Source organism: Colias croceus, chromosome 18, assembly GCF_905220415.1.
Source record: "Colias croceus chromosome 18, ilColCroc2.1".
NCBI classification, from domain to species: domain Eukaryota; kingdom Metazoa; phylum Arthropoda; class Insecta; order Lepidoptera; family Pieridae; genus Colias; species Colias croceus.
In genome coordinates, this window is record NC_059554.1 from 863,047 (window position 1) to 925,743 (window position 62,697).

Sequence of the window (62,697 nt, forward strand, 5' to 3'; positions counted from 1 at the left end):
TTTGACGACATGTTTTTATTAACAAATTAACTACCTAGTTTACTTATACAAAAATGGTGATAAAATACAAGCTAAAATAGTCACCATTTGGCATTTTATGTTTATTAATTCACTGAATAATCTTAGAGAGAGAAGTGTGGCAACGCCGCGGCCGCTCTGTTTATTTTGTAGAGCGCAGAGTCGTATGAGTTAGAGTACCTATTAGGTAGTATAATCTAATATTATTATGTACAGTGTACTAGAGTAGAGTAGAGAGAACTTATAATATCTACTGGTTGTTTTGTATAGAATCATGAAAATTTTAAATTACTTACTTAATAATTCTTCTTTTCTTAAAATACTTAACATTTTTTTTTCGACATGACGTTTTTATTAACAAATTAACTACCTAGTTTACTGATACATTAACTACATAGTCATTTCGATGATATTATCAATAGAAGCTCTCGTCTCCTTGGGTTTATCTCAAGGATCACGAAGGGTTTTAAAACACCATCTAGTCTTTTACATTTATTTGAAACCCTGATTCGTTCAATCCTAGAATTTAACTGTGTCATATGGTCACCGCACTATACAATTCACATCAAACGCATTGAACGACTTCAGAAGCGTTGCTTAAGGCTGGTTTCTCTTCGTTACCACATCGGTCGAAGTGGATCTAGCTACGAAAGTCTTCTTGAGAAATTTAATATTGTCTCGTTGGAAAAGCGTCGACAGAGGCTAGAACTCATAACACTCCATAAAATCGTTCACTCATCTATCCACTCTCCGTCACTGTTAATTTTAATGCTTCATTTCGCTTCCGGACTAACAAAACTTTTTCTTTACCTTTAACCAGGAATAATACCTCTTTTTATAACCCTATATCTCGTTTCTGCCGTTTGTACAATGATTTATCCACAAGATTCCCCGATTTTGATATATTTGATCATCGAATAAACATATTCAAAGAACATGTCTGTCGAATCTTGAAATGATGTCCTAGTTTTGTTGTTAATGTATTGTGTACTGTAAACATTATTTTTATTGTCTTTCTTTTATATGTAATATTGAATTATTGGATTTTTAAATATGAAATTATTGTAATACGCTTTAGATAACTTTAAGCTGTATCCCATTGTAGTATTGTAAATGTACACATTTTGTTGGGTTGCGATCTGCTCGTAAAATTGATGTGGCGCCTATGGACCCGGCAAGATCGTGGCCTGTTGTGTGTATTTAATTTGAATAAATAATTTGAATAAATAAATACAAAAGTGGTGATAAAATACAAGCTAAAATAGTCACCATTTGTCATTTTATGTTTATTAATTCACTGAATAATCTTAAAGAGAGAAGTGTGGCAACGCCGCGGCCGCTCTGTTAATTTTGTAGAGCGCAGAGTCGTATGAGTTAGAGTACCTATTAGGTAGTATAATCTAATATGTATTATTATGTACAGTGTACTAGAGTAGAGTAGAGAGAACTTATAATATCTACTGGTTGTTTTGTATAGAATCATGAAAATTTTAAATTACTTACTTAATAATTCTTCTTTTCTTAAAATACTTAACATTTTTTTTCGACATGTCGTTTTTATTAACAAATTAACTACCTAGTTTACTGATACAAAAATGGTGATAAAATACAAGCTAAAATAGTCACCATTTGGCATTTTATGTTTATTAATTCACTGAATAATCTTAGAGAGAGAAGTGTGGCAACGCCGCGGCCGCTCTGTTAATTTTGTAGAGTGCAGAGTCGTATGAGTTAGAGTACCTAGTAGTATAATCTAATATTATTATGTACAGTGTATTAGAGAAGAGTGGAGAGAACTTATATGTACTGGTTGTTTTGTATAGAATCATGAAAATTTTAAATTAATGTTTTCTGACTATGCTAGATATCTACTAATGGGATATTTTTAATTATTTTTTTGTCATATAGTTAGTCTTTTTTATATAAGAGCAGGTAACTGAGCAGGTAGATCACCTAATGAAGTGACACCACCACCACCGCCCAAGAGCACTCACAAAATTACCTTTGTGAGGCTGTTACTGGCTAAAGTCTACACTAGGAAGTAGGAACGTCATTAATCATTATGTAAATAATTATTTATTATTGTCATTATTTATTATTATTAAGTAGTTTAATTTATTGTTAATTGTCGTTTCCACCCAGTTTAAATTTGTAGATATCAATAAAAGAAAGTTACTTACATTTTAGAATTTAAAGACTTTTTCAAGCTACACTACCTACCTACAAAGTAGTACTTATTAAAAAATAATAAATTAACGCCATAAAAAAATATTAAAATAACAGCCTCTGCAAAAAGTCTTTAATTTCTTCTGATGACTGATACCTAGCTTAAAATTTTGAACATGTTATAGATACCTACCTACCTAAAATTAAAACAATTTCTCTATCAGTTTGTTTCATTTCCCTCTCCTATCTCCTAAATGACTTTCCTCTCAAGTTTCAACATCCTACTTCCTTCCTAATAATATTATAAATGCGAAAGTTTGTGAGGATGTGTGTGTGTGTTTGTTACTCTTTCACGCAAGTACTACTCAACCGATTACAATGAAATTTAGCACACATATAGATAAGAGTAACTTGGATTCACACATAGGCTAGGTTTAATCCCGGAAATCCCACGGGAACGGGAACTAAGTATATATGCGGGCTTTTCTTTGAAAACGCGGCCGAAGCCATAGACATAGACAGACACAGACATACCTAGAGGAAAGTAACCAAATATGGAATACCATTTTGTTTTTGGGATATAAAAATAAAACTTCACATAAATTAAATCAGTTTATTGTTTTTACTGATCAGTCATACATCTATAAGTAGTAATTAATAGCCTTTAACAAAATATATCAGTAATCAAATTAAAATCTTACACAAAAAACAAAATCACAAAAGAGTAACCAAATATGGAATAGGTACCCATATATGGAATATAAGCAAAAATCAACATAACAATGACAAAAATATAATGAATATCTTTGAGATCAATTAAATGAATATAACATATTGTGATAAATGAAAGGAGTTACGTAATTACTTGCAAAAGTCACAAATCCAGATCCATCTGGAACAGCACATCATAATGTGTTCAGAGCCCATACAACAAGCATTTAATTCAACTTTCTCCACTTTCATCCATGGAAAGAAGTCTTGAACAGAACCTCCTGACTCTGCTGATGCATGTATGTTACTAAAAACAAACATTACATACAGTTTTTAAAGAAATAATAGCAAGTTTATAATATTCCATAATTAGACACCGACGACTGTCCATATTTGGATTTTTATACTAGTTCAAACTCTTCTAAATATTTTTCATTTCACAATATTTTAAAGACAAAAGGTAACAAAATGGTGAAATAAACATAATACCGATATATACTAAATAGTATAACACTTATCGAAACAAACATAATAGCCGATAATACTCATTTATTACTTACCTTAAAATTTTCTGCACGGCAACAAAACAAAACACGCCTGCTACATGTAAACCGTTCGCGCAACTAACTCGATGGTGTTAGTGCGATAATTAGTACACCAAATGAAACAGAAGATGGTCGAATGTTGCGATTCATACTTATAGTCTTAGAGAAATGAAGGAATTCCATATTAGGATACTATTCCATATTTGGTGACTTTCCTCGGAAAGTAACCAAATATGGAATACCATTTTGTTTTTGGGATATAAAAATAAAACTTCACATAAATTAAATCAGTTTATTGTTTTTACTGATCAGTCATACATCTATAAGTAGTAATTAATAGCCTTTAACAAAATATATCAGTAATCAAATTAAAATCTTACACAAAAAACAAAATCACAAAAGAGTAACCAAATATGGAATAGGTACCCATATATGGAATATAAGCAAAAATCAACATAACAATGACAAAAATATAATGAATATCTTTGAGATCAATTAAATGAATATAACATATTGTGATAAATGAAAGGAGTTACGTAATTACTTGCAAAAGTCACAAATCCAGATCCATCTGGAACAGCACATCATAATGTGTTCAGAGCCCATACAACAAGCATTTAATTCAACTTTCTCCACTTTCATCCATGGAAAGAAGTCTTGAACAGAACCTCCTGACTCTGCTGATGCATGTATGTTACTAAAAACAAACATTACATACAGTTTTTAAAGAAATAATAGCAAGTTTATAATATTCCATAATTAGACACCGACGACTGTCCATATTTGGATTTTTATACTAGTTCAAACTCTTCTAAATATTTTTCATTTCACAATATTTTAAAGACAAAAGGTAACAAAATGGTGAAATAAACATAATACCGATATATACTAAATAGTATAACACTTATCGAAACAAACATAATAGCCGATAATACTCATTTATTACTTACCTTAAAATTTTCTGCACGGCAACAAAACAAAACACGCCTGCTACATGTAAACCGTTCGCGCAACTAACTCGATGGTGTTAGTGCGATAATTAGTACACCAAATGAAACAGAAGATGGTCGAATGTTGCGATTCATACTTATAGTCTTAGAGAAATGAAGGAATTCCATATTAGGATACTATTCCATATTTGGTGACTTTCCTCGGAAAGTAACCAAATATGGAATACCATTTTGTTTTTGGGATATAAAAATAAAACTTCACATAAATTAAATCAGTTTATTGTTTTTACTGATCAGTCATACATCTATAAGTAGTAATTAATAGCCTTTAACAAAATATATCAGTAATCAAATTAAAATCTTACACAAAAAACAAAATCACAAAAGAGTAACCAAATATGGAATAGGTACCCATATATGGAATATAAGCAAAAATCAACATAACAATGACAAAAATATAATGAATATCTTTGAGATCAATTAAATGAATATAACATATTGTGATAAATGAAAGGAGTTACGTAATTACTTGCAAAAGTCACAAATCCAGATCCATCTGGAACAGCACATCATAATGTGTTCAGAGCCCATACAACAAGCATTTAATTCAACTTTCTCCACTTTCATCCATGGAAAGAAGTCTTGAACAGAACCTCCTGACTCTGCTGATGCATGTATGTTACTAAAAACAAACATTACATACAGTTTTTAAAGAAATAATAGCAAGTTTATAATATTCCATAATTAGACACCGACGACTGTCCATATTTGGATTTTTATACTAGTTCAAACTCTTCTAAATATTTTTCATTTCACAATATTTTAAAGACAAAAGGTAACAAAATGGTGAAATAAACATAATACCGATATATACTAAATAGTATAACACTTATCGAAACAAACATAATAGCCGATAATACTCATTTATTACTTACCTTAAAATTTTCTGCACGGCAACAAAACAAAACACGCCTGCTACATGTAAACCGTTCGCGCAACTAACTCGATGGTGTTAGTGCGATAATTAGTACACCAAATGAAACAGAAGATGGTCGAATGTTGCGATTCATACTTATAGTCTTAGAGAAATGAAGGAATTCCATATTAGGATACTATTCCATATTTGGTGACTTTCCTCTACTTAATACTTATCATTGTACCTACGTAGGTATATATTTTGACATCGGAATAAAAATAATGAAGAAAATTAATTAAACAATTATTCTATTACTTTTTAGGTAGGTAGTTATGTTGTGAAGATTGATTTCTTCCTCTGAGGTAACTAGGTACCTGGTAAATTATTATTAAAGATCAATGATCATAGATAATATTAAAAAAAAAATCAGTTTGCATTTAAACCTAAAAATTCAAATCGCATCGCATCATTGTAGGATGCGCCCTACTATATTTTATCCTACTATTATATTATATTACCTACCTATATGCGAAGGTTTATGAGGACTAAGGATGGATGGATGTTTGTTACTCTTTCACGCAAATACTACTGAACCAATTACAATGAAATTTGGTTGAAGGTAGCTGATGAGTTGATGACCCAGAATAAGACGTAGGCTAATTTTTTTCCCGGAATTTGCCGGAAATCCCACAGGAAGGGGAACTATACGGGTTTTTTTTTCAAAAGGCGGGCGAGGCCGCCGCGGCGCGGGTGGACGGAAATCGAGTAAAAAAAAATACTAGGTATCTATTTGTGGTCGCTCTCGTCCATTTTACCTATCCAACCGATTTGGCTTATTTTGATATTTAAATATATTTGGAAGAGAAAGTAAAATGTTTAATTAAACTTTATACGGTGTGAAACGTAGGTAATTAATAAAATAAGGTACCTACTAATTATTATATACTACTAGTGGTCCGCCCCGGCTTCGCCCGTGGTACATATTTCGCAATAAAAGGTAGCCTATGTCCTTTCTCGGGTATAAAAATATCTCCATACCAAATTTCATGCAAATTGGTTCAGTAGTTTAGGCGTGATTGAGTAACAGACAGACAGACAGACAGAGTTACTTTCGCATATTTATAATATTAGTATGGATGTAAATACTTCCACAACAAAAAGCCGTGATCGTAAAAAACATTTTCAGTGTCCCCATCTATGATTTATTATACGTAATTTACAGAGACATCTATGGAAAAAGATACAGTAACATGGTGAACAAAATATTTAACACATGATTGAATAAAGCGACATCTATTATGTTATATTTACACTAACATGGTTTATTACTGTGGTTTATTATTTATCTGTTTAAAATATCTCTATAGTCTATGGTTCTATTTTCGCGGTATGCTTTTAAATTTTGAATTTTCTAATACATAAAGATCAAATGACTATATTATTGTATATAATTTCGGTTGAAATTTAATGAGGAAAAATAAATCATCAAGCCTTCTTAGAAACGTGATGAAATACAATAATATTTTTTGAAGATCTTGCCATTTAAAAATTACTTTAGAGTTTAGTCTGTTCATCTGCTGGGAGCTGGCCACATTCTCGCTGTCTCCGATTCAGCAAGTATGTTAATGTCATTTTTTTATTTATTGTATTAATAAATCGGCAGTTATCTAGCGCGCGTTAACGTATTTTATAATAATTTGAATATTAAATATCAGTTATATACGTCTAACAATAACGATGAGGGTGACGCACAGTTATAACCTAATCGTTTGCATAACGTAACATCGAAAGGTTCCCGATGGTCAAGAAGACGATGGTTCTGAGTACGGAGTGGGCGCAGGTTGAAGTGGTTGAGTTAACGAATGACGGCAACGGTCTCGGCTTCAACTTGGTGGGCGGTCGGAGCACCGGCGTCGTGATAAAGTACGTGCTACCCGGTGGGATCGCTGATAAGGATGGTCGGCTTCAGAGCGGCGATCATGTATTACAAGTTGGTTCAGTGAACTTACGAGGCTTCACATCTGAGCAAGTGGCTGCTGTACTTCGTCAAGCTGGACCCACAGTACGGTTATTAGTCGCGCGACCTGCCGACCCTGCCACCGCTTTACGAGCTCCGATTCCTGGAACTGCGCTCGTCCCAACGAAACTTCTTGCTGATCCAGAGCTCTTGGATCGTCATTTAATTGAAACGGGTTATAGTGCAGTGTATGATTTGTCTCAGTGCTATAGTGAATACATAAATGGACAAAATGGTGAGGTAGAGAATGTTATAGCCGCAGTCAGTATTATCGGAGAGAATCCACAGCAACTAGCTAACCATCCAATCATAATTGATGCAGTGTCACCAGCTATCACTATCACAGAGCCAGTGGAGCTTCCAGTGTCACCTGAAGTGGAAACTGTTCATGTAGATTTAAATAAAAATGTGTATGGTCTGGGTATCACTGTAGCGGGCTATGTTTGTGAAAAGGAAGAATTATCAGGTATTTTTGTTAAAAGTATTATAGAAGGTAGCAGTGCGGAGCAAAGTGGAAAAATAAAAATTAACGATAGGATAATTGAAGTTGATGGTATATCATTAACTGAAAAGAGCAATCCTCAGGCTGTGGAGATATTAAGGAATACAGGGATATCTGTACATCTTGTTTTAGAAAGGTACTTAAGAGGTCCAAAGTTTGAGCATCTCCAACTGGCAATATTTAATGAGGATCGTCCTGCGTCACCTACACCCTCAACTACAACCCTCACATGGTTCCCAGTGCCTTCCCAAGCTGAAAACAGTGTAACAGAAATAGAACCAGAACCTGAATCAAATACAACAATAGATTCTAGTGTATTAGAAGTTGGTGAAGATAAAGAGCCCACACAGGAAGAGTTAGACAAGCGCCTTGATGAAATACTCAGTGTAGACACTGAAGAGATAAAGAAACGGTGGGAGACGGAAATCGGCCCAGAAAAGGAGATTTTAATAGCTGATGTTAATAAGCTATCAGGTTTGGGTATCAGTCTAGAAGGAACAGTAGATGTGGAAGGTGGTTTAGAAGTTCGTCCTCATCACTACATCCGTTCTGTACTTCCAGAGGGTCCAGTGGGACAACAAGGCACTTTTCTTGCCGGTGATGAGTTATTAGAAGTTAATGAATACAGGTTGCATGGTCTCACTCACACTGAAGTAGTCAATATATTGAAACAATTACCAAATCGCGTGCGTTTAGTTTGCGCACGTAGCAACGTGGACAGTGGCCCGAGACCAGTAATCAACTTGGCACAAGATAGAGAGGGCTTTGAAGCAAGAAAGATCATTTCTGGAAGCTTAAATAACTTAACAACACTTGTGAAAGCACAATCCGATACCTCCATAAACACATCTAGTACTGCAACATTAACAAACCAATCAGGCTTATCCAAGAAGTCGAAATCTCTTGAGTGTGTATCTGGACTGGCCATGTGGCAGAGTAGAGAAGATATAATAGAACTTTTTAAAGGCGATCAGGGCCTGGGTTTCTCCATCCTGGATTACCAAGACCCGACTGATCCAAATGGAACTGTGATAGTCGTTAGAAGCCTTGTTCCTGGTGGAGTGGCCGAGAAAAACGGTGAAATATCACCAGGAGACAGAGTGATGTCTGTTAACGGTGTGACTATTAAGAATGCAACGTTGGACCAAGCCGTGCAAGCTTTAAAAGGAGCACCAAGAGGGATGGTTCGTGTGGGCATAGCGAGGCCACTGCCTTCCCAAGAGCCGACTAAGTCAAAAAGTACAACAAACCTAATAGAAAAACCTAGTTAATCTCTGTAAAGAAATCCACTGTGGTAGAACTAGTCAAATAACCATATCTATTTTACGCTTAGCTAAGCATTTACCTTGCGTTTAGAACGCGTTAAGATCTGCTAGATTGTCATTATATATCACAAAACTCTGGAAGTACCAATATATTATAACTCAAAATCACTTTAAAGTTTATGAAAAATATTTATTTTCTAACTCATAATATTATTTTTTTTTCAATCTTATTTATTGTACTTTAAGGTCACAAGTTTAAGTGCTGAATTGATATATCAAAACAGAGCTAGATATCTATAATACAATAATAACCTACGCTTTATTAGGTATTTAATAATAATTCTAGGTCAAATTTAGGTCACTCATCCTTTTATAATGCACAATTTTAACGCATAATGTATAAAAGATTTACCTCTAGATATGTTTATGTAGATTTTAATACAATCTCTTACTTATAAAGAGTAATTAATTCATAGACATGGTAACAATAAATTTACTCTAGCATACATTTTGAATATCAGTTAAATTTCATTAAGAAGTGTCTTGACTCAAACTAAAATATATCTAGACGTAATAAATATTAAGTTGTACCAAACTACACTGAGAACACCACTTTGCATAAAGATAAAATCTAAAATGTTAAAAAATAGATTTTAAATGCTATTTTTTAATGAGTATAGGTATAGGCATTAGAAACTATGAGCTGAGTATTAAATATGCAATTATTGTTCTTTTATATCTCTGTTAGAAATTCAATTATTTTAGTTATTTTCTATATTTCTGTTGTATTTTTAAATAAATACATTTTAAGTGAATCATATATAAAATTTTAATAACTTATAAGATTTGGAATCCTATAAGATACTTACAATTTTATAAGGTGAAATCTTATTTGATAATTTCCAATAATAACTAACTATGTATTGTATTTTTATTCTTGTCCATTGTTTATTAATTATTCAAAGGATTTATTTCAACCGATTAGAACGATAATTGCATTTTAATGCTCAGTATTTACTAGAACCAACTACACACGACACTAGAACCAACCTTGTAGACATTAACCTAAGGGAGCAATTATATAACTTCTTTTAAATTTTACTAAGGATAATGTTATCCAACGAAATTTTAACTTTGTAAGTAATTTGGGCCTTATGGTGGTGGGGCCTAATCCCATGTTTGATTGAAATATTTATATATTAATTCATATGTAACAGTATGTTTGGGACCCTTAACTAACTTTCTGAAGAAAGGGTTATGTTCCTAGTGGTATTCTCGACTTGCATAGTTTGTGTGTGAGATTTTAAATGGTTGAAAAGTTTTTGTCAAAATTAAATTTTTAATTAAAGAGTCAGTTATGAGTAAGGGCCCAGATGTGAAAAGCTTTCAAACATACAATTTAAGAAATCTTGTTTGTGATTTTAATAACTCAGCCCCCGGAATCACAGACACAATAGAAAATCTATTGTGTTGTGGCCCGTGGGCACAATGGGTTAAACTCTTGTTCATGTATTGGGATGAGATAACTCAAACAAAGAAAAACTGTCGAATACTGAACAACATACATAAAAAAGAGCGGGTGTGCCGAGCACACGTATCAGAAGTGAAACTCCTTTGGCAAGATTCAAAGATATCAAAATCGGACGGTATTGCCATGACGCGACCTTGAAATTTTACTCCCAACGCGCCTAAAGAAGTTTCACTGCAACAAAACGACAATACATTATTTGGTTCTATTTATAAACACAATGTAAAATGCCTTTATCATCACAATATACAATATAAAACTTCTGAATACTAGATACCATGCAGTCTATTACCAAATAAATATGTATTTTTGAAGTGAAATTTCGTTATCGGAGTTGGAAAAAAATTTAGAGTTACATTTTTTTGTTACCTACGCGTGACATTTTTCCGTTACGCGCCATCATTTTCTTATCCCTACCACGCGTGATTCGACGTATTTCTGTAAAGTTGCATATATAGTAAATTATTTTTTGAAAAATAAGGTCATAAAGAAGTTCCACTTCTTACGTGTGTACACTAGTACACGCACACATATTTGTTTTTAAGTGCTGTTATTTTACATTTCTGTTTAACATATCTGTCAGTTAAAATGAGCTCAATTGGTCGCAGTTCTAACTATCAGTTAAAATGGGGAATAATGTGTGAAAATATAAGTCAAATAGACTTTCAGGGCTATTACAAGCAAGTAATGAAACCGGCCATATGTATTGTACTTTGTAAATAATTTGCCCTCATCCCGATGTACTTTGTCGCCCACTCACACATGTGCATTTAACATGTAAAAAAATTGTGCACAAATCTTAGCGAGGCACATGTGATATTAAACAATTTATTTATAAGTATATATTGTATTATAAATTCCCAACATTGGACCTAAAACCAGATTGCATTTAAAATAAAGATCTGATAAATACTTTTTTATTTCAGACTGACTTCATAAAAGTTATGGTTTTGCACTTAGTTTTGCATTATTTTATTTGTGAGCTTCATGTCTGTAAATCCGCGCCAATAAATATAGAATTGCAACAGCGAATGCATGCCATCTCTTTTGCACCATGAAAATCACTTTAATGCTATCTCACTCCCACACATAAGGCATCGATGAGCGCTGATTTTAATAAAATATTTATTGGCGTTGCGTTTTGAACATGAACTAAAAAAATATCATATTTGAAATATTGAAAACTTAATGGATTATTCTTGCCAGGTTCCACTACATTATAGTGCCTATTGTAAAACTTGTAATTTTTTATCTTATAAAATATTTAAATGAACTGAAAGAAAATAGAGTAAATATGTGACATTTCTTTTTCCATCTGTTCATAAACATTTTTTTATACATAATATAAACTATATAATTGATGAGCTAATGTTTCATTTTTTTTTTTCAACTTTATAAATACAAATTATATTTATTTTACTATTATAACATAAACGATGAATATTCGCTTATTTGTATTTTCACACATTTCTACAGCGGAATTCAAAGGGTCGTCTAAATAATTTAGCGCGCACTGTAAATGTAAGATCACAAACCTTACAATAAAAATGTAAACATAAAACAGAAATATAAATATTTAAAATTACTTTATGACGTTTTTATTCTATTTGTAATATTCCTCGGCGTAATGATGAACATTTTCACCATTGCAAAAATACCTTTGCGGTTTGCCTTTATTTATAATGCTGCCTTCCTTGCTATGTGTGAAAACTAATTTGAAGTATGTAGTTACAAGAGGTACTATGTCTTTTCCGTACCTAAGAATTGGAAAAGGTTGACTGTAAATTCACTTGCAATACCTACTTAAAGTAGGTATTTAATACAGACATATGAATGGATCAAATGACTAATCCCAGGTGCTCTAACTACGAAGGTTGTAAGCCTGGGGTGAGGCAACATGGGTAAGTTGAAACAAAGTAAACTTTGAGCAGTAGGACCCTTCATTTTTATTCACATATCTGTTAAGTGACAAAACATGTTGTTAGTAACTACTTAGTTTCCAATATTTAGTTATATAAATATTACTATTTATGATGGCACATGATAAGAAATGCATTTATTTAAAAAATACTGATGGTAGAGATTTAATCCGAAAAAAAACACTTGCTGAAAGAATTATCAAAATCTGTTGTGTTTATAAATATAAAAGTAGAAAATCGAAACGACGGCTCTATCAATAATTTTTTTACAGGATGTGGATGCCCAACTTGCCCCTGACCATACTAACCGGAGTAGCAGCCGGCGCGGGCCTCCTCAGCTTATTCAAGTAAGTTTTTATTCTATTCTACGCGAACCTTATTTTTTTAAATAAGTATATTTGAACACTGAAGGACCAAAATTAATATGTCATGAACCCAATAATCTCGGTGTTATTTTTTTTCTGCATTTCTTAAATATCATTATTAATTAAAATAAACACCTATGTACTTATCTATTACATTAAAAAATTTTATAATTCAGAGACTTGTATGGGGGAAAAGCGTATACAAAGGAGGCATCTGCGGATGGAAAGACGATCATAGTCACAGGCGCGACGAGTGGAATCGGACAGGAAACCACGTGGGAGTTCGCTAAACGTGGTGCTAAGGTAAGAAATTTTCATAGCTTTTAAATGCAATTTGTTAGTAAACTTTGAAATCTAACGGCTTTAAAGTTTTTATATTGTAGATGTAGAAGAACCAGCAACGCATTCATAGGATTTTATTGTCACTAACAGTTAAAATTACTTCCGAAGTACGAATATTAAACTACCCCACTATTCTCATATTCAATAAATCTTGTAAATCCCCAAAACAAAACAGGTGTTCATGGCATGCCGTGACATGGTCAAGTGCGAGGAAGTAAGAAAGGACATAGTTCTGGAGACTGGCAATAAGTATGTGTACTGCCGGCCGTGTGATCTCGCTGATAATGCGTCAATCAGGAAGTTTGTGGAGAGGTAGGTGCTTTTTGAAATAAAAAGCTAATTTGTTCTGTTATGAAGCTTTTTGTTTTACATGATCGTGTGGAAATAGATAACCAAGTTTATGAAGTTTTTAAAGGTTTATTAACACCATATTTTTGGAAGTACCCTCAAAAATCTGTTCTATTTCTCCTTATGCTTGTACTCTCTCTGTTATTTATAAAACTATTTTAGTTTCCAATGAATTAAAGTTTTGCAGGGAATCTGTATTAGGCAATTGCTTTTCCAAGTTAATAAGTAATTCAATTAAAAGGCGGAAGAAATCGTAACTTATCAACTAACATCACAATAGGTCGCCTATGAAAATTTAGGTCAATATCTTAAATTTGTAGGTTCAAATCAGAAGAACCCCACGTGCACGTGCTAGTGAACAACGCGGCTGTAATGGAGCCCCCACAGCGGGTCACGCGCGACGGCTACGAGACCCAGCTGGGGGTCAATCACATGGGGCACTTCCTGCTCACCCACCTGCTCATGGACACGCTCGAGGTGGGTCAGGTCATGGAGCCTACGTGTTAGTGACTTGGGAGCATCATCATCATCAGCCCATATACGTTCCACTGCTGGGACACGGGCCTCCTATGAGGGTACAGGCCATAATCCACCACGCTGGATAAGTGTGGGTTGGCGGATTTCACATGTCGTCGAACTTTTGATTCTTCGTTTCGAGGTCTCACCCCTGAGCCATCATTGCACCTGACATGGGAGCATATCAAAAAGTATTGTATTGATTTGTCAAAAGACTTTTAGGAGATTCTTATTGCTGTTGAGGACCGCGACAAGACCACATTCTACTTACTTGGTCGTGGTAGTTTTCGTTTTATGAGTATGTAACGCTTTCAGTTTAATGAACGCGCCTGCTACTTAGCAAAGATTAGTAGATATGCTGTTAAGGGAGTTTTACCTTAGAATATTTGCGTATTTAGATGATATTATTGTTTCAAATGAATTTCCACGTATTTATATTGTTACACGTGTAAGACGCTGCCTTTAAGCAATAAAATAGTAATAATTTACCTTTGCTGTTTCCTCTTGTGCTGATTACGATGAGAGAACATATTTCCACATTATGAGGGACTATAAACAGTAGAACATGGCGAAAATAGTATTACAAAAATTTGATTAATAACATAAGATATTAATCTCTGTATAACCGTTTGTCTGGAAGAAATCGCTATTTAGCGATAAGGCCGCCGTTTGTTACAATATATCCTAGATTAAGTCTCAATGTGTAATTTTTTCAGAGCAATAAAGTATAAATAAATAAATATTAACTTTGTATCCAGGCATCAGTCCCCAGCCGAGTTATAGTGCTGACCTGCGTAGCGCACGCTCGCGGTGACATCAATAAGGAAGACCTGAACTTCTCCAAGCAGTATGATGCAGCAGCTGCTTATAATCAGAGCAAGCTGGCGAATGCGCTGTTCGCTAGAGAACTGGGGAGGAGGATGTTGGGTTTGTATTTAAAAAAAATCGGAAATTCCTTATAATATTTAGAGTTCTGACACATTCTTTAACATTGACAATATTATTTACAACTTTTCTTAGCCACATCTATTCCATCCACCCGATTTCCATTAAGCAAAACTTTTTAACTTCTTCTTTTAAAATCTTCCGAATATAAAAATAGCACAAACTAGCAAAAAGTGTCGTGACAACTTTTCGTAAGAATTTTTTCCGTCTAGCCCCCTTTCACAACGCGTGATAAGGAACTTCGTTCCAAAACTGACATAATAGTGGCAGGCATTCTTTTAAAAACTAGCTTTAAAACATTTAAATGAGTATATTTTTCTTATTAAACCCAACAGAAAAAGACATAGCAGTGATAGCAGTAGACCCAGGGTTCGCAGACACGGAACTATCCCGAAACCTGGCCATGCGCAAGAGCCTGACCCGCTTCGTGGTGTACCCGCTGTTCTGGCCCGTGATGAAGAAGCCCAGGGTTGCTGCGCAGACCGTGCTGCATGCTGCACTGGAACCAGCGCTGCAGAGGTGCAAGGGGGACTATTTTGTGTGAGTATTTTTATGTTGTAGTAGCCTAAGTTGTCTAGAGTTGACTTAATAGCCCAGGGTTGCTGCATTTTGCACTGGAAAAGAGGTTGCGAAAATGCTTTGAGTTGATATTGTGTGAGTTGGAGTGTTTTTGCTAGTTTAATTTATAGCTAAAGTACAAAAAATGCACTAAAATACGAATAAAGAACATTTCAACCTTCTTGAATCCGAAAGTCTTTGAAAACAGAAAAGCAAAAATTATCAGACAGTTTTTGGGAAATAGTGTCATTAAAAAATGTTAAAAGATCCTGTCTATACATTTCTAGCTAGAAAAATCTATATGATATAAAAATGTGTGCGCGTACACACGTAAGAGGTGAAACTTCTTTATGACCTTATTTTTCAAAAAATAATTTACTATATGCAACTTTACAGAAATACGTCGAATCACGCGTGGTAGGGATAAGAAAAAGATGGCGCGTAACAGAAAAAATCGTTACAAAAACTAATGAGACACCAAAAATATCCCCTGACTCTTCATCTAATAAAAATAAATTGAACCTATAAGAATCTATTTTTTCTTTACAGTGACATGAAACCAGCGGAACTATCAGAAAAGGCACAAGACTACGAGTTAGCGATGTGGCTGTGGAAGGTCAGCGAGCGTTGGACCAGACTATATGAACATAAGGCTGATTTACAGAAAATTATGGCGGAATAAATATATGAATTATATGAAAATATAGCTTTTAATGTAAAGTGTATGTTAAGTGCTCGCATTTAGTGTTCGTTGTTTAGTGCTTAGTGTATTTATTTAGAATAAATGTTTGATAAGATTTATGTGTCTCATTTTGTACCCTTCCCTTCCTTATTTCTTAATTTTAAATAGTAGAAATAATAAAACAATTCTACATAACATTAAATATACAATACATATTTGCTGACAAAAAACAGTAACAGAAATACTGAGATAACGTACGTAACAGATACGTAGTGTTTCGAGATTTCTTAAGGGCCGTTTAACCACTTAAACATATTTACACAATTACACATACAACTTAACGTACCGTAAATGGTGTTATTTTCAAAAGCATCATCTAACCAATTCAAAGATGGCCATAACTTTCAACACCTAACCATGACGACAAAAATGCATGAAAAGTAAAAACTCTAAACTCAAAGTCTAAACCACAAAACAATGACAATAGTTAAGCCAAAGAAAATTCTGTTAAATTGAGCTAGATCTACTACAAAAAGAGGCTTCAAACAAAAGATGGAACCGACCCCGAAAGTGCGTGTTCAATTTTGAATGATTGTGATGAGTAATTTTGAGCACACCGTGGCTTATAGCCAATAGCCATATAGCATGCAGAGTAGAAATATTTTGTATGTATGATTCCTCGTTCTTCGTGGTTTTTGGAAAAATAGGTATCAAAAGTTAGGGTGAAACTTAACGCGAATTTGCCGGGTATCACCGTATCAGTTGTGAACTTGAAGTCTTACCATTGAATTTCTCTCCGATTCTTAGTGAAGTTGAAAAAAATACATTTCATAAACCTTTCAAAGTGTAGCAACATGAATAATTTTTTTTTTTGTTATATTTGTCGGAATCTTGGGGAATGTTATATGGCGATAGCTCCGAAAAAATATGATGAATAAGAAGAAGAATTTTTTTTTCTCGCAGGAAACTAGTTGAGGTAATCGAGCTCGTTAGTTCTGTGTTAGGTTACTGAGTTTTATGATTAAGTTAGCGGTATTTCCGCTTAAATATTATATTGGATGCCGGTTGGTTGTGATATTATTCCAATGCAATTCTACCTATTTTTAATGTAGAAGAAAAGATTTATTACCGGTCGGCTCATTTAGTTTTTATAACAAACAACATCATTTATCAACGATAATTTCAGACATTATCCCAACATCAAGTTTTACAAGTTTTGTTGAATTTAAGTACCGATTGCCGAATGAAAATATGTACAAGTTTATTAATGATTTTATTTATCCTTAAATTTAAACAAAATCAGCTTATGAGCATCGTGTTCAAACATATATTAGTTAAAAATGGATATTTGAAAACTAGAATTCAGAAAGTCCAATTTGAAGAGTTTCAAGACATTTTATTTCTAATGTACGGGAGAGGACTATTGATATTTCATATCGTAATTTTTATTTTAAAACTATTTTTTAATATTTCCCAATGTCCATGCGCTATTTTTTTTCAAGGTATATGAATGTACATGAATGAATGTACATTGAAGGTATATGAATGTAGAATGGTAGGTAGGTTAGGTAGGTGTAGGCGACACAATAAAAAGACAGATTTAACAAAAAATAATTTATTTCGAAATCATTCCCATATCGAACTATGCAACTCTGGGTCATCGAAGAGCAGTTTATTGTTATTCTGGTGTTTTTGGTGAGGGTGCTGATGGAGTAGCTGCAGCAGACCAGTTCCAATGGCTGCTGGTACTCCGAGGATGATGCACTCGGAGACACCCTCGATGCTGTCCCGTTGTCCGTAGTACGCTGCGTCGAACAAGTGGTCCGCCGTTTTTTCAAACTGCAATAATTTACGAAATTTTTATTTTTGTTTTTTTTTTGTGATGTTTGTTGGGATCTTTAACGGAATTTTAATGGAATTTAGGCAATGCAGAAGATACAGCACATTTTGTGTGTAGATAAAAGGTACTTTTTACAACCTTATGGAGTAATAGTGTGAGTGTATGTTTTGGTGTTGAGCGTGCGTGTCTATGTGTGTTTAGGCGTGCATGTGCGCACGTGTGTGTGCTCGTGCGCAGAGCACGCTCATGTGTGTGTGTGTGCGGGTGTGTGCGGGTGCGCGCTCACGCTGGCCAGGTTGAGCACGGAGTCCTTCATGCGCGCGAGCCCGTAGCGCGTGATGCCGAGCAGCTCGCCGCGCGCGCACATCTGCGCGGCGAGCAGCGCCACGTGGCGCCGGTCCACGCTCATGCCGTGTCCCGCCATCACGCCCTGGATCTCGCTGATGATCGTCGACACGGCCGCCTCGATGCCCAGCGTCTGGTACACCTGCGACCATAACGCGCTTTACATCCGACACCTCGCGTCCTGAACCTAAGCATCCTCGAATGAATTAATAAGTGAGTGAATGATGAATGAATACGTAACTGAATTCTGAAACTGAAAAAAACAAAACTGAAACTGAAAAAAAAAAAAAAACTGAAACTGAATGTGTGCGTGTACTAGAGTAAACACGTATGAAGTGAAACTTCTTTATATCCTTTTTTTTTCAAAAAATTATTTACTATATACAATATTACAGAAATACGTTAGTCACAAACTCGTCGCTTCGCTCCTCGCTACCTATTTAAATATTTACACCGGCCGCTGCTGCAACTCGCTCGCTTCGCTCGCTCGTCTCGTGCGGTAGTTCAAAAGTTAACCTAAGATGTAAAGCATTTGAATGCCATAAAAACCAAAAAAATATAACCTAAGATGCTCGTCGCTTCGCTCCTCGATACCTATTTGAATATTTACGCCGGCCACTGCCACGACTCACTTGCTTCGCTCGCTCCGCTCGTACGTTAGTCCAAAAGTTAACCTAAAACGTTCGTCGCTATAGGGAAGTTTTCAGCTTATAAAGGATTTCGACTTAGGCGGATTTTGATTGGACATAAAGAGTTTGAACCTTGAAGTTTATTCTTATAACTTTTGAATTCACAAAATTATAATTGAACACCTAACAGTTGACACCAATCAAGCAAACACGTGTTTACGTGAGTCATAGATTTATTATCGTATACTCCTAAAATGTTTTCTAAGAAACAATAGTGTACTTACATTGTTGGCACGTTCTTAAAGTCGGTAACTTATTTTTGTTCGAACAATAGAAGTAATAAATTTCTAATGATCAAGTTGTAAAGGTTGTAAAATAAAAAAAAGATGGCGCGTAACGCAAAAACGTTACACTAAATTTTTGTCTAACCCCGATAAAGAAGTTTCACTTCAAAAAACAAATGAGTAAATAGAGGAATCTGTAATGAGCGAAAGATACAACAATGAAAAATGAATGAATAAAGAAAAGTGATTGAAAGAATGAAAATGAACGAATGAAAGCAGACTTTGCTTTAGCACAATCTATTTAAATTCAAAAATAAAGTAATGGTAGCCTACCTCCAATATATTGTTAGAAGTGGTCTTGGTTCCTTCAACACCGTACGTCGCTATCACATCCCTCAGTCCTTCGCCTTCCACGCAGAGCTTGTATCTTAACAGATAATTTTGACCAGTTCAATATACGGAACAGACGACAAAGTATATCTCTAATCAAGGCTTTAGCCATAACTCACCACGCTGATTTGTGTCACATTGTCGAAAGATATCAAGATATAGATTCAATATAATACATGGATTTTAGTCAGGCATTTGATAAGGTTGATCATTTGCTACTACTTAAAATTAATAATTTAATGTTTGAATAATGCTATAAATACCTAGTACAGCATAGCTGTAATCTGCAACTTATCAAGGTTAACATTAAAAACGATAGTTATAAGATTTATGAATCGTATCACTTGGAGTGTTCCGCAAGGTTCACAACTGGGACCTATTTTGCTTCTTATTTTTAATAACGACTGGACACCTGAAATATGATTTTCTTCACTTACCTGGGCTTTCCACCCGTATCATCACACGCTATAACAGCTCTGGACACTTTGGGCAGTCCCTTCACAGCCACAGCAGGTAGCTGTCTGGCCAACTGCTGCAGGGCCACATTCAGCCAGCCGCCATGCTTGCCGCCCTCCGCGTAGATCTTGATAGCCCATTCGGATACCGCTTCTATGTTGCTCGGTTTTATCTTCAATTTGGATGTGCATATCCTGTGTGGAATGTTTATTATACTAAAATTAAAACATTCTCATGTAAATTTTTGACCCACCCATTGAGCCCCATGCGGCCCGATCGGTCCACGACACAATAGATTTTCTATTGTGTCTGTGATTCCGGGGCCTGAGTTATTAATGAATTGTCAATTTCTTAAAGTACCACCAAACTCACCGCAGAACTTATTTTAAAGCCTTTCTACTGTTGTTTCTATCACTTTCTTTTTGTTTTTTACTACTTTCTCATGAGTATATAGAATTGGTTATGCTACTATTTTTTATAATACTATTACTCAATTAAAAAAAAAAACAATAGATAAGGATTAACAACGAAATATTTAAAAAGAGTACTTACGAATATATAATAGAGTGCACGTTAACTTCCAAGCAAAGTAATCTGATTCGTTCTGCATCCAGCCTTACAAGGAGGAAGCAACTTGTAGGCAAGTAGACTTCTTCAATGTATGTAGTAATCTAAACAAATTTTACAAAAATAAATAAATTCTAAAAAATATCCAGAAAAATGATGATGTAACCCTTTCATACAAAAAACTGCTGAACCGATTTTCGTGTTTGGTATTTTATGGGTGCCTTTTTAATTTGGCATTTATTTGGATAGATTTTATCCCGGAAATCTCACAAAAGAGCAAGTATAACCATAAAGATCATTCTCACGCAGTTTAACAGGCTACATAAATAAATAAAACTGAAAACGTGAATCATATCTCGATCTTAAGTACTAATCAAGCTAGAACACCTACCTCTCCCAGTGTCGTCTTCTCAACCCTGCCCTTGACCCGCCTCGCGAACTCCTGATCATGAGGCTGCACCAGCTCCGCGGTGATGATCGGCGTCGAGATGTTCTTGCTCGCGTTTATGATCTCCTTAACCCGGGGCACACCCTGGGTGATGTTCATGGACGCTACGCCAGCAAAGTGGAAGGTTTTTAGGGTCATTTGGGTACCCGGTTCGCCTATGCTCTGTGGAAGATGGTATCACTAAATATAAAAAGTCGCTTTCCAACTCTGTGTGGATGTTTAGATCTTTAAAATTACGAAAAATATTTATTTAAATATCACACGTCATGTTACGTCACGTCACCCACCTCACATTGTTATAGTATAGTCACAGAATACATAATAGTAGCTAAACGCTACAGAACGGACACTCTCCGCCTCCCGCCAAAATTAAACACTTACCTCACCCCGCACGATCAGACATAAAATGGTCCATATTTTTCTACAGGGACGATACGCAACGAAGATTGACAACATTAATCAAATTGACTTAAAGTAATTTTATTATTTTGGATTTGTGATTATCGTTTTTCGTAGAAAATGGTCAGATATTGTGCTGTTTACGGATGTATTTCATCAGAAAAACGCGATTTTTTTTTTACGCTAGTCAAAAATGTGCCAACCATAAAGCGTTAACACACACATTTGCAGTCTCTACAGTGTGACTGTCAAAACGATAATTTTGTATGGAGTGTCCGGGGTGTGGTAAAGTATCCAGTCGCATCGTATCTTGTCAAGTCACGTCACGTCATTTCACGCCCTATCCCATCCCATCCCATCACGTCACGTCTCAACACCACAAGTCACGGTACCCATCTCACATTGCTACATACAATCGTATCGTATCAAGTCACGTCACTTCATGTCATGTCACGTCACGTCACGTCACATCACTAATTTTAAGTGACTATACTCCTGACTCGTATTATTATTGTAACTAATCATTCTCATTCATTTTGTGCATTAAAAATAATTATTGTATGCTATGTAACTATAGTAAAAACATGAATGTTCCTTAATTTTGATCTTAATATCTTTGTATGTCCATGTTTTTATGCAATAAATGATTTATTATTATTATTATTTATTATCATGTCACGTCACAACACGTCACATCACGTCACTCACCTGCGCGGCTAGCGCGCCCACCGCAGTGCCCGGCTCAATGACGCTCCTCTGGTACTTGTCATGACATACGCGCAGGAACAGCACGAGCTGGGGGAGAGTTAGCCGCTCCAGTTGGAGCGCTAGGGCTCCGCAGGACGCGTAGCGCGCACGTAAGTTGCGCACTTTGGCTGATATTGTTTTGAGGAATGTTCTGTGGGAATGATTTTTTTTTAGGTGTAGAAGACAAATCGTTTTGAGAAATAATAGGTGCAAACATAAGTAAATTTATGCTATTTGAGACATGAGAAGTGGTAACAGAAGTCGATGTGGTATTGTAAGAGAAACGATAAGCGGTAACAGGAGTAAATATAGTATTGTTCGAGAAATGAGGTGGTAACACTACATTAAATTCTATAAACTTACAGTAGCTCAGTTTTGAACTCCTGGGTACACGTCTTGAAGTCATCCAAAGCAAGGGTTTCTTCAGCCGCCTCTAGAATCCTGTCTGCATCCAGAGGCTCTTCTTCTCTATAAACAATTATTGCTAATTATCCAAGAAATTTATATTGCTATCTGTGTGTTTGTTTACCGGCAAATAAGGTCTTACAATTTTGAATTGAAAATGAAGTTTAGTTTTTTTTTATAGTTGTTGTGTTCATGTGTAATAATTCTTATCTGTTATAGTTTGTGTGTGTTTGCTATCGTGTTCATGTAAAATCGTTTTAATCTTTTATAGTTCGTGTGTGTGTTTGCTATAGTGTTTATGTGTAATCGTTTTAATCTTTTATAGTTCGTGTGTGTGTTTGCTATAGTGTTTATGTGTAATCATTTTATCTTTTATAGTTCGTGTGTGTGTTTGCTATCGTGTTCATGTGTAACCATTCTTATCTTTTATAGTTCGCGTGTATTTGCTATCGTGTTCATGTGTGTTAGTATCTTGACTAGACTTAATTTTTCTTTATTTGTGTGTGTGTGTGTGTGTTCTGTATAGTGTATATGACCCGTGTTCCCTATGTCACGTGTTACCTGGCAGGACACAACGCGCGCACGTGTGCGAGCACGCGCGGCAGGTCGACGGGCCGGTCGCGGCCCTCCATGCAGCTGGGGTCGAGCCCGTCGCTGCCGTACTGGAACTGCACCACCTCGCCCGTCGCGTTGCGTACTGTCATGTCGTAGTGCAGCACTAGGTCTTCTAGCGACTGACAGGAACATTATAGGCAAGGTCAATTATGTCGTAATAACAGCAAAAGGTTCTCGAGCGACTGCCATGAATGGCAAGATGATAGGCAAGATTATGTTGAAGCAGCTAAGTTTTCAATCAACTGACAATTGAATGTCTTTTCTTTACCCATTTTAAAACCTCCCGAAGAAAAATGCATAGCAGAACTACCCGGATTGGACTGAATTATTTGTCATGAAAGTATAAAGTGAGAAAATCTTAAAAGACTGTTTCAAGCTATAAAAAATGTCTCAACTAAACTAAAACTAAAACATCGTATGAACACGGTAAAAAAATACGAATAGTACAACTCCCTACAAAACGTTCTTAACGTTTGTTGTGTTTATGTGAGTAAATATAGTCACTTTGCATCAAACAATTTACCAGACAGTCTAATTTCACAAAAGGGCGATCGACCACAAATGCTGGTGTTGCGCTTCTAACACATGGAAAATAAAGCATGGAACAACTAAAAAAAAATGCCTAGGAGATATTTTATGACCTCCCCAAAGCATTTGACTGACATTTCCTTTATTACGTCACTAAACCACTATGGAATAAAATTGTCATTTAATTGTCATCTCAGAACCTATAATAGTAATATCTTCATAATATAATACAGACCACGAATACGAGAGAGTTGTTAATAGAGAAAGTTCTAGCGGTGCGTCAATTAGCATTGGTGTACCACAGGGAGCTATTTTAGGGCCCTTCTTGTAGAGTGTGTAGGACTACATTAAAAAAAATTGTTAAAAACAATTAAGTACGGAGAACCTACTAAAATATTAATGAATTTTTGGAAGATGGAATGGAAAGTTTTCGCTTAAGCACCACAGGACAGTTCTCTGACTTACTTATTATTTTAAAATATGTAAAATTTTACTTTGTTTTCATTTTAAAAGACCGAATGCAGACTTTCTTGCCGTTCTTTTCTGTAGAAACTGATTTCCGAACCGATCGTAATATTTTATTAACCGACTTCAAAAAAAACCGGCCAAGTGCGAGTCGGGCTCGCGCACAAAGGGTTCCGTAGCAGCAAATATAATAAACTTATTATGTCAATTTATACACCTGGTGAATGGAGCCTAAACTCTCCCGATATTTTGCCTTGTACTTTTATGTATGAATATTAATATTAATGGCGTATTGCTTGAATAAGCTAATATTTCTCGTAAAAAGTACCTACATTATAAAGATTTTATATCATCGCGGATTTTTAAAGGTGTACAATACTGTAGTATATTTTTTGATCTATCTTATAAGGTTCAGCCATCGTTTTCAGTGTAAGCACAATAACTTAACCAAAATTACAGTTAAATCAACCTATCTCAAAAACTATAAGAGATACTTTGATCAAACCAAAAATCGTTGAAAGAGTTAATTAGCATGCATCACCTCTATTTTTTTTAGAATTTTATACCCCGTAGTTATAAAAATAGAGGGGGGGGGACATACTTTTTACGACTTTGAGAGCTGATATCTCAAAAACCGTTCACTTTAAGAAAAATGTTTTTTAGAAAACTTTATATCATTTTAAAAGACCTTTCCATTGATACCCCACACGGGTATGTACATCGAAAAAAAAAATTTCATCCCTCAGTTACATGTATGGGGGGCCCCACCCCCAATTCTTTTTTTTACTATTTAGTGTCATATTTTTGTAGCGGTTCATACAACACATATTCCCATCAAATTTCATCACTGTAGTACTTATAGTTTCCGAGTAAATCGGCTGTGACAGACGGACAGACGGACAGACGGACAGACGGACATGACGAAACTATAAGGGTTCCGTTTTTGCCATTTTGGCTACGGAACCCTAAAAAGGAGGAGGTTATCAATTCGGCCGGTATGTTTTTGGCCGGTATGTTTTTTTTTTGTTTTTTTTATGTATGTACACCGATTACTCCGAGGTTTCTGAACCGATTTACGTGATTCTTTTTTTGTTCGATGCGGGATGGTGTCGAATTGGTCCCATAAAAATTTTATTGGGATAGGCCCAGTAGTTTTTATTTTATGAGCATTTTTGTCTGTATTTGTAAATGTTGCAAGTGCAAGTTTGAAGTCGGTTGTTTTTAACGCAGTTATCACTTGTTTTATTTTTTTATTTTCCGTATTTTAACGATTCAAAAGCTGATCTTAACGAACTCTACTTTAATAAATGCTTAAGTTTGAGCCCTTCTCGATCGATATGTTCTTTTTACCGTGATACGATTACCCCTTACCTTCACAAGTCTCCTCTGCAAGTACCCAGTTTCGGCAGTCTTAACAGCAGTATCCACGAGCCCTTCCCGACCACCCATTGTGTGGAAGAAAAACTCTGTCGGTGTTAGGCCTGTGTAGAAACTGTTCTCAACGAAACCACGAGCCGCTGGGATCTTTGCTGTGTGGGAAAAATTGGCTAGGTTGGAATAAGGCCGAGTTTCATGTTGATTCTTTTCGATAGGAATGACATTTCGAAAGGTGATAGTTTGAAAAAATCTCTCACACCTACACGCATAAGTTCCGAGTTTGAAGGATGTTGATCAGATTAAATTGAAAAACAACTCTTAAAAGTTTACTTTTCCAAAAATTTTACTCAATAGTTAAAGCCAGGACATCTTTATGAAAATCTTTTAGAATTAATATTTGATTGATTATACATGATGAAAAGGCAGAATAACGAGGAAAATAAGGTTCTAAATGGTAGAAAAAAACTCAAGATGCAATTCTATTTTATATAATTTATGGGATGAAAAGTAAAGTACGATTTTTCATATTTATTACTGCGATTTTAGGTAAAATAATCTGGAGGATATAACAGATTACACTTACAGTGCCTCTCGAAATGGGGTAGAGATCTATCTTCGAAGCCATTCGGCACTCTTTTACCGTTCAAAGCCTGCTGGCCCACGCAAGCGATCATCTGGGAGATATTAATGTTTGAACCTAAGAATAAATAAATAATTGAATAAGTATTTCTCCACATTCTTACTAAGTTACTACTTTAAGAACTGAAGAAGACTGAGATCTATCGAATTCATTTTTAACAAACATAGCTCAGAAATATTTTGAAAAAAGACATTTATGAAAAAATCACAAATAAATCAGATTCCACGGAATAAGAACCTGTGTATAACACCTTTGGTAACTCTACCATTCTTTTCTTACATAAAAACATTTTTTGTTTTATTTTTAGTACCTTTAGATCCACTTTGAGCCATGATAAGAGGTGCATTCGTTGGATGCAATTCTCGGAAACACGCTTTGGCTGCCAACTCTCTGTAAGAAAATAAAACTTTTGGAAACCAGAAACTAGTTCATTACATCCATTTATAAGCATTTTAAATCTATAAAACTTGATACTATCAACTACTAGCTGCACCAGAAGACGTAGTTTTGTTCTATTGTCCCTTTTTCGTGTTTTCTCTCCATAAAAAATCTTACTAGCGCCTTCACAAAGACGTTAAAAGGTAGCCAAATTGGTCGAGTCGTTCTCGAGTTTTACGCTTATCAACCCATTTGGCTATTCATTTTTATTATTTAAGAAGATGAAGTCAATAGCACCAGCTGACTCCACATACCTGATGCTGCTCAGCTCGCTCAGCATGACAGCCTCCAGGGTCTCCTCCATGCTGCATCCGGGCTGGCTCTGGAGCGTACCTTTCTCCATCTCCAGGATGTAACCGTCACATTTGGAGTACCTGGTAAAAAATATTATGGTATATAATATATGGAATATTATGGGTTTTGATATTTTTTTAAGTGAAACTTCTTTATCGGGGTTGGAAAAAAAATTTGGTGTAACATTTTTTCGTTACGCATGACATTTTTCCGCTACGCGCCATCTTTTTCTTATCCCTACCACGCGTGATTCGACGTATTTCTGTAAAGTTGCATATAGTAATTTTTTTTTTTTTCGAAAAATAAGGTCATAAAGAAGTTTCACAGCTTACGTGTGTACACTAGTACACGCACACATTTTTTTTTATTAGGTATGTATGTTGTAATGAATAAGCAACAATTGGAAACAAAGAAAGTTTTAAATATGGAATAACTAATTATTTGCAATAGTTTAAATTAATAATAATTACTACAGCCTTTGTTACTTGCAGAGATATGGGCTGCCTATTTTTATTCTATTATCAAACTCGTTACAGCAAAGTTGATTTTAGTGAAGTCCCATGTCCCCAAGTGGGGTAAGGGGCAGATGCATTATGCATACATCTGTTTCACTGATCGATTTTTCTTTAGGGACAAGTAGCTGATAAGCCTTCTGTGTACTGCCAGACCGAGACATTTTTCTTATTCGTCTCCAGCGGGAATCGAACCCAGGACCCCAACAAAGTTGATAAAAGATACTTATTGACGAAATGTAAGTCTTTAATAACTTGTAGAATACATACCCGGATTCCAGCAGTTTATTTTTCGCCTCAATAAGCTTTTTGCCCGGCGTTACGTCAATAATGCCAAAACTGAATCCGCGGTTCATCATATAGTAGGATGCCATACGAGCCAATCTATGTAACAAATAAATAAGATAAAAATATTAAGTAGTTTTTAAGCGACTTTCAAAGATGAGCACATTTTATTGATTAAAAGATATTTTGCAAGATAGACAAAAAGGATTGGCTATTAAAGTGCTTTTTTTTAACCGACTTCGAAGATCCCTATTCAAACTTATGCAATCGCATTTTTGAAAGTTGTACTATCTAGAAACAGAAAGTAAAACTCAACAATGAAAAAAAACTTAAAGTAATATATTTTAGACCCATATAAATATATCTTATATATTTACCTCCACATTCCTCTAACAGCATATTCCTCCCCCCAATCCCTTAGCAGAATATAAAAGATGCTGGTCTTCGTACCAGAGCCCAGGGTGCTCTTATCCATGGACCCACAGAGCAGTTCAGAATTTCGTATTATTACATCTATAAAAAAAATAACACAATACATATTAAACAACACAAAAATAAATAAATTATAACGTGTAATCTACCTATTTAACTGGTGACCAAAACGTATAAGGAGCTATTTTTTCGCTAAATGAGCGTTTTCTATCTTTGAGAGAGTGAAGTTAAACTATAAACAACAGTTAAGAGTTTTAAGCTATTGCATAGCTTCTATCGCGGGCCTTGAGCGCGGGGACCGAATCGATAAATTCCGTAACGAAAAAACCTCACGCTCCCCCACTCCTTGGGGCGGAGGTGTGGCTTGAAGGCATAGCATGCAATAGCGCAACCGCCCCAGTCCCCGAGTGACACACGTCGTTTTTAATATATGTAATACTTACATGAATCCTGTATGCACATGTCCTTGTTGCTAGTGTAATTTTTGCCTTTTGTCTCTAAATTCGCCTTCACCTTGCACTGTTTATTCGGCTTCATGATGAGACTGCAAACCATAATTTACTTTAAATATTTAGAACAATTGGAGTGTAGGTACTTCAGGATTTATAGCTATCTATGGGTAAAAAGATATTGTTAAAAAACATGCAAAACATTTACATTCTTAAGTTCCGAATGTTTTTTCTTCAAAGAGGGTTGAAAGTAATTTAATCTAACTTTTTAAATATTTCACGCAATTTCTAAACACATAAACCTATCTAAATATCGACTAACTTCCAAAACCCACAGAAAATTATGTACCTAAAAATCTGCTTCCTCCTGCAAAACTTCCCGACCCATCATCCTATCCTACCTACTCCCGGTGTCATACTTACTGACACGTAAATTATACATACCTAAATATCTGCTCCGGAGACCAGATCTACCAAAACCATAAGCCTATATTATGTACCTATAAAATCTATTTTTTCCTGTAAATGTTGGGTTAGGCAACATCCTTTCCTACCTAACAATCGGTTTTTCTACCTCAAAAACATGTTTTTCTATCTTAAAAATCTGTTTATCTACCTAAAAATCTGCTTTTCTACCTAAAAACCTGTTTTCCTACCTAAATATCTGTTTCCCAGTCCACAATTTCCTCGGTTTGAGTATAGCCGGTGGGGGCATATCCACGCGCATGTTGGCATCAGGTCCGGCGAGCAGACAGCTGGCGAGCTGCTGGGCTTCCTCGCGAGTGAAGAACGAGTCCCGCTGGGTGATGAGGTAACCTCCGGTGATGAAATCCTGGGTCGCCGCTATCAGGAGTTCACCGTTCCGAGGAGTGACAAGATTCGATTTGTTCTAGTGAAAGGAGCGTGTAAATTTTTGTGTAATTAAATGGCAGAAACAGAAATATTTAATCCAGCCAGTAATAAAAAAAATATTTCTTCAATCAATTTTTTTTCACTATTGGAAAAATAAATGGTACAACACAATTAGTGACTTTTTCTGTAATAAATCTTCAATTACCATTAAATTTATAAAAAAGCAGATGTAGTATTCATTATAAAATTAAAATTATAAATAGGCAGATTTAGTAATTGTCTTGTATTTTAAGATTTGACATTTTACCGACTTTAAAAAAGGAGCATCTAAATAAACTCACTCCCATAAGTATGAGTGCCTCCGCCCTCGCCTCCTCAGTCTGCGGAAGATGCATGTTCATTTCGTCTCCATCAAAATCTGCATTGTATGGTGTGCACACACATTCGTTGAATCTATTGTATAATGTAGAAAAACTGCCATTTAAAATCAAATAACACAGACCTTATTCTAGCAGAAGACACTGAAAATTTGGCCATTACAGATTTTACCCCCAAGTCATGGTTATACAAAATTTCATCTTAGCAATAATAGATAATGGACCTTTTTTTAAACAGTAAAAAATTCACTAGAAAATTCGACTCTGTTTTAAATTAATACCAAATATAGACTTTATTCAAAACACAATAAGGTACAAATTCGCATTAAAGCTCGCAAATAAACTGTATAATATAATGTCCTATTACCTGAAGGTCCTCTGCGGCTGGACCTTAGCGCGATGACACATGATGGACAGCTTGTGTAGAGATGGCTGCCGGTTGAACAACACCACGTCACCGTCCACCAGGTGGCGCTCTACTATGTCTCCACACTACGAGATTGTGTAAGTTTTAGAAGTCATTGTGAATGACACGAAATAAATGCAAACATTTGCCAATACATGCATTTGAGTATAAAGAAAATAAGCTGAATTTTATCGTAATTAAAATTGAATTACAAATTATCATACAAGTTTTAAATATGAGTTAAAATTTTACATTGATTTCGAATCTGAAATAAAAAGGACGTGTGGCACTCAGGGACTGCCGCGGTAAAGCTATTGCATGCTATGCCTTCAAGCCACACCTCCGTGCCCGTCCCCGTGGGAGGGAGAACGTGAGGTTTTTCGTTACGGAATTTCTGGATTCGGTCCCTGCGCTTAAGGGCCGCGATAGAAGCTATGCAATAGTTCAAAATTTAACTTGCGTTTGAATCTTAATTACATTTCGAATCTGAATTCTATTCAAACTTCAAATTTAAATTTCCACCAAACTCCAAATTGTTATGTACCTATATAGATATCTTACTGAAACGCATGTACAATATTCTTTGTATTTAATAAAATAAATACCCACCTTAAGCTCCTGCGCGATCTTCTCCCTGTTCCCGTACTTCAAGTACTTCTTATGCGCAAGCCCACGCTGTTGCACATAATTGGCCCCCGGGTGTGCGTCCGGGCCCGCGCACACGAGCGCGCGCAGCCAGCGCAAGTTGGCGGGAAACACTCGCTCCGGGTATGTGAGGGTCTTCGCCACGTGGACCGGCACGCCCACCTGAACGAGTCACGTCAAATAAAATAAAATCAAACTCAAACATTCATTTATTATTCTAGGAGGTAGCAACGTTGACAAGTGAGCATTTTAGTATAGTTGGTTCTTTGAATGCTGTTCCTCTTGCTATTTCGGTTACAGTCCGGGCTGTCTGGCTGGCCGCAGTGGTTGCGTTTATTAGTGCGCATCTTATCTGCACAGGAAAATATCCTTAATTTAAAGTCATTTTTTAACGCGTAATTTTTAATCGTTTGCCTTTAGATTTAGTATATCAAAAACCCAACTATACTAAAATGACTTTTTTTTAAACGTTGCTAGCTCCCGTACTATATGCAATTAGACTACTATTTAGTAGCACTTTCGAATCGTCATCACATAAGTATTCTTAACATTTACCACCGATTCGGAAAGCAGTATCTATGGAGAAGAACCGGCAAGAAACTCCATAGTTGCTCTATTAAAATCATGTCAATATTACATAATATGTAACTTATATCTAACTACATAATATATCATAATATGCCAAAGAACTGTCCTGTGGTTTTTATAATCCATATATTCCTAATCAACAACCTTATCGTATCTTCTTATCTAAAACATACTATAATACTACAAGCTGCGCTCCGCGGTTTCACCCGCGTTGCTTCGCTCCTGTTGGTCTTAGCGTGATGATATTATATAGCCTCCCTCGATGAATGGACTACCTAACACAGAAAGAATTTTTCAAATCTGACCAGTAGTTTAATAATATCAGTATAGATTACGATAAAACGATGGAAAAATGACAAGTGATGAGGCTGTTTATTCATACAAGAAAATAACATCCAACTATAGAAAGAAAACACAATACTATCGCTATCTCTATCACATGACGTCATACCTCCTGTATCTGCAAGTTAGGGTCTGGCGATATGACAGTCCTGCTGGAGAAATCCACTCGCTTGCCCGACAGGTTGCCCCGAAATCTTCCCTGTTTGCCCTTGAGGCGTTGGACTAGACCACGCCCGGGTTTTTTCGGCTGTGGGAGAGAGAAATTGAATTAAATTTTAATTTCAAGTACTTTTTTGTTTAATTCAAATGAAAACTCACGATAAGGATAAAAAGACATATTGGCTTAAAATATCCAATGCGGTAAAGATATTATAGCGAAACATTTGGGAAAAGAATTACTATTATTAAAAAATCGTATGGTCAAATATGTCCGGGCGGCCTTGTATAAACCATTCACTCAAATTAGCACCTTACTTCGTTGCAGTAATGTTCAAAGTCTATTGTATCGCTCATTACAAAAATCTGCCTAATACACACGTAGGCAGAATTGTTCATCTGACAATTATTAAACATAATCATGAGTCTATTTGTTTATAGTATGTCAATATGCTAATTATTTAAATTCTATATATCTATCTCTTTCCCACCCTATCTATCCTGGCTATATACAACTACATCCCCATACTTTACCTGCATAGACAGCGGTATCCCCGACATTTCGCTATTGATATACAATGCACAGTGCAACTGTAGATAGTCCCAATCCTCTTGGACGAGCTCCGACTTGCCTCCGCTGGCCACGTGGCGGGCTATGACGTCATTGATTAGCAGGATCTCGGACTGCTTCATTGTTAGGTCATCTTCGTTGCTGGAATTTGAGTTTTTTACTTCATATAGTATGTAATTTTTGTTGGAACGGCACAGGTAAATTATTGGATCTATTTGGATGGATGGATTGATAGTTTACAAGTTTATAAATTTCTGTTTTGGTTCATCTTTCTAAGGTAGTAAAGGCTTCTGGCAGGAGCAAGGTCTTTATGAGCGTCAGTTGAAAAGTTTACGTATTTATGCTGAATACTTAGTTTACTTAGCAAATCCAAAATGGAGATTTGTTTTTGTATAGTAACATGTATGAGTTTAGAGAGTAGAAAACAAAAATATAAAAATTGGAGAAAACATAATTTTTATAAATTTATTATTAACCAGGCAAGATTTTGATTCTGTTATTCGGCAGACATTTCGCTTTTTCGTATCAATCGGTTTAAAAATTAGGTAACTCACGTGCCCGCCTTAATATCGGAAGCCACACTGGGCCTGATGCAGAGCGGCGGCACGGGCAAACGCGTGAGGATCAGATCCTCGGGCCTGGAGCGCTTGACGTTCATTCCGAGGAGTGGAATATCTTGTTCCGGGATGCGACGGAATAGGTTGATTACCTGTAGCAGTCTTTTTTTAGTATGAAATTTTTTTTAATTAATTAATTAATTTTTATTCAAATTAAACAAGAATCACTGTTAAAAAATAGGCTAGTGTATTTCTTCATATTGATACCATGCATATGAGAATAGAAAACTTAAAAGAGAAATATGTTTGACTCTAGATATCTGAAATAGCATTGATTAGGAATTTTAAGACAAGTAAAACAGGCCAAATAAAACAACTTTTTAATTTTTGGCAGTCTCTTTGTCGTCCTGCATCATGCATGCATGCACGTACGAAGACGCGGCACAGATTGTATTATACTACATAAAAATCTTTCGGACTTACCTCCAATGGATTCATTTCAATAACAATATTGCCAGTACCTAGCATTGAAGCCAGTTCCTTATTAGCTTCTTTCGCTTCATTGAACTCGCTCAGCACACTCCTAACTAACGGGTCACTTGGTTTCTTATTCCTATACTTCTCATGAACAATCTTTAAGATTCCCGCTGAACTTTTCTTAACAACACCATTAATGGAGTCACAATGGGGACATTTAGTGCATGTCTTTGCCTTTTTCAAAACCGCAGCTCGTAAGTTTTTTTTGTGCAGATACGAAATTTCGGGATTCATGAATTTGCGGCGATATGACTTCTTAAGTGGTTCAGCAAGCATGACTTTTGCGCAGTTCTGGAAAATAGAATTGTTTTATGTTTCCTATGATACAATATTGATAAATTGTTAGGATTTTTTTGATTTTCAACAAAAATTATCAGAAAATCAATCATAAAACTTTTTCTCTCCCTGAATAACAACCATAAGTTTTTAGAAAAATAATATATTTTTTTTAAGTCTGCAGCAAAGAATGAAACTAGAGCCTTCACTGTTGCAATTTGTATGTGTAAACTCTAAGGTTGTTGAATAAATAATAAGAAAATTACATACACAACTTACCTTACAAATAGTCTGCAGAATGGTGATTATAGATCTAAAGTAGCCCACATGGAATACGGGCAAGGCGAGCTCGATGTAACCGTAGTGGCCCACGCAGTCTGCAAGACCAAGGCCACATGTCTCACAGTTTGCGTCTTTTTGATTTGTCCCCTTGAAAATAAATTTGTATTTTATGTATATTAAATTTGTATATAACATGATGTTTATTTTAGAAGGTACTTAATGAAAAAAATTCAAAAGAAGGTACTTGATTATAACAATGTTTTTTATACTTATAAGCTTAGATTATAGCAAACATATTTATGATTTAAAAGAATAATTGGAACATGGAACTTCCATCTTTTCAGAAAATTATAAGAAAAATTGTTACTTATAAACTTACCATTCGCCTATCAAGGACTCCATAACTAGCTGGTACTCTTTGCCCATCTTGAGCATATAAGTTCTTTGTTATCACTTGTATATTAGCAGCCAGCTGTATGTCCGATGCACTGTCCACATTGAAGGTAACTTGAGATCTGAAAAAATGCATAAAGAGCTTAATGCAGTATAGAAAAAACTTGTAATAAATGCGAAATGTTGTAAAAATGTTATTTCTATCTACACAAATTTTTATTATTACAATATTTTTTCTAATACAGGGTTTCGACTCCAAAACAATAAATTTAATAATGTGAATGCAGGTTATAAAGGTAAGGTACCTGATTCTGCTACACTTTTTGATTGTGTGAATGATACGTTTTTTATTAAATAATACTATTATATTTACTTTATTAATAATAAAAATCAAGTTAAATATTTTGTAAACATAACCTCACTTACATCTTTCTACCCACATATGTTTCACGGTATTGCTCTTTAGGCATATTTCAGGCACTTTAACTTATAGAAAATGTGAAAAATATTTGTAGGTGTAAGATTTTTTATCATTCCAACTTGTATTTATTTTTATTTTTCGTGTTTGGAACTTCAGTTCCTCTTTTGAAAATGTCAACCACAATGTCAACTGTCAAGTTCAGTCAACATATACAACATAGAGTAATATAATATCACAGATTAAGTATTAGTTACTACGTAATAATATATTGGTAAAATATAACGAAAAAAAATATTAATACCATTAGAGCGTTTTCACATTATCCGATCCGAAATCGGTATCGGACGCCGATAGCCGATATCCGATATCGGATACAATTTGCTCTTTCGCATTATCCGATATAAAATCGTTCCGATATCATCATCAGTGTTGCCAGAATCAGCCAATGCAGTATATTTTAATACGTTTAGCTACTATTATGTATTCTGTGACGGTACTAAAATAGCTGCCGTATAAATCGTATTTTTATTGCCTTTAAATACTAAAATGTATGTTTTCTTAATAAAAAGGTGTAAAGTAAAGTTCTTTTTTGCTGTTGGTATAGTGCCCTTTCAACAACACTGAACATTCTCATCCGACAGCTCACGGGCGTCCGATAGTACCGCTGGCATATCGGTGACCGCTCCGATATCTGATATCGGACCGGACAATGTGAAAGACAGGTACAATAATACATTTTACCTTAGATCATTTAATAATGGATGGAGTAGGCTGGCAAATGTTCTAACTAAACTTTCTGCTGATTTTGGTGCGGGGAGGGTATCTCACACAATGAAACACAATCACGCATTCACAAAAATAACTTGTGTCACGAAAGTCGTAAAAATTTACGACTTTTTAAGCGACGAGTTTTCAAATTCAACTCTATCACTAAGTTCATAAAGATTAAATTTGTATTTCATTCCAAGATAGTCTCGTGGAAAGTGCGGTTCAATATCGCGTTCTAAATTCAACTTTATCACTTAGGTCATAAAGATTAAATTTGTATTTCTTTACAAGATAGTCTCGTAAGGGATGCGGTTCATTATCGCGTTTTAAATTCAACTTTATCTCTTAGTTCATAAAGGTTTAATTTGTATATTTCCTTTACATGATAGTCTCGTGGGGCCGCATCAATGATCGAGTAAACATGACTCGATTATTTGTTTTGATCATATCGCTAAACGATACATCGACGATTATTAGAAATTGCATTTAAATAGATATTCACGTAAAAAAATAATAAAAAAATACAAATGAAAGGTTATTCCATCTTTTTTTAAATATTATTTGATGTGTTTGACTTGTTTCTGCAAGACTTGACAGCACAAAACGGCATTTTTAGCGGAGCACTCGCAGACGTTCGATGTTTTACGAATACATTCGCAAAGTGTTTGTAATCGATTACGCAAGTAGTTTTTATGAAAGCATAAGATTTTTCGATTCGAATAATCTTATACCTCGGCAAAAGGGGAAGCGCCTGTGAGTGTTATCCATTACTTAAATGCTCTAAGCATATTACTTACCCCGATATCGGATCAGCGTCCGATACCGATATCGGATCGGATAATGTGAAAACACTCATAGCAGTACACACGCGGTAGGTACCATTCAGAATATTATAAATCAGATATAATATACTATATAGGTATTAAAAAGCAATAAATGGTAAGGTTTTTATAGGAAATTATCGTTTATTGTCATTTTAATCGCAGGAATGCTAAGCAGGAATGCCTAGTTAGAAGTTGTTTAAACCTCCAAATATTCCTCGAAAACCCTTAATTAGTTTTTTTTTAACAACAAAATTAAGTATTTTATACTCTTCAATATTGATTACATAATTAATACAATTAACATTTTGTCTAACATAAATTATACATTAAAACAAATATTATTATTTTTTTGTATACATCGCACAAGGCATGGTAGATTTTTGAAGGAGTGTATCCCAGTTCATATGTTTCTGGCGTAGATAGAAGCGCCTAGCGCGCCGTTTTTTGGCTTGTCAACCGAAACCACGCAACAATTTTCACATTTCTAATCTTGATAAACGCTATTAATTCGCTAATGTTAACCAAGAGAATTGTATTTATCAATGCGGCGTACAAAGTTGTATAGATTAAAAGTGCAGTGCTATTAGAATCTCGTTGAATTTCGTTTTCCCACCGCTGTGACCCGCGAACTCTAAACATGCCTCTCTTGAAAAGAAAAGCCTTTGAGAAATCGACGGCGTCAGGGTTCTTGCGGGACGACGATGAGGTATTCCACTGCGAGATCACCGACGAGATTTTCAAGGATTATGAGTGAGTAGTTTACTGCAAACAATTTTCGCGCAATTTGTTACATTTTTTTAGACCCTTTCGTGGATATCAGTTTAACACGCCGTTGACATTGTTTCCGTGCGGCCTCTCATATAGTTACGCGAGCGTGACTCCATGTTTCACAATTTTATCACTCTTTATCCGAATTTTGATGATTATATTAAAGTTTTTGTAACGTATTTTTTAGGGAGTATTGTGAACGGATTATTCTCGTCAATTCTATGGTATGGACATGTGAGATGACGGGAAAGAACAATTTGACGTATTCTGAAGCCCTTGAAAGTGAGAAAGCAGCAAGGAGGTCGCTGAAGGACTTCCCAATGGAGCTCAGGATACCAATATTGTATCTTGCTACAAAAACAAAAAGGACTTCATTTGCAGAGATGTCTGAAGATGTATTTAATTTTGTCAGAGAGAGGTTTTTTGTGGGGGAGAGTGTAGAGGCCTGCTTGGAGGGTGATATTTGGAGGGAAGCTCACATTCTATCAGTCACCGCTCAAAAGCAACACCCAGATAAGTAAGTACATATCTTACATCATTCATTTAAAACTACACTTCATTTTCTAACACAAAACTAGCTTTATAAATCAATTGTTGAATGCTGTTAAGCATAATATGTGAACAAACTTTGGAAACATAAGCATCTGTGATATTATTTTTTTATTTCAGATAAACATTTTGCCAATAAGAATTTACATTTTCTCTCCTTGTTTATAATCAATAATAAGAAAAGTCAGGATAAATTCACATAGTTTAACATTTCCTTTAAAATTTTGAACAAAATGTCATAAAATTATAGATAAATTTAACAGTATTTCATGACAAATATCATTGTTTCTTATCAGAGAAAATTTTCAAATAACAAAAATCTACAGTACAGTTATTTAAAAATTATTTGATATTCAAAAAAAAATAAAACAATAATACCTATATAAAAAAAAATTCAATGTTTACATTGTCAACATTAAACCTTTATCTATACATTCCTAAATATTGGAAAATATAAAGTGGTTCGGCTTTAAAATAGCAGGAAAATAATTATAATGTTCATTTGTACCTAAATACTTAACTAAAATTTTTGTTGTGATTATAAAATTAATATTTTAAAATATTATAATACAACTAGGAATCCTATTTTTTTTTAATAAATACTATATTGTTCAAAAATTTATAATTGAACCATAGAGATAAGTATTTCTTAACAAGTACATATAATTCATGAAAACATTATTCAAGGCTCAAACATAATAACAGGTTTTGAGCCTTTTATTTATCTTAAACTAGCGGTCCGCCCCGGCTTCGACCGTGGTACATCCTTACGTTTTCTCTACATAAAAACCATCCTCGTACTTCAAGGAATATAATAAAAAAAGAATTATCGAAATCGGTTCAGCCGTTCTCGAGTTATGTGCTTACCAACACATTTTGCGATTCATTTTTATATTATAGATTGCAAGTAAATTCTAAAAATTCTTATTTAAAAAATAAATACTGATGTGATACAATATAATACCATTCAAAAATGTAAATTACATAATATACATAGAATAATTTACATAACAATAACCTCATCTGGCCATACTCTTATACAAATGATAGTTCAAGAAAATTCTGTAGGTGAAAGACTTGTGTAAAGTCGTTATATAGCCTATAGCCTTCCTCGATAAAAGAGCTATCTAACGCCGAAAGGATTTTTCAAATCGGACCATTAGTTCCTGAGATTAGCGCGTTTAAACAAACAAACTCTTCAGCTTTGTTATATTGGTATAGATATAATAGTTTTGTATTTCATTTACTTTTATATTATTATTATTTCATTCTGTGCTTATTCACTCCTATGGTGCTTCATTTTACTTTGATTATCCAAAATCATGTATGTAGTTTATATGTAGTCCAATTGAATTACCATTTGACTTTAATTCATATAAACCACAAATCCACAACTTTACAGCAAAGAAATACCACCGCCATCCGCATACTGCTATGAGGTGGAACAGTATGAGGAATCAGATGCAACCGCGGTGGGTCAGATCGGAACCGCGCCGTATGAGCGCATCCGACGACGCAAGGGAGTGTACTCGAGGGATAAAAACAGGCTGTTTCTGAAACAGTTTGTGGAAATGGGACCTGTTATTGCTATTAAGGTGTGTACTGTTCATAAAATTTATCAATTAATACAGCTTTAGATGCAAATGATTAAATTTTACTATTGGTTTGTGTCTTAAAAATAACTTGAACTTGATCAAAATTAAAAAATAATGTCTCATAAAGAAATATTTAAACTATTTTTCATACATATTTGTTTTCTTTTCCGTATTATCTTTAATACCTATATTTGTCTAATAAGAATTTTCTAAAAATATTTTGTTCTTTCAGGCATCAGCAATAGATAAATACAACATCAACAAAGTCCACTTTGACCAAATATTCACGGGCAGTCCACCAGAATTCCCCTCATCTAAAAAGCTCAAGATGAGCATGTCACCGTCAGTGAAGCCAGGATCAGCTTCTAAACTAAATAAATCAGTCAAGAAAATCAGCCCGCAGAAAGGAAGACAGGAATCTATGGACAAATTTGTTAAGAAAACAGATAAGGCAGAAGGTAATATTTGTGATAGTTTTGGGATATTTAACAATAAAAAAATAGAAATTGGTTGATCAATGTATTTTCTTATTAGAAAGTATTAAATAAAACATGCATATTAAATAAATGTTTAAATTTATAAATTAATACACTAACAATAATGAGTGAACATTCACAGTGAAAATTCTCAAAACCACAATACCTTACAATTTAACTTTACAGTAAACAAAACAAAAACAATAAATCCAGAAGCGAAGAAGAACGCGCAAGATCTAGCAGACAAAATGAGGAGGGCAGAGGAGCAACTCCGGTTACGGAAAGAGGAAGAAAAAGCAAAGAAAAAAGAAAAGACAGCACGCGTTATGGCGTACATGAAAGAGTGGCAGAAGGTCAAAGATGATCTGGAGTTGGAAGACCATAAGGTATTATAATCTTGGAATATATGGGAAAGATGATGGAACAATTCTATAAATCTTATAATATAAAAATGAATCCGAAAATGTGTTGGTAAGCGCATAACTTGAGAACGGCTTAACCGATTTCGTTAATTCTTTTTTTATAATATTCCTTGAAGAAATTAAAGACTTTTTAACGGATTTGAAACGCGATTTATTCATTATATTATTTTCCCGACGTTTCGAACACTTTACAGCAAAATCGCCTCGCTGTAAAGTGTCTTTAATTTCTAAATGTATAATACTCGCGTAAAATCGAACCCTAGAAAATACTATATTCCTTGAAGTTCGAGGATAGTTCTTATGTAGAGAAAACGTGAATATGTACCACGGGCGAAGCCGCACTGAGTGTAAGACTTAACCACTTGATGCAGGTCAAATATCTTATTGTTTTTTATGATAAGTCAGATGTAACAAGTAAAAAATAAATGAGAACACTCATTTTGTCATTTACAATGTTGGAGGAAAAGTGTTGATTAGAAATATTTTCATATCTTTCAGGTTCTTCCTAAAGGCACTCCAATATTAATGAACGGTATAGATTCGAAGTATTTTGGAGATTTACTATCAGTTTTGGACTTTGTGCACACATTCTCTGAAGTGCTCAAAGCCAAGGACGTCTTCCCAAACGACCTGGACTTGGAGATGTTCCGGAAGGCTCTGACAATGAAGGAATCTGTGGGCGTTTTCTGTGATCTGATACAGATGTTCTTGAGTGCAATATTCTCGTTGCAAGAAGATGAAGCGGAGGAATATAATGAGAGGGGTGGCATACAAGAGTCGACAGGTATGTTGAATTTAAATTTTAAAATTTTCTACAAGTTAATCGTAATAATAATTTCTCTACAAGTTAATTGTAACAATAATTTTTCTATTCGTAAGTTAATTGTTACAATCATAACAATAATTTGTCTACAAGTTAATCGTAATAATTTTTCTACAGGAGGTGGACTGTGCAATTAAATTAAGTTTTTAAAATTGGTTTTTAGCATTTTAAAACAATAAAAACGCTCTATCATTATGCAATAAAGTAACTTTAATCTCTTTGAATTATTTATTGAGTGAGACTTCCAAATTCTTTAAGATTTAAAGTATTAGGCACATATGTATACTGAATTTATCCACAGAGGACCAACAAGACACAGAAATGGGGTTGAGCCGTGCGATAGAGCTAGCCACTAAGGCCAGCAAGTGGTCGCACACATACCTCGGCACGCCGCTCGCTAAGCTGCCGCTAGACCCCAGTACAGTTAGCGAGGTTTTACGGTAAGACCTTATTGTTGATTATTTATATTGAACTGTTTTTGTTAGCTTGGTACCATCAAAAATAAACTACCACCACTACAATATTTAATTCCAGTGGTAGTAGTTTATTTTTCGAGGTAGTTTTAAGTTTTCGAATCTTATATCATCTTTTTAAGTTTTTTTTTTTACTTGAAAGCTTTATTCGTTTAAACAACTTCAATAAAAGGAGGAGGTTCTCAATTCGGCAGGTATATATTTTTTTTAGATTCAAAATGTTCTTCAGTGATTGCTCAGTTTTGATCTATATTTCAATACCATTACATTGATTTTTTTGGTATTTTCGCAGGTTGCACCTCCTATCATCGGGAAGCGAAGCCGGCGGGCGCTGTATAGCGTGGCGGTGCCACCAGCGCGGGGGCTACAGCTCGGCGGACGATCCGGGGCTGCGGCTGCGGCTGCAGCGGCCCGGCCTCCTGCGGCGCCTGGCGAGCGCGCACGTGGCCGCGCTGCCCCTCGGTGAGTGTCAGAAGTGAAACTTTGGCAAGATTCAAAGAAGCCAAAATCGTCGCCTTACTCCATGACGTCACGGTATTGCCGCGATCTTGACATTTTACTCTTCAACGTGCCTTATGTAGTTTTACTACAAAAATTCAACGAAGAAAAACTCGAGAAATAGAGATTCCGACCCATCTGTAAAGAAAATCGAACCGTGAAGAATTGAGAACAAGAAGGAGAAACAAGTTATTCTTAGTTGGCATTTTAAAATACCTATGTATAAAGTCTTCCGTTAATAATTTCAGACGACAAGTTCGCGATACTACAGTGCCTAATGAGTCAAGTGCTTAGTTATGCGACGGTGCGTGATTTGGTGGAAGAGAGACTGGAAGAACACAGGAATCTCAAGCAGGCGTTGAGAACTTTACAGGTAAAACAATATTACATCCTGAATCTTTACTAAATAAAACTGAACAAATTATATACTAAAGTTTTAAACCTTCCTCCATAACCACTTGATTAAAAACCTCCTATCAAAATCTGTTGTTTAATTTATAAGATCTAAGCATTCACACATCAACGGCGGAAAGCAACTTGTTTTATACTATGTAGTGTATTGCAAAATTTAAGATATAAATTTAGTGATAACTCTTACAGTTATCATATCTTACTTACATTAAAAAACACTAAAACTTCAGATAAACGAACGCAAACGCGAGCCGCAACTGTCATCTGCGCGAATGGAGGTGAAGCGAGAGGCAGCAGCAAAGAAGGAAGAGCAGAAGTTAACAGGAGACAAAGCAAAGCAGCTGGATGAGCAGGTGAAGGTGGACATCGATAAGCTGATGAAGGACAACGAGGCCAAGAAGCAGGAGTACTTGAAGAAGTCGAAAGAGCTGCAGATGCAGCTGTTCGAGTATACTAATTTTATAGGTGAGTTAAAGTTGTAACTCACAATGCCACCAATATTTTTATCAGTTTAGAAGCGCTTTCAATCAATTAATAATTGTTTGAGTTTGAAATGTTGTGCTTTGATCGAAGTGAGGCTAGGCGCGAGGTGGTGAAGAGAACGTAAAATTTTGACTGTACTTTGTATCTTTTCGTAACAGCTAGATTTCATATGCTAAGTCGTAAATTAAATGTAAAATAGGCCCAAGGTGCGAGCCTTGTGGAACACCCGATGTAAAAGATTTCTATTTGTAACCATTAATTGTCACTTGTAGCGGCCTATTGCCTAATTCTGCATAATTATGTTGCAAGCCACTGAAAAATACTGTAACATTAGTCCACAAATGCAAATTCCTGACAATTTTTAAAGATCAGCAAATGATCTACCTTATCAAATGCTTTAGTCAAATCAATAATTAAATTTTGTTTGTTTTTAATGTCAGTTTAATTTTTTATGATAGGAAAAATTATCCTAATTACGAGGATAAGTTTTTTTTTTATAATTTACATGATTTATTGTTTATAGTTTGCATGATTTTTATTTCTTTTCTATTGGCCACGTTATAACGTAATTTGTCACTGTATTACACATGTCTCGTATGTCCATAGGCATGGACCGCGCGTTCAACCGCTACTGGGTGTCCCGGCGGGTCGGCGGGCTGTTTGTCGAAGCCGTGTGCGGCCCGCTGCGGGGCCCGTGCCGCGCCAAGCCCGTGCCGCGACCGCCACGGGCACCCGCCGACGCGCCCGACCTGCTCGCCTACGTCACCGACCTGTACCACGCGGGGCGCCGCGAGCGCGGTGAGTGTGTGGCCAAGCGTGTGCCGGCCCACGCGTGACACGTGACACGACGAACGAAACTCGTGACATAATGTGTGAGTCACTTGACACGACGCTTCGGACGCGTGATACGCGACGCAACGAGCAGAACACATCACGTGACACGACGTGTGAGACACGGGATACTTGATATACTCCGTGTTTTCCAATTACAGCACTAGAGCGCATTATGCGGCATAATGCTTAGCGTTGAATGTTCCAATTACAGCAATGCTTCGCACAATTGAGCACTCTTAAAAGTAATGCGCGTGAATTGATGCGTGCAATCGATTTATCGTAAATAATTATTAATTGTTGGAAAAAAATTTAAAGCTTTCGTTTCTTTCGAAATAATCAAAGTTAATTCAAATTGTGTTAAAAAAATCAATATAAGTATGGATGAAGGTAAATCCAAATTACTTAAAATAACCGTAAATAGTTTTCAACCAATTATTTATGTATACCACTTTATTTACACATTAATGAGGTTATTGCTAACTCTATGAATATTTTTTTTTTTTTCAACACTGAACTTAGCGCAACCTGCTGGTGCGTTTCACGTTCCAATTAAGCATCAGCATAATTCGACATTGTGCGCCACTGAGTCGCATTATGCTCTGTAATTGGAAAACAGCTACTGTAACATATATCATGTTACATATGGTAACATATGGTATATTACATCAAACATGTACATACGTAATTCCACGCTTACTCGCTTATCTACCCAAAGATAAAATTGTTTCGTCTGACTTTTGCAACGATGTAACTTTCCAATTAACTGTACTGTAGCACAAAAATAAATCTTTCACTATAATATAAGAAATCATAATAAAGTATGAATGTTAATATGTTCACAGAGGGCAGCGACAAAGAGAACGAGTCCGGTTCAAATTCCCGCGGCAATTCTCCCAAGAAACCGCTGACCAATGTTAACGGAGTCACCAAGATGTCTCCAGACAGCATCCAGCATATGCGCGACCTGATGGTCTGCACGGCGGACGTGAATACCTGCTATGTGCATGGGAAGGTGAGCTTTAGTGTTTGGGGATAAGGTTTATATTTGTATGTTACCTGAAAGGTCGATGGGATGTAAATATACCTTATGTGCAAAGTAATTTGAACTTTTTCAGTTGCATTAAGGTTCAGTTTACTTTAGACGATGAAGTATAACATAACAATTGCAAAATTAAGTATGTATTTTAAAAAAAGTTAAAATAAAATTGTACGCGTCAGGATGGAAATAAGCAACTTGACGTTACAGCTTTTACATAACTGTACTAATATTTTTTCTTGTAGAATAATCATTTTAACGCGATAACGAAGCAATGTGCTCATGAGACGGAGCATATTTTTTTAAATAAACCTTTTTTTACAGAACGAAGGTCCCACCTGGTGGGTGTACAATACGGAAGAGCAACTGGACGCTCTAATGCAAGCGCTAAACAAACGCGGTGCCCGGGAAGCGGAACTACGTCACGCGCTAGATTCAGAGCGGGACGGATTGCGTGCGCATCTAGCGCGGTGTCCGTTACACGCACTCAATATGACTGTACCACAGGTGAGGAAGATACATGACTAAAAACTTAGATGGTATAATACTGGCTAGCAAATGCGTCAATGCAGGAACTACGTCACGCAATATGACCGAGAGGAGGGGATTTCATCTTAAACTCAAACATTTATTTATTCAATTAGACCTCTTAAAGAAGAAAATTTTGAACCGTCATAAAATAGATTTACTATTTAACGCCGGTTTGGAAAGCAGTTTCTACAGAAAACAGCCGACAAGAAACTATCCGTCTTACTTCTCTATACTCTCTTAGATGGTCGTTTAAGCCAATTGAATCTGTACGAAAAGTGACGGTACAGAGATGATTATAATCTGTCTTCTAAGACTTTCATGGTTCCATTTTTCCAGCCAAGTCCAGTAGCCCAACCAGCGACCCGTCGCCGAGGCCCTCAACCCTCACTAGTAGTGCCAGAAGACTGCTCTCTAGCGGAAGCCCTGGAGCTGGCCTTCCGTGACCAGCTGCTGGAGTTGGAGGAGAAGATACATCATGGGTGCTTGGGGGTTTTGAAGGTTAAGGTGAGGAGATTGTCAAGGATTTTGTAGAGATAACGGGATTATTACGGATCTACGGTTTTGGCATTGTCCTACTATGAACAAACTAGATTAATAATACCATATTCAAGCGTCGTCAAAAAATGTCCGTTATGTAAAATGTTCATGGAAATAAACACCTTATGTCGTGGCAATAATGTTCAACATCTATTGTATCGCATATTAGAAAACTCTGCTTTATACATGTAAGCAGAGTTTTGCTTCATACTGACGGACGTGAATGTAGTTGTTTGTACAACAAATTAACATAATTTGTCATATTTTAGAATGTACTCGTAAATTAGATAGTCTATAATTATATAATTATTATTTTTGATAGTAATTTAAACTGACAATTTACAGGACCGCGAAGCGTGGCGTGGCACAATAATGTTGCGAAGTTACGACAAACAAGCTGAGTTTTTAAGTTGGGGGCCCAACAGGGCTTTCCGGGATGACACGCATTTGCCTGATGGTAGATTAGTGACCAATGGAGGTTAGTAAAATTTGCTATAATATGGTAATAAATAATATTAGGAGGTTATAATATTATGTTGCCTTATATCCAAGTTTATGCAAAAAAAATATAAGAAAAATGGCCATAGTTGTGTGAAATCATTAATATTAGGATAAATTTATATTATTTTATAATGTAATAATTCTATTAAAATATTCTAGATATCAAAGAAGATCCAGATACAAAAGAAATCCTAGAGAATAAATACCGCGATCCCGGCTATTACTTGGATACGGCTAAACCGAACGGCGTGAAACTTGAACCGAGTGAAGGTTATGAAACCAAGCCGGAAGTTATACGTGGTCTCGCGAGTGCACTGTTACAAGTTTCACAGGGGATTCATCATAAATATCTAAAGAGGCCGCTTGGTAAGTTCAAAGTATACAAACAATTAATTATTGAATTTTATTCAAAAAAATAGTTTGATAGCATAATGTTAAAAAAAATTGTTTCAAAGGAGATTGCCCAAGTGACTATGGCACTTGGTATCGCAATCAAACTTATTGTGTCAAGATGAAATATAGCTCAATTTGAAGCTTGATGTTAGTACTTTTAGAAACCATTAAAGTTTTTATGTAAATAAGCCGCAGTTCACGACAATAAAAATAAAACAAAAGTTTTATTCAACGCTTCCAAAAATACTTTATCGAGTTTAAACTAACGATGAACATTAAGTTTTACATTTATTACATAGGTAGGTAATATTTTAATTTACAAGATAAATGTGAAAAGTAAATCGTAATAAACATTATTTCAAAATAAATAACGTCGAACAATGCGTCGAACACATTCATTCAACTATGACATATGACGCAGGACGCTTGCAAGAGAGATAGATATATGTGTCAAAACAAAAACTTTTACTTTTATTTCTATTTATTCGGTATAATTACGACTTCATAGTGATAAATATGATCATTATAAATACAAATACGAATTAACAATATCACGAACACGTGACACAACTAGTATTTTACCGATTCCATACGTGGTCATACATGTTTCAAAAGAATAACTTTTACTATTATTTCAATTTATCTGGTATAATTAAGACTTAATATTGATACATATGACCATTATAAATACAAATAGGAATTAACAATATCACGAATACGTGACACAACTAAAATTTTACTGATACCACCCGTGGTCATTCTCCTTTATGTATTATACATTTTTTTAGAAATTTTAAAGATTTTTTGTGAATATTACTGCGTGCGTGCATGCGTGCGTGCATGCGTGCGTGCATGCGTGCATGCGTGCGTGCGTGTGTGCGTGCATGCGTGCGTGTATGTGTGCGTGCATGCGTGCATGCGTGCGTGCATGTGTGCATGCGTGCGTGCCGCGTGGGTGCGTGTGCATGTGTACGTGCGTGCTTTTATAAATCCAACAAAAATGTGAAAAAAAAGAAAGCAGATCATACACTATACTGTTTGCCATTTTCTCTCTCATCTACAATCACCCCTTATCCGCTTCCAGGTCTCGACGACAAAGAGCGCAAGGACCGCGAGGCGAAGAACAAACCGCTGGACCTGGAGGCACTGGAGCGCTGGGAAGTGTCGCTGATGGGCAGCCGCAGCGTGGCCGGCCTCACGCTGCACGCGCTGGCGCTGGAGCACAGCGTGAGCTGGGCGGCCAGCGTGCTGCACGCCAGCTGCCGCCTGTGCCGGCGCCGCACCGACCCGGACAACATGCTGCTGTGCGACGGCTGCAACAAGGGCCACCACCTGTACTGCCTCAAGCCGCCGCTCTCGGTATGTACCAGCCGGCCCACGCTGGAGCACAGCGTGAGCTGGGCGGCCAGCGTGCTGCACGCCAGCTGCCGCCTGTGCCGGCGCCGCACCGACCTGGACAACATGCTGCTGTGCGACGGCTGCAACAAGGGCCACCACCTGTACTGCCTCAAGCCGCCGCTCGCGGTATGTACCAGCCGGCCCACGCTGGAGCACAGCGTGAGCTGGGCGGCCAGCGTGCTGCACGCCAGCTGCCGCCTGTGCCGGCGCCGCACCGACCCGGACAACATGCTGCTGTGCGACGGCTGCAACAAGGGCCACCACCTGTACTGCCTCAAGCCGCCGCTCGCGGTATGTACCAGCCGGCCCACGCTGGAGCACAGCGTGAGCTGGGCGGCCAGCGTGCTGCACGCCAGCTGCCGCCTGTGCCGGCGCCGCACCGACCCGGACAACATGCTGCTGTGCGACGGCTGCAACAAGGGCCACCACCTGTACTGCCTCAAGCCGCCGCTCGCGGTATGTACCAGCCGGCCCACGCTGGAGCACAGCGTGAGCTGGGCGGCCAGCGTGCTGCACGCCAGCTGCCGCCTGTGCCGGCGCCGCACCGACCCGGACAACATGCTGCTGTGCGACGGCTGCAACAAGGGCCACCACCTGTACTGCCTCAAGCCGCCGCTCGCGGTATGTACCAGCCGGCCCACGCTGGAGCACAGCGTGAGCTGGGCGGCCAGCGTGCTGCACGCCAGCTGCCGCCTGTGCCGGCGCCGCACCGACCCGGACAACATGCTGCTGTGCGACGGCTGCAACAAGGGCCACCACCTGTACTGCCTCAAGCCGCCGCTCGCGGTATGTACCAGCCGGCCCACGCTGGAGCACAGCGTGAGCTGGGCGGCCAGCGTGCTGCACGCCAGCTGCCGCCTGTGCCGGCGCCGCACCGACCCGGACAACATGCTGCTGTGCGACGGCTGCAACAAGGGCCACCACCTGTACTGCCTCAAGCCGCCGCTCGCGGTATGTACCAGTTCCTTATAAAATTGTAGACCACGTCAGCAAGCGTGCTGCACCGCCAGCACGCTAGTTGCTGACTGTGCTGCCTCTGGGTGCCGCTAGCGGCGGTAATGTACCAGTATTTTACCGTCTTTAGCTGTGTGTCATCGATCGTGCTAGCCAGCGTGCTTCTCGCTGCTTAACAGCAACAACTGACGCAATGTCAAACCTCTAACGGTAACACATCACCATCTTTGTGACTTGATGATTGTAGAGCTCGTCAGCAAGCGTGCTGCACGCGTAACAATACGCAGAGTTACTGAACAAGCCGCTGCACTATGATTGATATAGTAAATAACACCACTGCGTGAAACCAATGCTATTTATTGAGGTGACAACGTCTTATAATTCGATAGAGCCGGTTGCACGCACGAAAAAACATGACTCATGCGGCGTTACCTCGCTCTTAGGCGTTCCATGTAAGGCATTAAACAAATGAAATTAAAACTTTCTTTTGAAAAATGCTACCATTCCACCAGTATTTTCTTAAGACATTGTCACGTTCAACTATCGTCAGTAAACCGACTTTACAGACAACCTTTTAATTTAACTAGACGTCCGCCCCGGCTTCGCCCGTGGTACATATTTCGCAATAAATGTAGCCTATGTCCTTTCTCGGGTATCAAAATATCTCCATACCAAATTTCATGCAAATTGGTTCAGTAGTTTAGGCGTGATTGAGTAACAGACAGACAGACACTTAACAGAGTTACTTTCGCATTTATAATATTTGTATGGATTTCTTAATATTCTCTCCTATCTTTATGTTATGTTGTACCATAAAAATGTTTGAATGAAGTTTAAATAACAAATATTGCTTATTTTCACGCATCAGACGGGAATTCGGCCGATAAAGGTAATAAAAAGAAAAAGAATGATTCATGTAGTAGTTGGATTGAGCTGTGATTAGTTTTTCTAGTTTACCCTTAAAAAAAATAAACCACTATCAACTATTATAATTGAATACTAGTTTTGTGCAGTTTGATCCAGCTCGAAGGACCAAATTTTCAAGCTTTTAGTTGCGGTGAAATTTGACAAAGAAAAATACTGGTTAAGAATCGTTTAGCTTGAGCGCGGGGACCGAATCGAGAAATTCCGTAACAAAAAAACCTCACGCTCCCCACTCCGACGGGCGGAGGCGTGGTTTGAAATCATAGCATGCAATAGCGCAACCGCCCCAGTCCCCGAGTGACACACGTCGTTTTTTTTATTTCTTTTATTTGAAGTCTGCCCTTTACCAGGTACCGCTTTTTACGATGCATGTCACTGCCAAATAAATATATATTTATATTCAATAAATTGATTACAGAAAGTTCCAGAAGGCGACTGGTTCTGTGATCAATGTAAGCCGAAAGAGAAGACGCCCAGAAAGCGGAGGAAACTGTACACGGATGAGGAGATAGAAGATGAACTGGATGAGAGGTAAGAGAGAGAGATAAATATAAATATATTCAAAAGCATGTTCCAGTATTCTAATGGAAATATAAGTATGTAGAATATTGGAATGTCACTGCGAACACTTTCGTCAATTGACTATTATTATTGTTCTAGCTTACCGCCCGCGGCTTCGCTCGCTTTGTCTAAAACCTAATAAATTATACAGGTTGTAATCGTTAAGTGTGCACAGGCGATTTTTCCGTAAGTATTACAGATAACAAAAAACTTTAAACTGATATCGAAAGTACTTAACCTAATGAGTAAAATGGCCGTAATAAATTTTTAAAAATAAATCGAGAAATATAAAAAAAAATATCTTTAAACCCTCCCATACATTAAGTATGAAAATATATGAATATCCCATATATATGTCGTGGTCATATCGTAGATTTGATCATTTCATGATATGAGTGGCCATTTCACGAAATGGTCGCATATCGTGAAATGGCCAACATAGTTTGATCAGATCGTTAAATCGTCAACGTTTCACGATTTGGTCATCCACATTTGGCCAGATCGTATAAAATATAAAGAGTCCATAAAATATTAAAAAATTTCAAAAATCATTTAAGTTAGTGCCGCGGCAGCGGCCGGCGAATGCCAGAAGCGAATCGTTTTTGCAATAGAAAACAGTTAGGTTAGGTTAGGTTAGACTTTGATAAACAACGCGCCGCCAGAAGCGGATCGCTTTTTAAAAAACAAACAATTATAATAATATAGTAGTAGTTTCTTAAATTATTTTATTTAAGTCGCATTTTTTCTTAAATACATATAAGATATCCACATTTTCCATAGTACTCGTACCTCTTTGTCGTAAATTCTTTGCTATGACTTTCTTCATAATATTGTTATTAAACGAATTATGAAGTTTTTAACTGCGAATAATTTAATTTTCGCCAGCGGCCGCCATCTTGTCACATACCTAAACACAGAGCTTGCAGCGCCTCTACCAACTATTTTACGATATGATCAAATAATTTTGATCATTTCATGAAAAAACCGTGCGTTAATTGGCATATCGTGAAACGATTTCTTATCATTGATCTGCCCAAACCACATCATGATGTGGCCAAACTAAATTGGCCATTTCACGATATGCGACCATTTCGTGAAATGGCCACTCATATCATGAAATGATCAAATCTACGATATGACCACGACATTTACATTTAATATGAAAGATTTTAGCTTTCTTTTTCTTTTTTGGTTTTCTGCTATAATTACTTCGCAAATTTGAAGTAGCATTTTCCACGCTTTTTCCGGACATTTTCACGCATTTTCCAGATATTTTCTGGGAATATTCCGGGCATTTTCCGGGCATTTCCCAGACATTTTCCGCGGATTTTCCAGGCATTTTCCACGCTTTTCCCGGACATTTTCACGCATTTTCCGGCTATTTTCCAGGCATTTTCCCGACATTATCCGGGGAATTTTCCAGGCATTTCACGCATTTTCCGGGAATTTCCCAAGCATTTTCCAGGCATTTTCCGGGGATTTCCCACGCATTTTCCACGCCTTTTCCGGACATTTTCACGCATTTTCCAGATATTTTCTGGGAATATTCCGGGCATTTCCCAGGCATTTTCCACGCTTTTCCCCGGACATTTTCACGCATTTTCCGGATATTATCCGGGGATTTTCCAGGCATTTTCACGAATTTTCCGGGAATTTTCCGGACATTTTCCGGGAATTTCCCAAGCATTTTCCAGGCATTTTCCGGGGATTTCCCACGCATTTTCCGAATATTTTCCGGGCATTTCCCAGGCATTTTCCGCGGATTTTCCAGGCATTTTCCACGCTTTTCCCTGACATTTTCACGCATTTTCCGGACATTAACCGGGGATTTTCCAGGCATTTTCCACCCTTTTCCCGGACATTTTCACGCATTTTCCGGACATTATCCGGGGATATTCCAGGCATTTTCACGCATTTTCCGGGAATTTCCCAAGCATTTTACACGCATTTTCCGGATATTTTCCAGGCATTTCCGGACATTATCCGGGAATTTCCTGGCATTTTCCAGGCATTTTCCACGCTTTTCCGGACATTTTCACGCATTTTCCGGATAATTTCCGGGAATTTCTCAGGCGTTTTCCGGATATCATCGGAAAATGCCGGTAAATGTCAGGAAAAGGTCCGGAAAATGCCTGGGAAATGCCTGTAAAATATCTGGAAATATCCGGAAATGCGTGAAAATGTCTGGTAAAAGCGTGGAAAATCCCCGGAAAATGTCAGGGAAATGTCCGGTAAATGCCTGGAAAATGCCTAGAAATTGCCTGGAAAATGCGTGGAACCGTCCGGAAAAAGCGTGGAAAATGCCTGGAAAATCCCCGGAAAATGTCAGGGAAATGTCTGGAAAATGCCTGGAAAATGCCCGGTAAATATCCGGAAAATACGTGAAAATGTCCGGAAAAAGCGTGGAAAATGCCACTTCGAATTTGCGAAGTAATTAAAGCAGAAAACCAAAAAAAGAAAGAGAAAGCTAAAATCTTTCATATTAAATGTATATGGGATATTCATATTTCATACTTAATGTATGGGAGGGTTTCCAGATAATTTTTTTGATATTTCTCGATTTATTTTTAAAAATTTATTATGGCCATTTTTCTTTTTAGTTTAAGTACTTTCGATATCAGTTTAAAGTTTTTTGTTATCTGTAATACTTACGGAAAAATCGCCTGTGCACACTTAACAATTACACCCTGTATACTAAAACCTCCCTCTTGAATCACTATCTATTAAAGAAAAACACATCAAAATCCGTTGCGTAGTTTTAAATATTTAAGCACACAAAGGGACATAGGGACACAGAAAGCGACTTTGTTGTATTAGTGATTATGTAGTGATTGCGAAACGAACGCTTGCATCCTGTGACGCATGACGAGCGGCTGATGGGATGTTGCCGTACTGTTGACAGTTTTGATCGATTCTAAGCAAGATGCAAGCGTTTGTTTTGCAAACTTAGTATTGTTTTTTTTTACAATTTGTTATAGTCTAGTTCAGTTGGATATACGTTACAATACTTACTAGCTACATAGGATTAAAAAGTTGAAAATTTGCATGCTTTCATTTATAGTGTACTAGATTTCCGCCCGCGGCTTCGCCCGCGTTTGCAAAGGAAAACCCGCATAGTTCCCGTTCCCGTGGGATTTCCGGGATAAAAACTATCCTATGTGTTAATCCAAGTTACCCTCTATATGTGTGCTAAATTTCATTGTAATCGGTTCAGTACTTTTTATGTGAAAGAGTAACATACATCCATACTTATAAAACTTTCGCCTTTATAATATATATTAAGATGTAACGTGTCGCGTGCGCGTGCGCAGCTCGGAGTCGGTGTCGCTGGGCGTGTGCGCGACGTGCGGCAGCGGCGGCGTGCTGGCGGCGTGCTGCGCGTGCGGCGCGCGGCACCACCCCGAGTGCGCGCGCCCGCGCCCCGCGCGCGCCTCGCGCCGCTGGACGTGCGAGCGCTGCCTCGCGCCCCACGGTGAGTGTGTGCAGTGTGCACACCGCATTATGTTCCACGGGGCGTGGCTACTGCAGCGAGCGTCATGGTGAGTGTGTGCACACCGCATTATGTTCCACGGGGCGTGGCTACTGCAGCGAGCGTCATGGTGAGTGTGTGCACACCGCATTATGTTCCACGGGGCGTGGCTACTGCAGCGAGCGTCATGGTGAGTGTGTGCACACCGCATTATGTTCCACGGGGCGTGGCTACTGCAGCGAGCGTCATGGTGAGTGTGTGCACACCGCATTATGTTCCACGGGGCGTGGCTACTGCAGCGAGCGTCATGGTGAGTGTGTGCACACCGCATTATGTTCCACGGGGCGTGGCTACTGCAGCGAGCGTCATGGTGAGTGTGTGCACACCGCATTATGTTCCACGGGGCGTGGCTACTGCAGCGAGCGTCATGGTGAGTGTGTGCACACCGCATTATGTTCCACGGGGCGTGGCTACTGCAGCGAGCGTCATGGTGAGTGTGTGCACACCGCATTATGTTCCACGGGGCGTGGCTACTGCAGCGAGCGTCATGGTGAGTGTGTGCACACCGCATTATGTTCCACGGGGCGTGGCTACTGCAGCGAGCGTCATGGTGAGTGTGTGCACACCGCATTATGTTCCACGGGGCGTGGCTACTGCAGCGAGCGTCATGGTGAGTGTGTGCACACCGCATTATGTTCCACGGGGCGTGGCTACTGCAGCGAGCGTCATGGTGAGTGTGTGCACACCGCATTATGTTCCACGGGGCGTGGCTACTGCAGCGAGCGTCATGGTGAGTGTGTGCACACCGCATTATGTTCCACGGGGCGTGGCTACTGCAGCGAGCGTCATGGTGAGTGTGTGCACACCGCATTATGTTCCACGGGGCGTGGCTACTGCAGCGAGCGTCATGGTGAGTGTGTGCACACCGCATTATGTTCCACGGGGCGTGGCTACTGCAGCGAGCGTCATGGTGAGTGTGTGCACACCGCATTATGTTCCACGGGGCGTGGCTACTGCAGCGAGCGTCATGGTGAGTGTGTGCACACCGCATTATGTTCCACGGGGCGTGGCTACTGCAGCGAGCGTCATGGTGAGTGTGTGCACACCGCATTATGTTCCACGGGGCGTGGCTACTGCAGCGAGCGTCATGGTGAGTGTGTGCACACCGCATTATGTTCCACGGGGCGTGGCTACTGCAGCGAGCGTCATGCGTACGAGATGACAACATTGTGCGTGATTTTACAACGATTCTCTGGGCGTCGCATGTGCAGCGAACGTACACTTGGTAACAAAACTACACGACTGAATTTACAGACAGAACGCATAGCAAGAAAGGTAAGGTGAGGTGAATGATTAGCGTCCAGATAGTGTGCGCGATTGTACAACTACAACGCCATATTTTATTCATTAAATTAGAAAAAAATGTAACACATCATAACCTAGAAAATAAACTTTGATATTGACTTCGAATTGAAAATCACGAATTTTTTTTCTTAATGTTTCGTGATGAAACATGTTCAACAAAAATGCTCTTTAATTCATAAACATACATCGTCGTGATGCTAATAACAATATATTCTTCTCTTTCTTATACACATTCTAAATATAAGTATAGTTTTAGCTAGTAAACCCAAACTAATATACGCATTATCACAAAGAGCTGCCATCCCGCCGCCGGTGCGCGACCGCCGCCATGTCGTCGATACACCAGTACGCGAGGAGTGTGCACAAACGGTCACATTCTACCGGTTTGTTGTTCTTTATCTATGGCTGGTTTATTATTTCTTCATGCTCATTGGCTGTATCTGGTAACTCATTTCTACTGGCTGTTTCTATTTCATTCTCATTGATTGTGATGGCTAACTCATTTTCATTGGCTGTTAAAACTTCATTTTCATTGGTTATTATTTCTTCATTTTCATTGGCTGTGACTGCTAACCCTTTTTCATTTGTTATTATTACTTCATTCTTATTGGCTGTAACTGCTCACTCATTTTCATTGGCTGCGACAACTAACTCTTTTTCATTGGTTATTATTTCTTCATTTTCATTGGTTATTATTTCTTCATTCTGATTGGCTATAACTGCTTACTCATTTTCATTGATTATTATTTCTTCATTTTCATTGGCTGTTAATACTTCATTTTCATTGGTTATTATTTCTTCATTTTTATTGGCTTTTTCTATTTCATTCTCATTGGCTGTTAATACTTCATTTTCATTAGTTATAACTGATTATTCATTTTCATTGGTTGTAATTGCTAACTGATATTCATTGGTTATTATTACTTCATTCTCATGGGCTGTTATTACTACATTCTCACTGGCTGTTATTACTTCATTCTCATTGGCTGTTATTACTACATTCTCATTGGCTGTTATTATTTCATTTTCATTGGCTGTTATTATTCCATTCTCATTGGCTGTTATTACTTCATTCTTATTGGCTTTTATTACATCATTCTCATTGGTCGTTATTACTTCCATCTCATTGCTTAACCGCTCACTCATTTTTATTGGTTGTTATTAGTGCAATCTAATTGGCTGTGATTACTTGACTCTCATTGGCTGTTATTACTTCACTCTCATTGGCTCTTAATCTGCTAGCTCAATTTTTATTGGCTGTTGTCACTATCGAATGACTCATTGGATTTTACTTTTTATTTACTTTGATTCATGTGTTTGGATTGTATATAACATTCAGTTACTTACTGTTGACTTTCGAACTTTTATTATTAAAACTTGAAATGTCTTATTACTGAATAATTATAAAGGTACTAGATAATTCATGTTAACAACTACGATTATTGCAAAAGTATCATCAATATAAAAATGTTTTGGGACAAATTAAGTACTTATTTCTATTGCATTAACAGCATGATTCCCGTGTAATTATCAACTATAACAATTATTTTTTTTAAAGAAACCTTCTTGTATTTATATACATATTTTTGTGTTTTTCACAATCATGGAAGTTTTTTTTTACTGAATTCTCCATACATTTTATGTGCATTTTTCAAATTTTATTGAAGTGTTAATTAATATAATTTATTTCTAAACAGATTCAGAGGACAGTGAATTCAACACGGCACTAGTGAAACTGAAGACGCGAAAGTCCCGAGGAAGCAAGGAGTCGTCTCCACTAACGAATGGAAATAGTAAACGGGGGAGAAGGTGGGTTTTTGTCTGTGTGTGTGACGGATTATCGGGAACTGATGAATGGATATTGATTAAAAAATATATATTACTGTAGTAGTACTTAACTAGCTTACCGCCTGCGGCTTCGCCCGCTTTGTCTAAAACCTAATAAATTATATACAAAAACCTTCATCTTGAATCACTCTATCTTTTAAATAAAACCGCATCTAAATCCGTTGCGAAGTTTGAAAGATTTAAGCACACAAAGGGACATAGGGACAGAGAAAGCGACTTTGTTTCATACTATGTAGTGATTGAAAATCTATAAGCTATTGAGCTATCTGTGGTTGTGATTTAAGTTGAAACAAAGAACAATATTTTTTTATTATTTTATAGATCAAAAGAAGAGCCAAACGACAGTTCGAGTAGAAGAGGCAAGAGTTCACTCACCAATGGTGTTCATGGTAAGTTGAAAAAAATGATTGAAGATTTTTTTAAATTTAAATTAATTTTGATTATAATTATGTTTCAAAACAACTTTTTCTTTCGACATAAAACTCCGAATCCTTTTAAAAGAATATAAAATCTTAGTTAGTTTTAATTATTTTATTTAGCTTATCAATTATTAACAATATTTCTTTTGAATTTGAGTTGGTCAGGCGTCCGCCCCGGATTGGCGTGAAAGGATGCGGGTTCGAGTGCCGCCTCGTGATCTAATTTTTTCTATTCTTTAGAAATTTATAATATTTCTTTTTCCGTTTCAGAAGAGAGAAGCAGCAGAAAGCGCGGTCGAGGCGTAGTACTGCACACGGATGCGCTTGCGCAGCTTCTCAAAGATGCGCTCAAACACAAGGACAGCTGGCCCTTCCATGAGCCTGTTTCTACTGAGGATGTGAGTTGTTTTGGTTATTTAGAAAGAAAATGGAATTAATAGTGTAAATGTGTTAGCTTTCGTTTATCAAGACAATTGTAGGAAAGGCTTGAAATACAAAATGTACTTAGTTAAAAGTGATGTTTGGTCGAAGTTAATTTGCGTGATACCGATAGCATTAAGATAATATATAGCCTATAACCTTCCTCGATTAATGGGCTATCTAACACCGAAAGAATTTTTCAAATCGGATCAGTAGTTCCCGAGATTAGCGCGTTCAAACAAACAAACAACTTCAGCCTTATAATATTAGTATAGATACATGCAAATAATTAATTTTTACATAAACATTCCAGGTGCCAGACTACCTACAAGTCATAGACACTCCGATGGACCTGAACACAGTGCGAGAGAAGCTAGAGGCAGGAGAGTATGAGAGAGACGACCAAGTGCTGTCAGACGTGGCCCTCGTGTTCCATAACTGTTACACGTACAACCAGGACTCGCATCCCGTTGCCAAGTTAGTATAACTTAGGGCTGATTTTCCAATCCTTGGTTAAAATTTATTCATCGAATAGCGTATAATTAAACTACCATTTCAAAAATGTATTCTAATTGCCCGTATATAAGTTAACAGTTTACAGGTGACATTTTAAAATGTTCGTGTAATACTTTATTGGACGGATAAATTTTAACCAAGGATTGAAAAATCGGCCCATAATGTTATTAAGTTGATAAGTAGCTTAGCTTCCAGTTATTACTTTTTTGTGAAGTTTGAATGATTGTGCACTTTATAGCCTAGGGTATAGTAAAAAAAAGTATTGTCAATGTACACTGTACAGTCTTCCAATTCTATACCAACTTAGTTCTATTAAACTTATGTATACTGTAGATGCATAATAGTGTTTTTCGTAGCTTAAATTCGTGTTTATTTAAACCATTCTGTTTCATTTACCTTAGAAATGATTAAAACTATTTTCGTTGTCACTTAATTTCGTTTAACTTTTACAGAGCGGGCTACAGATTAGAGAAGTACATAATCAAGAGATGCAAAGAGCTAGAGCTGCCCCCGCTACCGGAGAGCGACCCCACGGATGATGAGGACCTTCCTCTCAAGATGAGCATCAAGGAAGACAGCGAGGATGCTCCGAAGGCAAAGAAATCCAAACTGCAGTGAAGTGATAGTGTAAAATGGACTGTATAGTGACTGTGTTAATGTGTAAATCAATGTGAATCAAAATATTTTTGTCGTGAAGGTATACGGGAAAAACGAAAGAATAAAAAAGTTTGGTTTTTAGATTGTACTGTTAATTCTTGGAACGGATGATAGTGCGCGTAAATTTTCCGTTCGTGAAATGTGTATACAAATTACAAGGTTTATAATAAAAGTTGTATTAAGGGTTTGAAATAAAACAGGTTTTATAAATGCAGTCTCTACCTTCTGTCGTAACAAATAAGGGCGGCCGTACACGGAACGCTTCAAGCAGTTGAGACCGACGGCTTGAAGCCGCGACCGCGTGGTGAACTATGGACATTCATTCACTGCCGTACACGGACTGCTCGAGTCGTCGAGACCGCTTCAAGTCGTCAACTGCGCGGTTTGTAGCGACAGCTCGAGCAGTCAACGACCGACCGCCCGAGCAGTCCGTGTACGTCGCTCAGCCGTTAACTGGTCGAGCTGCCCGTGTACGGCCGCTCTAAGACTTATGAGCTCAATAATACTCATAAAAAGTTAAAATTGAAAGAGCAAATGCAATGCAATGAAAGAGCAAGCAAACCTGCAGCCCTTATTATCATGTTGTATGACTCCATTTGTACCTTTTGCTGGTCAAAAGTATGTAATCCAAAGCATTAAACTGGCCGTTGTAACGCTGTGATATCTTCACAATATAACCAAATATAGCCAATGATAAGTGTACGACCCATATCCAAAATAATATTTAAAATGAAATTATAATCTCTCACAAAATTAGCTAGGAAATACAATTGGTGTATGTGTATCTCGAAATTAATTACCTGATTCATTAAATTTACTCCAATAAAATCAATGGGTTGTCAATCGAGTTCAAATTCTGTAGTGTAAGGAATAAGACATTTAGTATAGGCGCTTATGAGTACATGATGTTGCTACGGGATGCCTTATTGATTGTATAAATTGTAAAGTTAGTTAGTAGTTAATGTTAGTGAAACTTAGTTCTAAAATCCAGTAAAACGATACAGTTAGAGCTGATTTAAAATATATTTTGGAACATTTGCTAGCCAATTGTTAACATGTGTTTAAACTTTAATTCTACTATGATTAATATTAATTCAGATGTTATTTAATAGAAAATTGGAAAAATGATGCTTTCTTTGTATTTGCTATCACGGCTTGTATGCGAGAATTCGAATACTCTTTATTCTCATATCGATACGTTTACAATGGTTCACAAGTTGCGTTGTTTAAGAATTTACATAATATTAATTGTAATGTTGCTTATTTAAATGTTTTCTGGGATAAAGCTAAGAATTTGTGACCGGTTTCCATAATCTATTGTATTATTTGATCGTAATTGCCCTAAATTTTGATACAATCTTCAACAAAGATAGAATATGGAAACCAGATGTTAGAAGTAATTGTAAAAATGAAGACTGAATATGATTATTACTCATATTTGCGGAAAATCTTCATTTACTGTCTCATTATTTTAAGGAACAAAATTATGTGTAAAATAAAATTAATGATAAGTGGCATAATAATTGAATAAATTGGACACAAAATTTTATATGAATAAAATGTGATGCACCAATCAAGGGATGATTACACTGTAGTTTGAAACAGCACAAAAAAGCAATTTAGCAAATTATCATTGTACTTATGAGCTTTGTAGAAATACTTTGTTTTACGCAAACGCATTTTCGGGTCAAAAATAGTTTTTACGTTTTTAAGCCGTTTAGCTGTTAATGATTGCATAATGCCATCGATAATTGTATATTTTTGACTCATTCCAAAAAGTAGGTGAAGTTTTGTTTGTTTTGTTTTATAAATTTTATCAGTACGAATCGTTTTTACTGCTATGTTCAGTATTTTATAAGTTGCAACATTTGATTGAAATCTTACTGCATTCCTTTAGGAAAATCGGTTTGTAAGTATTATGTTGATTTTCATTACATTGTTTTACTTTCATTAATAATGGTAATTTTTGTGCGATTATTTATTGATATAATTTTTAAGTTTTTTAATTTATACTGTAGTAAATAAAGCACCGAAAATGATACTGTTTTTTATTTATACCTTTTTTAATAAGAAAACGATCCTGCTTATTTAAGACGAAAAACATGGTTCTTACTTTATCCTTCATCAATGTACCTACATTCTTGACGATTTGAAAGTGCATCTAAAAGTCTAATTGAATAAATTAATGTTTGAGTTTGTCACAACACTGAAACACATTTACGGGATACTGAAGTCTCCAAAGCGCGTTAGTTATTACGTCGCTATTCACAAATTTCGAATTTTAACATGAACAGTTTTATGATCGCTAAAATTTTTACATGAACTATTTATATCTACTAATACCAAATACAAGGAAAAATTTAAATCTTTGTTTGTATTGATCAGGCTCAGAAACCACAGAGCAAGTAATATAGGACAGAAACTACAAACACTAAAATAAGTACTAATTATTATCGTGCGAAGCCAGTCCGACATAACCCGCGGCCCTTTCCCCGGAGGCCGTGGGTATCTATGCAAGATTTCCCCACTCAAAAAAAAAAAAAAAAAAAAAGGGCTGGTCGCTAGTGTATAGGTATTCTGTTGTGGGATTGCCTCTAAGGACGACATTATTAAATCTTGCAAACACACACTTACCTAATGATCAGTTATAGGTAATATTAAAAAAAAGTATATCTATGTTTACAAATTACACTAATGACTAAGAATAGCTATCTAAGTACCAAAATATTATGTTAATGCATGTACTAAACTTTAAACCAAAGAGTAAAGTAGTTAATATAAGGGCTTTAAACTTTCGAATTGGATGAGATTTGGTAGGTACAGGAATAGCTTGAGCTTTTATCCCGTAAATCTTACGTGAACGAAAAGTATGCGGGCTTTTCTTTGAATAAAGCACGGGCGAAAAACTAGTATTAATTTTAAGTGAGATTGTTTTTTTACTTTCACGTCGCAACAGAGCGATTTTAAAGTGTGATATTTGTTCAGAAAATAGGGAGGCTACGG

General features: G+C 36.8%; 3 protein-coding genes across 4 annotated transcripts; 2 read left to right on the top strand and 1 right to left on the bottom strand.

Annotated features, from left to right (window-relative positions):
• The first annotated feature begins 6,872 nt into the window (after positions 1-6,872).
• On the top strand, positions 6,873-16,408 carry LOC123699504 (retinol dehydrogenase 13-like). Of its 2 annotated transcripts, none has more exons than XM_045646462.1 (8): positions 6,873-6,923; positions 12,810-12,884; positions 13,079-13,205; positions 13,420-13,556; positions 13,913-14,069; positions 14,867-15,035; positions 15,389-15,593; positions 16,161-16,408. In XM_045646462.1, exons 2-8 carry the CDS (start codon positions 12,811-12,813, stop codon positions 16,291-16,293), a joined length of 1,002 nt encoding a protein of 333 aa, XP_045502418.1. In that variant the 5' UTR covers positions 6,873-6,923; position 12,810; the 3' UTR covers positions 16,294-16,408. The 2 variants fall into 2 exon arrangements, with proteins under 2 accessions (XP_045502418.1, XP_045502417.1); XM_045646461.1 differs by lacking the exon at positions 6,873-6,923 and adding an exon at positions 6,948-7,229.
• Positions 16,409-17,892: 1,484 nt separating this feature from the next.
• Positions 17,893-35,419, bottom strand: LOC123699497 (DNA-directed RNA polymerase III subunit RPC1). The gene is made up of 27 exons (XM_045646445.1): positions 35,247-35,419; positions 34,807-34,942; positions 34,425-34,574; positions 33,816-34,160; positions 33,330-33,484; positions 32,739-32,916; positions 32,158-32,295; positions 31,083-31,280; positions 30,435-30,559; positions 30,032-30,143; positions 29,495-29,727; positions 28,833-28,933; positions 28,335-28,470; positions 27,943-28,056; positions 27,121-27,240; positions 26,739-26,818; positions 26,372-26,485; positions 25,783-25,940; positions 23,365-23,537; positions 22,762-22,866; positions 22,360-22,549; positions 21,196-21,414; positions 20,790-20,908; positions 20,219-20,431; positions 19,725-19,818; positions 18,420-18,620; positions 17,893-18,132 (listed from the first exon to the last, which is right to left on the bottom strand). Exons 1-27 carry the CDS (start codon positions 35,288-35,290, stop codon positions 17,920-17,922), a joined length of 4,164 nt encoding a protein of 1,387 aa, XP_045502401.1. The 5' UTR covers positions 35,291-35,419; the 3' UTR covers positions 17,893-17,919.
• Positions 35,420-37,252: 1,833 nt separating this feature from the next.
• LOC123699527 (bromodomain adjacent to zinc finger domain protein 1A) lies at positions 37,253-60,229 on the top strand. Its single transcript, XM_045646496.1, has 25 exons — positions 37,253-37,583; positions 37,789-38,118; positions 39,553-39,745; positions 39,978-40,203; positions 40,408-40,607; positions 41,142-41,427; positions 41,768-41,906; positions 42,232-42,401; positions 42,686-42,810; positions 43,079-43,313; positions 43,938-44,129; positions 45,008-45,177; positions 45,526-45,708; positions 46,069-46,236; positions 46,615-46,747; positions 46,930-47,136; positions 48,248-48,522; positions 50,858-50,970; positions 54,312-54,472; positions 56,128-56,217; positions 57,532-57,643; positions 58,004-58,071; positions 58,372-58,499; positions 58,835-58,998; positions 59,490-60,229. Exons 1-25 carry the CDS (start codon positions 37,471-37,473, stop codon positions 59,653-59,655), a joined length of 4,347 nt encoding a protein of 1,448 aa, XP_045502452.1. The 5' UTR covers positions 37,253-37,470; the 3' UTR covers positions 59,656-60,229.
• Positions 60,230-62,697: the final 2,468 nt, after the last annotated feature.

What these genes read in the sequence shown, in the direction of transcription:
- LOC123699504 (XM_045646461.1), top strand. Translation starts at nt 7,105, where the DNA reads ATGGTCAAGAAGACGATGGTTCTGAGTACGGAGTGGGCGCAGGTTGAA. An exon ending in GGCCTCCTCAGCTTATTCAA is followed by an intron (nt 12,885 to 13,078) that starts GTAAGTTTTTAT and finishes TTTATAATTCAG; the next exon opens with AGACTTGTATGGGGGAAAAG. An exon ending in TGCTCATGGACACGCTCGAG is followed by an intron (nt 14,070 to 14,866) that starts GTGGGTCAGGTC and finishes CTTTGTATCCAG; the next exon opens with GCATCAGTCCCCAGCCGAGT.
- LOC123699497 (XM_045646445.1), bottom strand. Translation starts at nt 35,290, where the DNA reads ATGCCTAAAGAGCAATACCGTGAAACATATGTGGGTAGAAAGAT. An exon ending in GAGTTCAAAACTGAGCTACT is followed by an intron (nt 22,550 to 22,761) that starts GTAAGTTTATAG and finishes TCATTCCCACAG; the next exon opens with AACATTCCTCAAAACAATAT. An exon ending in GTGCACTCTATTATATATTC is followed by an intron (nt 20,432 to 20,789) that starts GTAAGTACTCTT and finishes CATTCCACACAG; the next exon opens with GATATGCACATCCAAATTGA.
- LOC123699527 (XM_045646496.1), top strand. Translation starts at nt 37,471, where the DNA reads ATGCCTCTCTTGAAAAGAAAAGCCTTTGAGAAATCGACGGCGTCAGGG. An exon ending in GAGATTTTCAAGGATTATGA is followed by an intron (nt 37,584 to 37,788) that starts GTGAGTAGTTTA and finishes CGTATTTTTTAG; the next exon opens with GGAGTATTGTGAACGGATTA. An exon ending in AGCCTGTTTCTACTGAGGAT is followed by an intron (nt 58,500 to 58,834) that starts GTGAGTTGTTTT and finishes TAAACATTCCAG; the next exon opens with GTGCCAGACTACCTACAAGT.